The sequence below is a fragment of the Cenococcum geophilum genome, assembly GCF_001692895.1.
Source record: "Cenococcum geophilum 1.58 unplaced genomic scaffold K441scaffold_19, whole genome shotgun sequence".
NCBI classification, from domain to species: domain Eukaryota; kingdom Fungi; phylum Ascomycota; class Dothideomycetes; order Gloniales; family Gloniaceae; genus Cenococcum; species Cenococcum geophilum.
Window position 1 is genome coordinate 696,822 of NW_027137577.1, and position 72,089 is coordinate 768,910.

General features: G+C 37.8%; 8 protein-coding genes across 8 annotated transcripts; 5 read left to right on the plus strand and 3 right to left on the minus strand.

Annotated features, from left to right (window-relative positions):
* Positions 1-13,466: 13,466 nt before the first annotated feature.
* On the plus strand, positions 13,467-13,823 carry K441DRAFT_558991 (uncharacterized protein; the record flags this gene model as incomplete). The annotated part of the gene is made up of 3 exons (XM_067643431.1): positions 13,467-13,544; positions 13,595-13,686; positions 13,739-13,823. The coding sequence occupies 3 exons, from the start codon at positions 13,467-13,469 to the stop codon at positions 13,821-13,823; spliced, it is 255 nt and encodes an 84-aa protein (XP_067504371.1).
* Positions 13,824-14,218: 395 nt separating this feature from the next.
* On the minus strand, positions 14,219-14,747 carry K441DRAFT_559086 (uncharacterized protein; the record flags this gene model as incomplete). Its single annotated transcript, XM_067643434.1, has 2 exons — positions 14,219-14,476; positions 14,535-14,747. The coding sequence occupies 2 exons, from the start codon at positions 14,745-14,747 to the stop codon at positions 14,219-14,221; spliced, it is 471 nt and encodes a 156-aa protein (XP_067504372.1).
* Positions 14,748-14,915: 168 nt separating this feature from the next.
* K441DRAFT_696134 (methyltransferase-like protein) lies at positions 14,916-16,593 on the plus strand (the record flags this gene model as incomplete). Its single annotated transcript, XM_067652859.1, has 2 exons — positions 14,916-15,257; positions 15,411-16,593. Exons 1-2 carry the CDS (start codon positions 15,166-15,168, stop codon positions 16,591-16,593), a joined length of 1,275 nt encoding a protein of 424 aa, XP_067504373.1. The 5' UTR covers positions 14,916-15,165.
* A 119-nt stretch (positions 16,594-16,712) lies between these two features.
* K441DRAFT_610433 (uncharacterized protein) lies at positions 16,713-18,943 on the minus strand. The gene is made up of 4 exons (XM_067645537.1): positions 18,623-18,943; positions 18,387-18,569; positions 17,319-18,005; positions 16,713-17,261 (listed from the first exon to the last, which is right to left on the minus strand). The coding sequence occupies exons 1-4, from the start codon at positions 18,683-18,685 to the stop codon at positions 17,118-17,120; spliced, it is 1,077 nt and encodes a 358-aa protein (XP_067504374.1). The 5' UTR covers positions 18,686-18,943; the 3' UTR covers positions 16,713-17,117.
* Positions 18,944-24,325: 5,382 nt separating this feature from the next.
* K441DRAFT_659313 (uncharacterized protein) lies at positions 24,326-25,912 on the plus strand. The gene has a single exon (XM_067648505.1). The coding sequence runs from the start codon at positions 24,465-24,467 to the stop codon at positions 25,455-25,457; it is 993 nt and encodes a 330-aa protein (XP_067504375.1). The 5' UTR covers positions 24,326-24,464; the 3' UTR covers positions 25,458-25,912.
* Positions 25,913-49,410: 23,498 nt separating this feature from the next.
* On the minus strand, positions 49,411-49,890 carry K441DRAFT_659315 (uncharacterized protein; the record flags this gene model as incomplete). The annotated part of the gene is made up of 1 exon (XM_067648506.1): positions 49,411-49,890. A coding segment is annotated over one exon (162 nt), but the record flags the coding sequence as incomplete, so codon positions are not given.
* A 5,536-nt stretch (positions 49,891-55,426) lies between these two features.
* K441DRAFT_558413 (uncharacterized protein) lies at positions 55,427-55,579 on the plus strand (the record flags this gene model as incomplete). Its single annotated transcript, XM_067643409.1, has 1 exon — positions 55,427-55,579. A coding segment is annotated over one exon (153 nt), but the record flags the coding sequence as incomplete, so codon positions are not given.
* Positions 55,580-56,529: 950 nt separating this feature from the next.
* Positions 56,530-57,431, plus strand: K441DRAFT_718252 (uncharacterized protein; the record flags this gene model as incomplete). Its single annotated transcript, XM_067654006.1, has 1 exon — positions 56,530-57,431. A coding segment is annotated over one exon (882 nt), but the record flags the coding sequence as incomplete, so codon positions are not given.
* Positions 57,432-72,089: the final 14,658 nt, after the last annotated feature.

The window sequence follows — 72,089 nt, forward strand, 5'->3', positions numbered from 1 at the left end:
CATTTGTTGCCTTCCTTAATTCTAATCTAATAGTACGCCTATCTCAGATCTATCTTCGTAAAGATTTGCGCATTGCCTATCCTGTCTTAGATTTCGCTAATTAAGGGTAAAGGATACCTATCCTTCCTAGTAATACTATTTAACTATCTATAGTCGATATACAGCCTTAGTTTGCCATTCTTCTTTAGTATAAATAGTACTGGATATCCTACTGATGACTGCGATGGTCTGATATATTCTTTTTATAGGTTTTCCTAAATAAACTCTTTAAGTGCTCTACCTTCTTCTTTGGTAAGCTTATAGATTAGAAAGAACTTTAAACTTATTTCTAGTTCTAATTCTATCTTATAGTCCCATACTGCGTATTTTAATAGCTTTTCACTTTCTAGTGACTATAGTTTCTTGCCGTACTTATAGTATCTTTTTAGTACGTAACTTAAGCCTTGCTTAGTCTTTTTATATATCGCTCCGACTTAGTACTATACTAACTTAGCTTATTATCGCATCTTGCGGCGTTAAGTATCCCTAATATCGACCTAACCTATATTTTAATTAATCTTTGGATTATATTCCTATAACTAAGGCATTCCTAATACTGCCTCGTCCCGTTCTAATAGTAGGATATTAAAAGACATCTTAATTTGTCTCCCTTTAATAGTTATCTAAATAGGTCCTGTTTTAAGATTAATAATCCCTCCTCTGTAGGCTATTGGATCTCCTAAAATCATAACTAATAGGTAAGGTTGCTCCTTCTATCTATGCGGTAGTCCCATTCTCTTAACTACTGCTAGTAAGATATAGTTCCTTATTACTCCACTATCTATTAGCGCTTTAAACTGCTAATCTTACTATTTAACTTATAAATTTAGGTATTATCCTTAAATTGCTTTAAGGGTTTAAGGCTCTACTACTGGCTTCCTCTAATCCTATAGGCCTCTACTTTTCCCAACTATTAGCTGCTTAATCCTTATGCACTTAGCTCGCTCTTTAGCCAATACCTAGTTCGCTTTTTATCTTTAATATACTATAAACACGTGTTCTCTAGGCATTTCTACTACTATCGTCCATTTAAGCATTCTTCTGTAAGGAATCTTCCTAGTTAAAGTACTAAACTTCCTTCCTCCTAAACTTCTGCTGGATGCTATCTATATATATATTTGGCATTCCTATACTATCGCTCGTCTATTATCTAGTATATCCTTATAGGGTATTTCCAATTCTTTTCTTTTAGATTCTTATGCATCTTATATATATTATCTATGTACGCGATCTATAATAACGTGTAGTATACCAGGTGCTTTAGGTTAACTCTTAACTTATCGTTATCTTTAAGTTTAAACCTTTATTATGCTAATTTAAACGTTACAACTTTATTTACAGGTACTAAGATACGCCTCTCGCTTCTTCAGTCCTCTAATCATTCCTTTAGATCCTTTAACGTCATAATTAAGGCTCCTTTAATATACGTTATAGCCTTTTCTATAATTGGGTGGTCCTAAATAACTCGCTTATCTAACTACATATAGAAATCTTCCTACTTATCGTTATGCCTTTGCCTATACTACTTTTAGTATAGCTACTAGAGTATATACAGCTTATCCGTAAGGAAGTATCTTCTCATTACTATATTATAACAGCCCTTTATATATCGTTTCTTAAACCTAGTAGGGATCCCTAAATCCTCTTCGTCTTCTAGTTTAGTAAGCCACTTAGCTCTTAGTATGCCTACCCTAGGCCTATTAGTAATTCTTTATACTAGCGCTCTATCCCTTATACGTCCTAATATACTAGATCTCTTATCTAGTTTCTGTTCTTGCCATACGATAATTCTTTATCTAAATTCTTCTATAGTTTCTTTTAGTTTGCGTCTCACGCTTAGATCCTTAAAGTCTTTATGCTTCTTAATCTTAATATTAACTTTTTGATCTTTAGTCCGAACACTATATTCTATTAGTAAGTCCTTTAGATCCATATATTCGTCTCCTAGTCTAATTATTGTTTGCGTTATAGATTCTCTAATTTATAAAGAAGCTCCTTACCTCTTACTTATGGGTGTCCTAATTCGCACTCCAAATTCTTGCCCCTTTTAGATTCTTAATCCTAAGCTTGCTTCTATCTTAAGCTTTACTCCAGCCTTAGTTTAACTAGGCTTACTTAGTGTTCTTATCTCGTCTTAAGAGTCTTAAATCTTACTCATCTCGTCTTAAGAGTCTTGTACCTATAGGAAACTTCGTCCTAAGCTCATTTGTATATTACTAAACTGAGCCATTAGTCTGCTCCATCGGTTATCGTCTATTATGGGTCCTTAAGCTTACCTTATCTTATCTTAAGAATCTTAAGCCTTTAGCCTTTTGCCTTTATTAAGTGCTAAAGTAGTTCACTATCCTACTTCTCTTACGTCTTATAAAGTGATAGACATCATGTCTAGTAGGGTCTTAATCCCTACTAATGTTCCCTATTCCGTAGTGGAATCATCCTCTACCTCTGGTATAATATCTTTAAGGTCTGCTCGTTTCTAGTAAACGGCCTTTATTGCCTTATCGTTATAAAATATTTCGTCTGCGTTGAAGTTATTATCCTTAATATCTAATCTATAAACTAGTTTATTGGTTTCTCTATATCCTATAGGTGCTAGCTCCTATAGCTAATAGCTTGCGCCATACTTAGCGTCCTTATAAATTTAGTATGCGTTATTATAACAAAACGCAAAACTTTTAATTAAATGTTCTTTTGTTCCTCGCAGTATATTATTATCCCTCTATACGTATATGTTGTCTACTAGTCTCGTTCCTTTTACTATATAGTAATTCTAACTACTTCTATAGTCTCTAACGTAATAACCTTATTTTCCGCAATTTATGCAAGCTCCTTCTTTAAACCATTTTTCTTGCTATAGAGTGCCTAAACATCTTCTGCTGCTAAGATCCCTAATTTGGCCTCTGCTCCTTAGGTCTTTAATTACTTAATCCTTACCCCCTAGATTTCTATAATTTCTTACTTTATCTCTTATAGGCTTCTTTAGTACCGCTTAGGTCTATTAGCTCTGCGCCATACCATAGTTTTTAACTTAGCTTTTGTTATTGCGTGCCTTGCGCCTTATATAACTATAAAACTCTATCCTAGCCTTTCTTAGCCTATTCCCTTTAGTAGATCTAATTATTAATCTTAATTACCTAATCTATTAGTTCCCTTAGGGTGTCCGTATCTTCTATTAGGATAATTATATCCTAGACTTTAACCTTAAGTCCTTGTTTATACTATGCTATAAGCGCCCTATTATTCTACTCTACTTACGTCGCTAACGTCTAGAACTGCGTTGTATACTTAATTGCTAAGGTTTATTACGTAATATCTTAGAGTTTCCTTTCTACCGTGGTTATTGCCTTTAGGTCTCCGAACATTTATATAAGTTATTCTATAAATCTATTCTAGCTTAAGAATATAAACCGTACTTCTTAATTAGTGATTATTATACCGTTCGCTTATATCTCTATAAGGTAAGGCTTAAACTATTTAAGTGCTCTTTCTGTTAAGAATAGTCCTATATAGGCTATTTAATCCATAGGTATTGCCAGCTTTACTCCTTCCTGTGCTATCTTAAAGTGCATTTATATAAGGAATCCTTTAAGCTTTAATCTCTCTCCTAAGTACCTTTTAATTAATAGTAACTTAACCTTTACTACGCCTATCCCGTTAATCCTATTTTCCAATATTACATTATTTTCTGTTAACTGGTCGACTATCTCTTATAGTTATCCGACCGTTACAGGTTGCTATAAGTTAGTGTCTGCTATACTAGTGTCGTTAACTAACCTTAAAGTGGTTGCCGCCGTCAATGGCGTCGTGGCTGCTTTTGGTGGTATGTTGTTTAACTTCTTATATTTGATACCGTAACTAGGTAGTGATTGTGTAACGGAACCTTATAGCAGGAACTACGGTAGGCTCATTATTGGGCTAGGTGTATAGGAAATGCAAGTATAAAAGTCAACAATATAATAATAATTGGTGGAGTGGTTGCCTAATAGATTAACTCTAATTATATTCTAAGAATTACTATAAGGAAGGAACTATCTAGGTAGGGACTAAGGGTCCTTAAATACACAACCGTACTCCTATAAAATCCTTCTTGTACGTAATATACGTATACTCTATCTACTCTATCGCGGATTACACAGATCCCACAGATTATACAGATCACCCCATATGACCTCGGTTACCATTCCTCGTCACATAGTTCTATCGGCTCCATACTGGACCGTGCCTAAATTAACCAACTAGCTTCTTCCGACTCCTCTCCTAGTAGTTATAACATCGTACTTAAAGCGTCCGTAACACCAATAAGCTACCAAAACACCAATTGTACGACTATAAGATTATACTTAAAGAAGGAAAGCAGCCTAGATTTAGACCCCTATACGGGATATCCTAAAACAAACTCTAAGTGCTATAAAAGTATTTAGATAAGAACCTAAGGATTTATTAGAGCAAGCTTATTACCTATAGCCATACTAGTGAATTTTATTAAGAAACCTGGCGGCGGTTTACGCTTCTATATAAACTACTAAATTCTTAATACTGTTACCGTTAAGAACTAATATCCGATCCTATTAATATAGGAGATACTAAACTAACTAAGTAAGGCTCGCTACTATATAAAGCTTAATATTATCTCTATATTTAACCGCCTCCGTATAGTAAAAGGAGATAAATAGCTTACTGCATTTTATACTTAGTATAGATTATTTAAATACTTAGTAACGTTATTCGGCCTCGCAAATGCTTTAAGCTTATTTTAATATTACGTAAATAATACCTTACGTCCCTACCTAGATATCTTCTATACTGCTTATATTAATAATATCCTAATATATAGTAATAACCTAACCAAATATCGGAAATATATTAACCTTATTTTATAAGCCCTATACGGAGCTAGTTTATAATTAGATGTAAATAAATATAAGTTTTATAAACGGAAGTCCTATACCTTAGACTTCTTATTTTTATAAATAGTATATAAATGGACCTAAAGAAAGTTAAAGTAATTATAAACTGGTAAGAACCTAAGAACGTTAAGGATATAAGAGCCTTTATAGGATTTACCAATTTCTACTAATAGTTTATTAATAACTTCTCTGCCCTAGCTTTACCCCTTATTACTCTAACCTAAAAGGATAAAGCTTTTATCTTTGATAAGGAATATAAGAAGGCCTTTACTTATCTAAAGGTTATATTTACTATTGCACCTATACTCTAATACTCTAACTTAGAATAAATAAGCGTTATAGAAGCCGACTTATCTAATTATATTACTAGAGGTATTCTATCTTAGTATAATAAAGAAGGAATATTGCACCCTATAGTATACTTCTTAAAATAACTAAGCCCTGCTAAATATAATTATAAGATCTACGATAAAGAATTGCTAGCTATTATTAGATGCTTTAAGTAATAGCAACCCAAACTAGAAGGCGCTGGATTTTAATTAAGGTCCTTAGCAACTATAAGAACCTATAGTACTTTACAACTATAAAATAGCTAAGTTATTATTAGGCCTGCTAGTTAGAATATCTGTTACGCTTTCGATTTTTAATTACGTACTGTCTAGGCGTCTAAGGTTAGAAGCCTAATACCTTAACCAAACGCTTATAAGACGCGCCAGCCTTAAAAAAAGCGCGCTCTTACTAAAATTAGACCCTACTTTACCTTAAACTATTTAACCCTCTTACTAAAGACCTTATAGTATACGTCCTTAAAATAACTAATTAACCGATTAAATAGATTATAGTTAATAAATACCTAAATAACAAGTTTATCTAAGAAACGCTTAAGTTAATTTAAGATAGCGTTAGACGCTTTAAAAAGATTTCTTTAAGTAAATATAAAGCTTATAGAAACCGCTTATATTACTAAAACCGTCTAGTTATTCCTAATTATAATAAGCTTAAGCTTAAGCTCCTTAAATATGTATACGATTTACCTATCGCTAGCTACCTAGGCTAAGGAAAGACCCTAGAACTACTCTAATAGGAGTATTATTAGCTAAATATACATAACACGACATAAAGGTATATATTTAGCTACTATACCTACTAATAAGCTAAAGCCTTATATAAGACGTATAATGGTCTTTTAAAGCTACTACCTATTCTAAACCGAAGATAGAAGGATATCTTAATTAACTTTATTATTAACCTCCCTAAAAGTAGAGGCTATATAAACATTATAGTAGTTATAAACCAACTATTTAAGATAAGATACTTAATCGCCTATTCTAATATGTTAACGCTTACCGTTACCTAACTATTTCTAAATTACGTATAGAAACTCTACAGACTCCCTAAAACGATTATCTCTAATAAAGGTAGCTAGTTTATTTTAGTATTCTAGAAAGAACTAACTACTTAACTCTATATTAAAGAACTATTATCTACTATATATTACTTAGAAATGGATAGTTAAATAGAATGCGTAAATGCTATAATAGAATAATATATTCGGATATATATGTTATATTTGCAAGATAACTAGATTAACTAGCTTATATTCGCCAAGTTTACTATAAATAATTCCGTCTCGGAAACTATAAAAGTCTCCCCATTTCTAGCTAATTACGGCTAGCACCTATAAATAGGTTTTAAACCCTTTAGTAATATTTCTTACCCCGCTTATTACGCCTTATAAGTTATAAAAGCAAATAAATTTATAGAAAAGATAGAGGAACTATAACAGTTTCTTACTAATGAGATAATATGGGCTTAATCTATCTATAAATCTGCAGCGAATAAGAAACGAACCCTAGCACCAGCCTACTAAATTAGTGATTTTGTCTGGCTAGATATAAGAAATCTAAATATAAAATAACTGTCTGTACGAGTAGAGGTTACGTAGTTATATCTCTGATTAGTCATCCTTACGGTGACTTATCAGCCCCCTATTTAGGCACCGCGATCCTTATAATCCTCTAAAGAAGAACACGAATGAATTAAAGAACCTGTTACCTTATATTGCAATTGCAGTACCCCCCAGGTGATACCAACACTGATTAGTGATATCACAGATTAGCCAGGTGTTATTACGAAGAGAGACAACACGCGATCGCTCCTATTAAGGCCCGTCGATCGTGTCGCGTTTACTAAGGAGAACCCTTCCTATATAGGCCCTGGGAACTTAAAGAACCGACTCCTACTAAGGCTTTATTCGGTTCGCGTCTATTACGCAAAATAACCACTTAAGAGATAATACGCGATTGCTCCTACTAAGGCCCGTTAATTACGTCGCGTTTACTAAGGAGAACCCTTCTAGTATAGGCTCTGGGAACTTAAAGAACCGACTCCTACCAAGGCTTCGTTTGGTTCGCGTCCACCACGCAAATTAATACCCAGTACGACCTCTTTACTGAGCGCCAGTATACCCAGCAGCGTCAGCAGCACCCCTACCTACACTACAACCTACACCACGACCCTACACCACGACCCTACACCACGACCCTACACCACGACCTACGCCAGTCAATCATGTCCGACACAGGAATCCAACGTCCGAACTGGGCCAACGGGATTACCCTAACCAGCGAGACCACCGCAGAAGATATCACTAACTATATTAACTTTAAAATTAATAAGTATATTAAATGGGACTTTAAAGATAAAAGCTTATGGGAATTATACTAAGAGGACTTTAATAATTTTACGGTGCAGATATTTAAAGACGCCAATAGGTCTAAACTTAAGGGACTTAAATAACTACTCCGACGTAATGGAGTATGGGTCTTTAATATAAAGAGCAAGTCAGTACCACAAGCACTATACGACGTCGCTCACGAGGACGACCGTACGGAATGGTTAGATGCAGAAATCAAGCTATATATCGACAACGAAGGACCCTTTAATTCGTATGCTATCAACCGTCGTCTCAAATTACGCCCACTTGCCACCACCCCTAGGACACCTCAACCACCTATTGCACCTACACCCCAGCAAGCTGCTCCGTCTACACAAGCTCCGCCTGCGCAAGCTCCGTCCGCGCAAGCTCCGTCCACACAAGCTCCGCCCGCGCAAGCTCTGTCCGCGCAAGCTCCGCCCACACAAGCCTCGTCCGCGCAAGCTCTGTCCGCACAAGCTCCACCCACGCAAGCCCCGTCCGCGCAAGCTCCGTCCGCGCAAGCTCCGCCCATAAACGTCACGGCTCCGCCCATAAACGTCACGGCTCCGCCTACAGACGTCACGGCCCCGCCTACAAATGTTACGGCTCCCTCTGCGAACGTTACGGTTCCCTCGATAAACGTCATAGCTCCCTCTACAAGTACCCCTGTGACACCTCAACCACCTATTACATCTATACCCCAGCAAGCTGCACTAACTGCTACCCAACAGCAGCACTACCCTCAAACACCTGTTGCACTTGTACCCCAGCAGCCTGCCCAGCAACAGTACAATTTTCAGGAGCCTACCCAACAGCAGCAGTACGACCCTCGGCAACCTGGTCGACAACAGCATACCCTATTGCAATTTACCCGACAACAACAACCAGATCCAGGAGGAGGAGGAACAACCCTATACAATACTTAGTTGATACTCCTATAACACCTTCCGCAATATTTACGATATCCGCAATATCCGTAGCAATATCCGCAATATCCGCAACGTCTACAATATCCGTAATATTCGCAATACCCGAGACATCCGCAATTACTGCCCTAAGCACCTGTTGACCTATATACTTCTCCTTTATACTTCCTTACCTTCTTTCCTTTTTGTAAATGTCGCCAGTGTCTGTACGAGTAGAGGTTACGTAGTTATGTCTCTAATTAGTCATCCTTACGGTGACTCATCAGCCCCCTATTTAGGCACCGCGATCCTTACGATCCTCTGAAGAAGAACACGAATGAATCAAAGAACCTGTTACCTTATATTGCAATTGCAGTACCCCCCGGGTGATACCAACAATAACCTACTAAGAAACTTAATTGGAAGAATGCTAGCCCTTATAAGGTTAAAAAGGTTATCTTTTCTTATGCCTACCGAATAAAGCTCCCTAATACGGTTAAAATCCACCCTGTATTCTATACATCAGTCCTCCACCCTACTACTCCCGTATTAGACGCCCTGCCTAAATAAATATAGGACTCTCCCCTACTAGTTAAGGTAGACGGTGAGGATAAGTACTTTATTAAAAGAATTAATAATATTAAGTATAATAAACGGAAACGCTAATATATATATCTTATAAAGTGGAGAGGCTATACTAAGCCTTTATAGGAACCCGTTAACTTTATAGGACTTATATAAGCCGTAGAAGACTTTTATAAACTCCACTTAAAACTACTATAGCCCTATTTTACAAAAGCTTAAGTTTAAAGGGGGGGTACTATTACGGGACATCCTCGTAATACCTTATACACATCTACCTATTTCTACTAACTTAGTAACTAGAGACCGACCATAAGATAGTAATTTAATAGCAATTTATAGCAATCTAACGGTAACTTGCTATATTCTACTATATTCCACTAAGTTTTACTAAATTTTACTAAATCCTACTAAGTTCTGCTAGGGCTACTACCTAAATCCTATCCTGCCCTATATATGTATTAACTAAGCAACTAAGTCTATAATATATACCCTTTCTTCCCATTTTCCTACCTTCTTTCCTTACGTAACGTCTTAACTTCTTATACAGTTTATATACATAGCTTAATAATATCTACTTTGCTATATATTACTGCCGCTTATACTTACTCCGTAACAGGAGGGGAGTTAATTATTTTACTATTAGCGAATATATAGGCAAGAACCGTTAGTAGTAGATTAATTTAAAGCTTTATATATCTTTGCCTAAGCACCTAAGTAGCAAGGCAAAAGAGTTACCTTTTAATAAAATTGCTATACTTAGTAATACCTTACGCAACCATTTCCGGCTCTATTAGAAGTGGAATTTACCTCGCCGTTAATAAAATAATTACTTAGTTTACTAGATAAGCCTTTAAAACTGTTAATATTCCGACTAAACCTATATTAAAAGGCTTTAAGATATAAATTATAACTAATTAGAGCTATATTCTAGACTAGCTTTAGTATATAAAAGGTAATAAAAAAGGGCCTATTAATTTAAACAAGTATTAGATAAAGGAAAAGGGCTTTTTAAAGATATAGGTAGTAGTATTAGATCTTCTCCTATAGGAGCTTAACGGTAAATGGTATTTTAACAAGTATAAGCATATTATTTAGCTAGATAACCTCTTTATAAGTATTAAACTACTAAACTAGCTTTGGTAGGAAGGAATTAGGGCTATAGGAATAGTATAAACAACTAAAATAATATATAAGGTAGTAGAGTAATAGGAGAGCGACTCTAATACACCTGCTAAGCAGTCGGAAAAGGGCCTTAAATAGATTAATTGATTGCTTACGGACCTTAAGCTAATATATTTAAGCTAAATTAAATAGGGCAAATTATACGGAAGGCTCTTAAAAGACGGCTCCGTTATAGAGTTTGCTTAAAAGGACGCCAATATAATACTTTTTATAAGTATAGTTAATTCGGGTAAGTTCGCCACTAAAAAATAAGACTTTGTAGAATCTGATGTTATACATCGCTAGGTAGAGTTAAGGTTTAATAAACTTAAAGATATCCTACTATAACCGCATCTAGTGCCTACTAGACCTAGAAAATATTTGGCGACCAAGCGATAAAGAAGCTCTTAATCCCGCAGTTTATTAATATATATAATTACTTTATAGGCGGCGTTAACGAAGCTAACTAATTAAGGTCTTATTATAATACGCAGAGGATACACTTAAAGTCCTAGAAGTCTCTCTACCACTTCCTCCTTAATATAACTATCGTTAATTGCTAAGCTCTCTACCAGATCTATTCCTAGCCACTAGCTAAAGCGCAGCGCCCATAAAGCATTCCGTGAGGACCTCATTAAGGCCTTATTTAACCGCGGTAAACGTCTTACTAACCCCCCTAGTCGCATCACTATAATGGAGGAAAAGGATATATATAAGGCACCTGTAAAGGAGTATGGGCAGGGCCCTGTTCAACTATTTCCTAAGAAGCCTAGCTGCGTAGCTTGTATAACTGCAGGCAGAGACGCTATAAAGGAAGGATTTAAAAGGAAACCCCTTATGGAGCTTTCGGTAAACACTACACAGAAACCTCGCGATAGTAAGGAGTAGGTAAGACAACGTCGTCCCCCAAGAACACGATTCGGGTGTGCTCTATACAATATACCGCTCTGTAAAGAAGGACCTTGCTAGCAGGAACACCTTAGCTTAATCTAATTACGATCGAGACGATCATATAGCAAATTTGAGATTTATTCCTATGATTTATGGCCTCATTGATACGACCTCAATTTGCCAAAGGCTCTATTTGATCTGGAGCTTTTGATTGGTTCGTCTACTTGGACGCCTATCTCGACGGCGCATGGGATAGCACCTAGTTAAAAACTTATTAGCTTTAGTAGTAATGAATTAGGTGCCTACGGGGCAGACGCCCTTCCTGCTAGTAGCTAGCAGAATAATACAGCCCAACCATTTTGCAAGGGCTCACTTATTTTGAAAACATACTAGCAGGGAGGGCGTCTGCCTCGTTCGTGGTAACGTGGGTCACCGGGTTATGACGGTCCACCCAGTTATGACGGAAATCTAACCGCATTTAGTTATGACGGAACACCAAAATACTGCCGAATGCCGATTTGCAGGCAAATCGCTAGTAAAAACCACCGCAAAGCATTATTTTATTATTAAACCCGAATAAAGCCTTAAATATATAGGAGAGAGTCTATATCGACTTTTTCCAGTGTATTAGGCAGCTGATTGCTTAGATAACCGCGAGTTGGCGGATTAAAGTCCTCATCTGAGGCCTCTTCGTCGCTGAGGCGATATTTTCCGGCAGAATACCGAAATAGGAAACCGCTTTTCCTAATTAGACAGGCGGTCAGATTTCCGTCATAACTAGGTGGACCGTCATAACCCGGTGACTTACGTTACCCCCTTGTATCTGTCAGGAACTGGATCTGACACAGATGTGGCCCTGGCTTGTCGTGCTTAGTTTCAGCCCGCCGCTTCATTTCCCTCGTCTTTCATCTCTATCTTCGCTTCATTCCGTATTTATGCATGCAGCTGCTGTGCTTAATGATCTTCTCCGCTCTTTTGTAGTAGACAGGCAAAACTCCTTAGTACGATATGGCTTCTGCAGCCGAACGTATCGTAATACCAATGGTATCGTTGTATTCAGGTTTTGTACGTAAGATACACCAAAAATCAAAATTATAGTATGTATTGTGTATCTACGTGCGCAGGGCCGTAATTGGGCGACTGGCTCTACCAAAAAGAGAGGTCCAAATCCGATAAATTAAAACTGGTTATACCGATTTTGGTGGAGGCACCTAACGATATCGTTAAAAGTTAGATTATCGTTAATTACACCACAAAAGGCTTGATTAGGGCGTGTAGATCGTAATACCAGAGGTATCGTTATATACCCGGTATCGTACTAAGGAGTTTTGCCTGTACTGGCCATTGCCAAGGTGGTTAATGACTCAATATGAAACAACTGACGCATTTCGGACTGGACAGCTTCGCATCATGTGGCCATTGCCAAGGTGGTTAATGACTCAATATGAAACAACTGACGCATTTCGGACTGGACAGCTTCGCATCATGTGGCCATTGCCAAGGTGGTTAATGACTCAATATGAAACAACTGACGCATTTCGGACTGGACAGCTTCGCATCATGATCTCTTTACCCACTGCATGATTCTCTTGGTCGCACATCCACTCCGGCGAGATCCTAGGGTTGCGATCGGATTGCTTGACCCGGATTTGACCTCGATGGCACGATTTCGCTAGGATCGTTTACGTATGGTCGATTCTTTGTTTTTCTCTCACTCGGAAGATGATGCGTCTGCAATCGACTGCCTCGAAGAACACTGTTTCATCACCATGTTCACCTCTTGGCACCTAAAACGAATATGTAAACAACCTCAATCAAAATTTAAATTATCTTATCATCTACTCATCCACAGAAAACCCCAATCCCATTCCATTCCAAAACTCTTACAGAGGTACAGCGGTAAAGTAATCGCATAGCGCTAGCAAGGAGCCCCCCGGCCACCTCTCACTTTACCTAATTAGGTAATATCGAGCCTGGAACCCAAAACACAGCTCAAGACGCGTCGACATCGACTCCCTAACGTTTCTCTACTAGAGTTAATGCTCTATTATCTCTTAAAATGTCTTCCGCTCTAGATACCGTTCCACTTCCTCTTCTAGAGCCTTTTGGGCCTAGGCCACACCCTCCAATTTGACCCCTATGGGAGCTTAATTTCGATCAATACTACCTAATTAGGTAAAGTGAGAGGTGGCCAGGGGGCCCCTTGCTAGCGCTATGCGATTACTTTACCGCTGTACCTCTGTAAATTCCAATCCACTAACTACTCAAACATCAACCAAAATGTCCAACCCAGGCAACACCGTCGGCGGCCACAAGGGTAACCTCAATAACTCTAGTTCGCCGGCTGCTATTTCTTTCGTATGTCTCTTTATTAATATTTCCCAGACACTTCAGAGGCGGCCAAGTAGCACTCCCGCGAAGTTCTCAACCAGGAGTTTAATGGTGGTAGCATTGACCCCGGCGACTCCATGGAGGGCAAGAATCCAGGCAATGTGTTGGTGTTCTTCTGCCGTTAATTACGTCTTTTGCTAAGTGTCCACCAATAGTTCCAGAGGCCTCAAGGCTACGATCAACAAACCGAGAGCCTCCCAGGAGGCCAAGGATAGTGCCAGTGAGCGTTTGAATCAAATGCAGTAGGCTGGGCCTGCTGTGTCTGCAGTTAAGTCTCCTAGTGGCTGCTGAAGCTGGTGGTTTGGCTCCCGGTTTTAACGAGTAAATGTATTCGTAGGCCGCCAGGCAATGAGATATTCTGGTCTCCTAGTAGTTGTCGCGCCTCTTTAACGTTTGGTCATTCGTAGAGGTGTCTAGTTCATGCTAGTAGTGCCCTTCGTTGACTTGTTCCCACTAATCATTTTACATGGTTGTCGTGGTCGCAATTTTGTCAGTGCCCCTCAATGACATCTGTCAAAATTGCCTTAAATCTTGAACTGCCACAGCAGCTTTGACTTAAAACATCTCAACCACTAACACGCCATCACCCTCAGACGGAATTGTCCCACTCATGGTTATCTCAATTCCATTCCACCCGCTCCTCATTCTTTCTCCCCCTTCTCTCCTTTCTCACCACTCTCCAAAGCCCCAATGATCACCTCCACGCACCGCTTAAAACCCTCCATCTCCTCCTCGACCGTCCCGCCCATCCCTGCATTCGCAAAACTCATCGAATTCCCCACATACACCGGTTTCCCCACCCGCCGTGCAAGCACCTTCGCCAGCCGCGTCGCAAAGTCTAGTGTCGAGGAGTGAGTGTACAGCGGCGTGCTGAGAGGGGCTGCCGAGGGTGATGTGCACTGCAAAGGTTAGTTGAGGGTTTATTTTTTGGGGTAGGAGGTAAAAGGAAAAACTTACGTTCGGCATGGCGTAAACAAAGCTACCGAGGGCTGCAGCGGTCATGGCGGCGTCGGCGGAGGAGGTGGTAAGGAAGATGAGGAGAGAGGTGCGGTGGTTGGTCAGGTGGAGGTGGGTGCTGGTTTGAGGGGCGTGGGGGAGGGGAAAGGAGAGTTCGAAGGATTTAGAGGCGGCGAGGGACAGGGAAGATATGTTTGGGAGGGCTGAAGCCATGGTTGGAGGAGGGAGAGAGGGGCTTACTGGGGTTAGTGTCTGTTGCGGATTTGGGATAGAAGTTCGGTGTTGAGCGGAGCTGGGTTTGAGTTTGGCTGGTTTGCATGTGGCGGTGGCGTGTGACCACTTCAAGAGCTCACCCAGCTTCCTCCTTACGTTTCACTCCACAGAAAATGCCGTGAATGTCTTCGGGGGCGTCAACAGCTATACTTCCTGCCGGATTACATAGCCGGAGAACCGTAGAAGCTTCTCTTCCTTTTGCGCTCGCTAAGTTTGCAGGCAAACTGAGCGAGGGGCCGTAACAAAAAAGTTTAGAAATATCCGCGGCTGACAGGGCTTGACATCCTCACCTTGAAATCTCGTTCTATTCATAAGACGCTATATTATTATTTGTAAAGTGCGGTGTTCTTGTATCGACATGGCTGAGGGTGGTGAGTGGCATGGAGACTATGACCCTCTTGCGGATCCTGAAGAACAGAAGCACCTCCTTTCTGTCTTGGATTCCTTCCGGTAGGCCTTGATTTATTTCGCTGTATGAACGTATTTGGTTCGACTAACTTTCTACTCTTTTTACCCACGCTCATAACGGCCCATTATTAAATCTAGGAATGAGCTTGATTTCTATAAAATTTACGTCTTATTTCAAAGCTTACTACTATCAAGGTCATACCGCCGTGCGGCTCACTACAATGCAACCCACACCCGCCGCCAGGCCTTCTACTCTCTCCCATCAGAACACTGGAACTTACTTGCTTCACCTCCCTTCTCCGTCCTCGACTCTCTCTCCCAGCTCGATGACCTCATAGACCAAAACGCCAAGCTCGCCGAAGCTATCTTCAAAGTAGGCTTCCGCTCTTTTATCGCCCCAAAGCTCGACCGCACTATCCTATTCTCTCCCCACGCCGCTAAGATCGGCGACGAACTGCAAATCTACTCCACCATCCTCGACAAACTAGGCATCAAAGCCACCCCGACCGACCTCGACAAAGCTCGTAGCTGCATAAACCAATTCTACCGCGACTGGAGCGCCGAAGGCGCCTCCGAGCGTGCCGTCGTCCTCTCCGTCGTCCTCTCCGCTCTCGCCGCCGAGTTCCCCTCGCAGGACCGCAGCAGCGTTAAAGTTCTTGTCCCCGGCGCGGGGCTCGGCCGCCTCGTCTTCGAGCTCTGCGCCGCTGGCTTCGCGACCGAAGGGAACGAGCTATCCTACCACGCACTGATCGCCAGCTCGCTAGTGCTGAACCACACGCGGGCCGTGGGGGAGTACACGCTCGCGCCCTTCGCGCTGCACGGCTCGAACCACCGCTCCCGCGCGGACCAGTTCGCGACGTGTAAAATCCCGGACGTGCATCCGGGCAAGGCACTGGAGGAGGCGTCGAAGGGTGCGAGTGTGCATGCGTTTGACCGCATGAGCATGACGGCGGCGGACTTTTGTGTACTGTATGGGAGTAAGGAGACGGAGGAAACGTTTCAGGCAGTTGCGACGGTCTTCTTTATAGATACGGCGCCGAATGTGATTAGATATGTTGAGGCGGTTAAGAATTGTCTTGTTAAGGGTGGACTATGGGTTAATATTGGGCCGCTGCTGTGGCACCATGCTGATAGGTCGCGAGGTTCGGGCAGTCATGGTGAAGAAACGAAGAGTGAGGCTCAGACGAAGGATGCGGGCATTGGGGAACCTGGGTCGGTGGAGCTGACAGACCAGGAGGTGGTGAAGTTAGTGGAGCATTTTGGATTTGTGGTGGAGAAACATGAGACAGGGACAACTGAGACAGGATATATTCAGAATCCAAGGAGCATGTTGCTGAGTGTATATAGGCCGTCATTTTGGATAGCTAGAAAAAAATAATTTTATATTTCTATAGTTGAAGCTAGCGGCACGTGATACTGAATCCGCATTAGACTTTGCAAGGCTAAGGCAAACATTTCTTCATCCACTAAAGTTAAAATGCGTGGCTTATCCTAGCTAAAAAGCACAGATGTTGTTAATCCTTAGGGTATGATGCACGTGCTTAGAAATATAATGTTCAGCGAAGGATAGAAGTTGGACTAGAAAGCTTTGGAAACTTATCTGCTTTTCTTTGTGCAAGGCTATTGACCACTCAATAACCCTAGCCGCCGCTATTGAATTCGTCGAACAGCTACATCGCAAGCAAAACCAAAACAGCCGCCGTGATTACTATCGTACCCTCCCCAAATCGATTAAAGCAATAGCATCAATACACTCGTGGAATCAAACAACATTTCACCAGGTTCCAGAACCTGCGCGATGACCTCATCAGCTCGTGTCCTTGCGCTCTACGTCTGCTTTCCTAGCCACAACTACAATAAGCCATAGCTGCCTTCTTGGGTGTATTGTATCTCTAGAAGCTTCTAAACCTTAATAGCAAATTTCTTCATGTACTCGTAATCCGGGATATTCGCATCCACCGTCTCCTTAATGACCTTCGCACCTTGCTCGCCAAATTTCTCCGCCCACTCCGCATAGAGCTGCTCGTCTGTCTTCGGGGTTTTCTTCTGTCCACCCATTAGCACCGCCAAAAACCTAGATCCGAAATAGGTCCAGATGCTTACATGGGCCCTCGGCTTCAACTCTGATGAAACAATCGCATCCTCATGAAACCCCTTCCACTTCCCAAACGCTTCCTTAGCAATCCGATGGTCCTCCTCATTATCCCACTTCAGCATCTGCGGCGAATAGTCGATCCCGACGCTCTTGCAGTACGCCTGGATGATCCCCGTCGGGTTATCCAGCAGGTCGTCCGCGTCAATGACGCAGATCTCGACGCCCCCGTTCTCGGCGCCGCTCGCGGCGCTGCCGTTGACCGCGTCCCCGGTCGTGGCGGACGCGGCGACCTTTGGCCCGACTTGCCCGATCTCGCGCAGGTAGTCGAACACGCGGCGGACTTCGTCGTAGCCGGCTTCGGACGGCATGAAGTTGTAGAAGCCGGTCACGGCGTCGAGCGGCGGGACGGTGCAGCGGAAGTAGGACGGGATGCTGGCGCGCGGGTGGCGGATCAGGAATGTGAAGTGGAACTGGGCGAGCAGTGCTGAGGGCACAACGGTCGGATTGCCCGGTTCTGCAGCAGTGTCGTATGGGTACGGCGGGCCCGGTTTGGTGAGTTGTGGGCCATCGGGGAGAAGAGTTGTGTCTGTGCCGGAGCTGCGTTTGTAGGAGACGATGGAGGGCGCGATTGAAGCCGGTTTGCCGTTTGGTGGGACGAGGTAGTACGTTATGTCTTTGATGAAGAGGCGCTTACCCTGTGGGCGGGTAAATAGGTGTTAGAGTTGGCACGCGGAGGTGGTGGGAGTGATTTGGGAGAAGAAATGAGACTAGGAAAGGAAGGAATGCGGCGTTGAGAGCCGTGGGGGGGAAGTTGTCATTGGCATAAGAGGCTTTGATATGGCTCTGTTGGTAGCGAGTTGAATCGCTGGGTTCTTGTGTGATTGCCGACAGATGCAGTGATACAGCGGGGTAACGACCGAGGTCAAGGAATCGCACGTGACGAACGCAAGCATTAGGACGGGAATAGAAATGAAATGGTAGTAGTATTCGGCATGACTGTACGTATGGATCAAAAGAAGCACTGAAGACAGCAAGCGACTGAAGCAATTGAGAGCAGAAGGGCAAGAGAGTCCAACCTCGGCGTTCTCTCTCTCGATTCTCTCGAAGATGGTCTTGAATGTGCTCTCCGAAAACCCACTCTCTATCCTCCCCTTCTCATCTTTCTCGTATCGTTCGCTTAGTCTCTCCGGACCGAAGTAAAACGCGTCGCCGAACGGCTCGTGGACACATTGGAGCGTGTCCCGCCGCGTCATGAAAACCTGGACAGCAATGAGCTCATCGCCAAGCTAAATTATCGGAGGCGCAGTAGTACCCTTTCAAAGGCCGTTGAACATGCCCGCGGGTGGGTCGCTACGAAGATGGGCTTGGTCGACATGCTGCGCAGCGCGTAGTGGAGTATAGTGAGATCTGTATCCCAAGACCTTTCTATAGTGAACAGAAAAGCCAACAGAACAGTGCTGGATCAATTATATTCCAAATTGAGCCCGCGTAAAAGCGCCGCCGACGTTTTTGTAGCGCACTAAAGAAAAATCAACCCTGTAAGCCGGCAGTTAGACCGAGACGCAAGGAGATCGGCTGCAGCAGGGTATGAGAAGCCCAGGATCAAGAACAGCAGAGAAGCGACTTTTAAATATAGTTTGTTGATTGTTGCAGTCCCTGCACCCCACGAAAAAGGTTCCCAAAGATAAGGTAGCGTGACGATAGGGTCGGTAGGCGAACCGGGAGAGACACTAGGTATCACGCAATTTGAGTTGCCAAGGATGCAGCTGGAGCAAGCCACATGCTGTACGCCAAGGTCGCACGAACGACAGCTGCAGACAGCTGTCAGAGTTCCATCTACCGTATCGTGTTCCTATTTGTCTGCTCCCCATAGCATTTGTTGGATCTATTTCTTTTGATGGGGAATGCAGATCTCAGTCTGGAAGGATACGGCTACTGTAGGAACAAGTCTGTCACATGATCAGCCAACTGCGACTATGGAATCGTTAGAGGTATGCAACTCCCCGCTTCGGGCATTGACAGCACATGCGTCTCAAAAGCTTAATTAGCATCAACGAACGAAGGCTCAGCAATCGCTTGTCCGGGCGAACAGGTGGAGTTTGCACTACCAGCACATGCAAGCTTTTGAATCCTGCGGTGATTTGCCATGTACTGTACACTGACGCGTGGGACATGTCTGCAAGATAAACGGGACGACGATCTTGTATCTTGGGAGAATAACCCACTAGCTTCATTGAATATTGTGATAGGCTGTACAAATCCGCCTGGTCGAATATCTAATGACCGTCGTCTCCATTTACATTTCTTCCCCCAGCTAGTTTCTTATCCCTTCCCCTGGTGATGTCCTACGAGAGTTGGACTGTGTGTGAACACCAGAATCAAAAGTACTAGTATGGTCACAGAGCCTTGATTCTATTGGCCAGCCCTTATCGATAACAGTAGGACGAAATGCACCAGGGGAAGGGATATCGTCCTTTCGCAAGTGGTGTTCAGTTTGTAGCGTGCCTTTTACTCCAACTAGCTATAGTACTGGGACTGCTGTCGGCCCTTTTTCTGCCGAATGGTTACATACTTGTCGATTGGTGCTATGCACCAGTTGCCGGAGGACGACCTCGGCCTACTCTGGTTTTCTGAGTGTTTTAGCTGCCTCACCACCTGGCCCTAATATCTAAAACCTTTAAATTGTATTCGGTTATGGTTTTTCAGTAGTAGGTTATTGTGTATGGACAGACACATTTCTTTCAATACACTTCATTAACGTGAAGATTCTTCACAAGCCGGATAACCACAGACAATCCTCGACTGCCAGCAAACATTCAGTTTTACGAGATGCATGGTTCTAGTATCATCCACCTCTGGTCCCCGCCCGAAGTAATATCTGTCGATCCGATGCAGATCAGAAGAAGACGAGGAAGACTCTGTCTATTCGAACTATGAAGAAAAGAAACTATATATACACGAGGAAGGCGTAGGCAACAGAAACAGTGTAAGTCATATGGTGATAGGCAACTGGAACAGGAACCGCGTAATCGGCAAGGCCGTCTCCACAACATGTCAATACCTCTTAGCAGTTCCTCCGGACAGATCACCTTTATTCTGGCAATTCGTCCAACCACTACCATATGCATTATTTGCATCTGGTGAATGGCCCTTTCTTGAAGGTTATTAATGAGTAAATGATCTAGCATAGTTTGGTAAGAGCATTTTGTCCTTGTCCATGTTTGTGAGAAGCGGCTCGTATGTGCTCTTACCCGAATTTGATTTGTGCGGCTCACCTCATCAGCCACTAAGACTTCATCATTTGTGGATACAGTGGATAAAAGCTGACGGTTGGCAGGCTTACTATCAGCAGGCTTAATTCCAAAGTGTTGCCACAGGGACGAGCCCGTATCCTGACTTGCATGCTTTTCCCTAGCCGCATGTATACAAACGCCTGAAAGTAAATCAATAGCATTTTCTCTAAGCCTCGGAACCAGTGATTGTATTGGACTGGGGTAATGTTAGAGCTCCATGTGGATCTAGGGGTCGCATTGGAGCTGGATCTAGTGATTTTAGATCCGGAGTGGAGTGGATCTGGTTAAACTGGGGCTCCTAGAGCTCCAGTTCTATACCCGAATAGGAAGAGTTCTATACCCAAATTGGAAGGAGGTTAAAGGAGGAAGGACTAAAATATATTAATGCGGATATTAAGGACTAGTAGAGCCAATTATTAGCTCTAGTAGTGAGCGTCTACCCTAAAAAACGCGTGTATTATTAGTATAGAATTAAGGACAGCTTATTATTATCATGTTATTGCTGCTGCTTCTACCATCTAACCTTATTTTCTCTTACTTACCTACTGCCACTATAGAGCGATTTTATCCTTAACTCTGTACCTTTATTATATCTAATAACGTTATCCTTATACTAGAGTGGCTTAATAAAAAGGCTAAGGGCTAGGTAGAGGTTAAAGAGTTTAAGCTATAGGGTAAGCTGTATATTCATTATAAGGCCTTAATAAAGGGACTAAAGAATACTAAGCCGCGATTATCGCTAATTTGGAAGTAGGGGGAGGATATATAGGAGAAGGATAATACTACTAAGACGTAGTACTTCTATTGCTACCTATATAAGAAGGTAAAGCGTTAGTAGGAGCTTATAGTTATATTATCTAAAAGAACTACTACTCTAGATTACCTTAAATTTAACTACTATATAAACCGTATTTCTAGCGAGCTTTAACTAAAAAAACCTTTACTAAATTAGCCAATAATTAAGGAATATTTGTAGGTAAAGTCTCTTAATCTATAATAAAACTTTAAGGCCTTTAAACACCTATTAATTTAATAGATTGTTAGCTGCTATATTACCTTCTTTTAATTTAAAAATAAGTATTTCCAAATGCTCTTATTCTATATTTATTTAGGGCTTATAAAGTTTCTACTAAAGACTAGGAAGACAATACGCGGTTAGGTTATTATAGCTTTTAAATAAAGGAAAATAGAATTAAGGAGGGAACTTCACGCAGCTTATAGTTCTATATTAATATCCTTTAATCTTTAAACCTTGCTAAATAGGTACGCAATTCTGGGTATTGCTACCTATTTTATTAACTAGTATAGTAAGCGTCGGTATATAATACTAGGCCTCTATAAGGTAATTAGTAAATATAGTAGTAAGAATATAGCGGTTATCCTACTTGCTCTATTTAAGAAATATTAAATTAGTGGTAATATTAGGTATTTTATAGCCGATAATGCTAAGTTAAATAATACCTATATTAACGCAATTCTTTAAGTCCTCTATTTAAAGATATCAGCAAAAAAGCGGAAAGAACGATAACTACGCTACTTTAGTTATATTACAAATCTCTACGCATAGGCCTTTATTATTAGAAAGGATATTAAGAAAATCTATAAGGAGCTAGTAACTACCTATTATAAATAGGACTTTAAGAAGGTATATAAGCTCTAGAGGAAGCGCGGAGTAGTTAGTCTGCTTTATAATATTATCCAGTATATTTATATAACTCCCTAGCGTTATAGCTTCTTTAAAAAGATTTAAATTAGTAGTAATTTAGCAGAATTTAATAGCTTAGAGGTACGTAATAGACTTATAGTATTAAGTATTTATGCTATTTGCTAACCGGCAGAACGCTAGAGGCAATAATATTAGCTTCCTAATTAGCTGCGGCTTTGGATTTTTATATCTACCGCTCTATAGTTATAATATTCTGCCCACAGTCGCAATATTCTGCCTATAGTCGCAATATTTAAAAGTTATACTAACGATCTACTAGCTTATTTAAAATAACCAAACGCGTTAAAACTCCCTCTTTATAGCTATTAGTCGCTTTCTAAACTATAAAGAGCGTATTATTAAGTTTTATAACAACTATTCGCCGTTTACTAGCTTAAAGGCGCTTATATATAATAACTTCCTCTAACTACGTTACTGGAAAGAACTTGAACATCTATATAACTACCTTAAAACGTTCTATAAGGCTACTCTTATAGTAGAAGGTAATCGTACGGGTCTTACTAACTACTTTTAAACTCTAGATTGGCTTATAATGGAGCTTAATTAAATAAAGCGGAAGTTTCTTAAGCTAGTAGCTGAAAAACAAAAGTAAGCTAAGGCTTAAAACTATAAGATCTTATCTAGCTGCGCTAATACAGCATAGGAGAAGTGCGAAAAGTACTATAAGTACGCTAATAATACGCCAGCTTACTAGGCCGCAATTATTCTTAATCCGATACTTAAGATATAGTGGTTTAAAGAGAAATAGAATAACTATAAGGTTAAAAAGCACTAGATTCTATAAGTAAGGAAGCTAGTAAAGGATCTTTTTCTTAAATATAAAGGTAGGCGCGGGCTTAATTAAGAATTATTATCTAGGTAGGTACCGTAGCGGAGGTAGTTAAAGGTTTATATATCTACTTAGGCTTATAAACGCTTAAAGACTATTTATTAAGAAGATAATGCGTTACTAATAGAAATAGATAACCTTTAGGAGTACCTTAATACAAACGTTAAGGTTGTTAAAAATAATAAAGACTTTAACATAATTTAATACTGGTAGGATTGCTATACTAGCCAACCTAACCTTGCTCGGTTTGCCCTTAATATCCTTACGGTGCCTCCCATAAGCAATAAATATAAACGCCTATTTAGCAGTTATAAGATCCTCCTTAAAAACCGATAATTTTAACTCTAGATGGATATAATTAAGGTAAATAAGGTCCTTTAGTACTCGTTTAGGCCTCTATAGAAAGATATATTTAATAATAAGGATATTGGCAAGGTAGAAGGCGAACTATAGGCTTTATTAGGAATACCACTAATAGAAGCCGCGAAGGCTTGTGCTACTATAGATATTGCTATAATTACTACTGCGTAGGTGGAACTTCCTAATAATAGTATAGAGGACTTTAAGGAGGCCCTAGCTCTAATTAAGGGCAACGGCGACAATATTACTAAGGTTAATGCAGTAGATAAGCTCGATTGGATGTAATATAGGCTATTTTTACATTAGATTTGGTACATTTACTTACCTACCTATCTTAATATCAACACCAAAATCGTGCTAAGACTTACTATTTATAGTATATATTTGCATTAGATTCCTTTAGAGCTCCAGGAGCCAAATTCTAAAAGAATTGGATGGACTGGATTTAAGCTCAAATCCAGTCCAGTCCAGTCCAATACAATCACTGCTCGGAACGCTACAGTGCGTCTTCTACTCTTTTTTTCTTATGCACCTGAGCAAGTTATCAGCTCTATATACCAAATACATGACTCAATTCAAATACTTGGTGACGCCTTTCACTCGCGCTGGAGGCATGGCCCTCGAATAGTGAGGCTACACTGCATTACGAATATGCACATCTTCACATTTGCTGAAAAATTGTCAATCTCATTCACCTAGCTAGCACAAGTTACCGCACCCAGCTACACGGCCTCGCAACACGTGACCTATGATGTTCAAAACAACGTTGCCATCTTAATCATCTATCTCCCTTCGACGCGCAAAAGTCATCCATCCGCGATGAAGCAGCAAAACAGAAGATAAGTAGGTTGCTGAAGTACCCATGAACTTGCTAGAAGAAGAATACGGCGACCAGGCCAGCGTACTATACTCCCCAACGCTTTGAACTCGAACGCAATACACATCAATGGCACCTTCTCCAAATCAAACCCCGCCGGGACGCAGCTCAGGCAAAATCCCTGTCCAAGGCCTGTTGTCTCGATTCAGCAACAACACCTCATCTTCTGGTGGTCGCACTCATATCTCAGTGCCACTCCCACAATCTCGCGTCAGAGACCCGCGTCGGCCTTCCCAATTGCGCTCTCCTCAGATCCAGTCTCAAGACCAAAATCACCGCCCCTCACCCCAGCAACGAACTTCGCCCCAAGGTTCACAATGGAAAACCTCTGAACACACACCAATGCCGCGCTCTGGACACCAAAAGGATGCGAGCCAAGCTCAGCAGCGAGCATCTAGGTCCACTTACAATGCCAACCCACGCCTGCCCATCACTCCGGTATACTACAATCTAAAGTCATATGACAGCTACTTTTGCGAGATCGAAACCTATACATCGCGAAGCCAGTTGTCCACATTTACGGCTTTACGCGCATCGCTTCAGAAAGCTTGTGACTTCAAAAACCTTGACTACACCACCGTCAAAATCCATGTTCATCAAAGCGCTATACCCGACGGTGCCGGCACTCTCGTATTCGCAGATCGCATCTTCTCAAATGACTCGGGCCTCATTGCATTCCTGGCTCCCGAAGACTCTCAGTTTATCTGGTTTCACTGGGCCAGCGATCGATTAGAGCAAAAGAGCTTAGAGAACTTGCTCTCAGAGTTGATTAAAAACGGGAAGATAGAGCTGAAGGACTCCTGGCAACCGGGCACGCTACCGTACCAGAAGTTTTGGAAGCTGTGTCAGAGAGCTGTGTATGAAGCTCAGCATCAGGACACAGCTATGACTAGGGGGGCTGACGTGCAGACGATCAGATACGGCTCATTGAGCAAGGCTGCGGATGAAGGCAGAGACGTGAATGTCCCGGCGAGTTTGTATCGACCAATGAACTGTGCAGAGAGGAGAAAGACTCCACCGCAGGAGCAATACTATTCTGACATCAAGGATTTTTCTAGGTAACAAGACTCTTCCTCGCGGTTAGCTGACTTTTCTAGATGAACTTAGACTTTGGAAAATATCTCGACAGGGTGGTATGGCGCAAAAGGTTGGGTCTCATAATTCGGTGGTCAAACGCGTTGTATGATGACAACTACTGTAAGAAGTGTCTTGGTTAAAGTAGGACCCACTCATGAAATTGGTATAGGTACTTTCGTATTTGAGCAGTCACCAATTCTCTGTTAGTATCAGCTTGTACGGGACAGTGTCTTTCTCCGTTTCCACTATCTGCAATGCTTCTGATGAACTGAATGATATTGGAATGAATGAATGAAGCTATGGACTCTAACTACGAGGAATATAGGCCCTAATATAGGCCTATATCTACGGATACCGAAGTAGTTGCTGCGGAGACCAAACGAAAGGGGAGTCTGCTTATGTAAGCAGGAAACGCGTGTAGACTTTTACCTCAGCGAGCTCAGACGCGATTTTTTAGCTAGCATCGGAATAACCTACGCCGTCTTCCGAATTGCAAAATCACGTCTGAGAGGGTTTGGCGAGATTTGTTAAAATCCTAAGCAAAATCCGTAAAATAGAGATTACGGATATCTAATTTATTTATTCACATAACGCGTTATTATTAAACCCTATAGTTACTTTTTTTTTAAGACTTAGGGCTTCTAAATGGTATAAATTTTATTATACGGCTACCACTTAGTCCTAACATTAATTTCGTTAAAGTTAAAAAACGCGTTGTTAAAAGCCTAAGTATATATTGTATCTTATTAAATAGTCTACTAATATAGATAAAACTATACAGATATATAGATATCTACTACTCAAAGCTATTGAAACACCTAGTAGGTGCTATAGTTGGGTCCTTTCTTAAAAATATCCTCCCTTGACCCGGAGCTACTACTAGGGGGTAAGCTTTAGGCAGAGCCTTATGTAGAACCTTAGTAGAGCTTCGTATAGAGCTTCGTGCAGAGCTTCGTGTAGAGCTTTATGCAGAGCTTCATGCAGAGCTTCATGCAGAGCTTTAAGCAGAGCTTCAAGCAGAGCTTCAAGCAGAGCTTCAAGCAGAGCTTCAAGTAGAGCTTTTACAGAGCTTCGTGCGGAGCTTCGTGCAGAGCTTAATGCAGATCTTTTTGTACAGAGCTTCGTGCAGAGCTTCGTGCAGAGCTTCGTGCAGAGCTTCGTGCAAGAGCTTCGTGGCAGAGCTTCGTGCAGAGGCTTCGGTGCAGAGCTTCGTGCAGAGCTTCATGCAGAGCCACGTGCAGGCGTGCAGACGTGTAGATGTGCAGACGTGCAGACGTTCGTACGGGCGATCAATTGCAGAGACGTTTGTAGAGACGATTGTATGGGCAAATTGATCGATTGATTGTATGGGCGTTTATACGGGCGTTTATACGGGCGATTGTAGAACCTTCCTGTATATTAGTGCTGCGTGTTAATAGAGCTTTGGAGCTCTATATAGGTAAAGAAAAGAGACTATATATACATGAGGTAGGTGGCGAAACGCTGATAACGATGTTGACGATAGAGCTGACGACTACGACTTGTAATTGCCACTGTCGACAACGCCACTCAGTCAGTATTTGGTAATGGGGAATCGATAATAGGGCTTCGAGTAGAGCTTCGAGCAGAGCTTCGAGCGGAGCTTCGAGCAGGAGCTTCGAGCAGAGCTTCGAGCAGAGCTTCGAGCAGAGCTTCGAGCAGAGCTTCGTGCGGAGATCGAGCAGAGCTTCGTGCGGAGATTCGAGCAGAGCTTCGTGCGGGAGATTCGAGCAGAGCTTCGTGCGGAGATTCGAGCAGAGCTTCGTGCGGAGCTTCGAGCAGAGCTTCGAGCAGAGCTTCGTGCGGAGATTCGAGCAGAGCTTTCGTGCGAGCTTCGAGCAGAGCTTCGTGCGGAGCTTTGAGCGGAGCTTCGTGTGGAGCTTTGAGCGGAGCTTCGTGCGGAGCTTCGTGCAGAGCTTTTGCAGAGCTTCGGTAGAGCTCCGTGCAGAGCTCTGTGCAGGTCTCCCCCTAAGCTTCGTTCCGCAGAGCTCTCGCAAAGCTCCACAGCTCTACGNAGANGGCTGCCGGCGTAGGCGTAAGCGTTCAGCGTTGGTGTTTACTGCGCGGCTCGGCGGTGCAGAGGTAGAATTGGGGCCTCTACGGCGACGACTTCCTCTTACTATCGCGCGGGCATAAGGAGCTGAGGATCTTATAGCTTTATAGAGTAGGCTTTTCTCTATAATTTAGTGTAATTTTTATATTAATAAGTATTGTGGGAGGGTAGATTAATTTCGTTAAAGTTAATAAGGTCTTCTTATATAAATAGTGTTTAGGTTTTCTACAAATCTCGCTAAAGTCCCTTAGACTAAGAAAACGATTACCGTCCTAAATCAGCTTAGCGGACGGTGCGGATATTCCAATATCCGCAATCGATTTCTTGGTCTAAGCTTCTAAGGTAATATAGACTTGTCTTATTCCCAGACCTTCTTGCCAAGGCTTACATTGCCAAGCCGCTAGCCGCTTTTGGCAAGACCTTCGTTAGAAGGTCTAGTACACGGTTTAGATTTTTATTAGTCCCGCGTGGGGCATTTAGGCCTATATATACCTACTTTAAGCCAAATTGTCTTAACTTCTATAGCTCCCTAAGCTATTTCTAATGGCTAGAATTACTAAATTAAACCTAGTGAAGAAGACTATATTGCCCAATTTGCCTAATTCTAATTTATTATCTCGTTATCGCGCCTAATGCCCCTAAGTTGTAGCAGCCGTACCTTTCTTATAACTACCGCCGCCCTCTTTCTACCGTAGCTAGAGTACCCAAACTAACGAGCTAGCTTTAAATAAAAATTAAGGACTATAAGTCTTTTATTTAAAACGCGAAAGAGTTAACTTAATATTAGAATAGCTGCATAAGCACCGCTAGGGTATTATAACTTTTATTAAGTATTATATAACCGCTTCTGGCCCTTCTAATTATAATACGCTAGAGCGACATATAAATAGGCTATAGAAGGTAATATTTAAAGAGCCAGAAGTTAAGGAACGGCTTATAGTATATGGTAATCGCTAGCTAAAAAGGCTTTATTAAAAACCTCTATATAAGCAGATAGAGCAAGAGTTAGAGGATCTTATACGCCTAAAAAAAAGAATAGAGTTATTATTCCTGGTAGGCTTAAATGATTTAACGCTAAAGAACTAGTTAAAAAGCTTAAGCTTAATATAATTACTGCCAATATATAATGCCTTACTCTAACGCTATAGAGCTTCCTTATAGCTTTAGTTTAGTAAAGGCTATATACTAATTCTTATAATATTACGCCTTACTATAATAAGCTCTTTATAGTATGCGCAATCCTAGCAAACGTATAAGCCCCTTAAGCTAGCTACCGGTTCTATACTGCTTTAGAGGTTTATTTACATAATATAGGTGTTAAAAAAAGGTATATTACGCTTCTTTATAAGTTAGGAGTTATAATATTGTATACTAGTTTTACTAAAATATAAAAGAAACTGGAGGAAGTTGGTAGGGTATATACTTTTACACTTAAGGGTTTAGATAAGACGCCTCCATTACTACGAGTAGAGGGCATAATTAAGGTATCTTAGCTATAAATCACGCACTTAAGGCTTTTTGGTCACTGCTAGTATAATAAATAGTAACTTTCTTATAGCGTATAATTAAGGTAACTGCTTTAAAGAACTGGAACCAGCTAACGGTTATATATAATAACTTTAACTAAAATAAAAGGGTTTAATATAAGACTATACTAAATACTAATAAGCACCTCTCCGCTACTACTTTTAAGCTTATACTTAACCCCAAGTTTCCGTATAACGGTCTTTGCACTTTTATACTTAAACCTACGGAATAGCTTACTTATAGCGTAATCTTTAATTATTTTAGTAACTAGGCAGATAGCTATATGGAATAGTGCCAGTTATATTAAATTGCTAAGGCTATTACGTATATAATACTAAAAGTTAAAGAGCTTAATATTGTTGTAAACTTCTAGCCCAGTATACCTATTATAGATTATCTCCTTCTATAAAAGCTACGCTACTTTATATTAGGTCCAATTCTAGAAAATAAGGGTACTTTAGAGGGCATATATAGTGTTCTTAGGAATATATTTAGTGGTAATAATAGTAAATATAGGTTTTAAGAGGGCTAGCTAGGGTATAAGGAAGGATCCTTTAACAATGGTAAATTAGTCTTAATTAATGGCGATTAGAAGACTATAGGCCTCCTTTAATCTATATAGCAAGAGCGCTATCTTAAAGAGCGTCACTATAAATAGCTAAAATGGTTTCTTTCTATGGCTAGATTATTCTATTGGTAAACTAACTATATAAATATAATACACGACATTTACAGCGGACTATTTAACTACTTTAAATCGTTGGATTATAGTAAGGTTTACTTTGGCGCGTATTAAGGTTATAGAACGCCGTTCTATTATAAAGAGGAGGTTATAATTAAGACCTTTAACGCCTAAATTACTGCCTACTTCTTTAGTCTTTTTTTTAAAAAATATTAAGGACTAGGGTAATAAGGGGGTTAATAATTAGATTACCGGACAAGATATTAGAAGAGGTAATAAAACGGTAGTAGTAAGAGTAAGATTCCTTACTACCTTATAGCGTATTTAAGAGGAGTTCTTTTCGCCTAGCTAACGGTCCTATAGTAATAAACTAGTTAATAAGGTGTTCTAAAACTATATTTAATTTATATAAGATATAGAGGTCTACCTTATATTAAAGTTTGCTATTAAGCAAGCTAATATTAGGCTTATTAAACGGGTAATTATTTACTACTATTTTCTCTTTACTAGTAGTGCAAAGAGTTAATATATATAGTTGGCTTTATACCTTACTAGATTACTTATAACTAAAGCCACAGATTAAGTCCTCTAAAGATTATTACTTACTAGTATATTAGTTAATTATAGAGGCTAGTAAGATAGTTGGTTTAAGATAAATTAACTTAATAAATATTACAACCTTATTTTTAAGCTTCTTTTTCAAGGCCGATGGCGAACTAGTTTAGATATAATAGAGTTATTTACTTAAGTATTACTTACCGCTAGTTACTACCTAGAGCTGCGGTATACTATAGAGGATATATTTAGCTAGTTTAATAGTATATATTACACGCTAGCTAACGTAGCTACTAATATATATTATTTTACGCTTAAGCTGTTAACTACTATTATAAGGCGGCCTAGTAGACGAAAGAGTTACCTTAGCTATAAGGATATTGTTAATATTAGAACCTAAAGGCTCTCTAGGGGTTTAAAGGAAGGATAGCCTATAAAGCTACCTTCTAAATCAACCTTATTATAATTAGAACCTTTTAGAGCTAGAAAGTAAAGAATCCTAAAGTAACTAGCTTACTACGACTTGCTTATTAATAGCTTTAATGCAAAGCTATAAGGGCGTATTCCTATAGTAGAAGGCCTTAATAATATTAACGTAGATAAGCCTAAGATAATACTAATTAATACCTTACTTAATAGAGCTGTACTTAATACCTAATCTTATAGACTTCCTATCTAGTTCTAGTGTTTTATACGCGGCTATTATCTAGCTAATAAAGAATACTTTAATAAGATAAAGAATACCCGTAAAAGTGAGCTTAAGCCTAGAGAGCTTATGCCGGTATAGGATGTAAAGAAGGTAAAAGATATATTATAATAGTAAAAGCTGCAGCTAAAATGGTAAGGCCCCCTTTAGATTAAAAGGTTATTAGAAAAAGGGTTCTATAAAATTAAGAACCTTAATAGCACTAAAATAGGAGGCACCCTATATAGGAATTGGTCAAAACGGTTTTGTGTATAAGATCCTAAGGGGATTAAACTAGAAGACCATATAAATAAAAGTAATTATAATATGGAAGAAGTCTTTGCAAAAGAAGAAGTACCTAAAGAGGAGGCTATAGCAGCGTCTCTTCCTTCTAACTGCACTATAATCTTACCGCGTCTTAAGGATTATACAACCCTACTAAAAAGGTAGTCTTTTATAAAGATTCTTCTATAAATAAGCTATTACTTAGGATACCTATTACTATAAGCAGCAACTTATTCGCTTTTTTTCTCTACCTCTATAATAAACACGTAAAGTAACTATAAGGATTAGAGTCTTCTACTACACTTCTACCTTATTTTACTGGCACGAGGAATTAGGAAAAGAGTTTAGCTCTTTAAAGCTAGTTTTAAATCCTCTATTTTAACAACTACTTTTATAAGAAATAACTATATATATAGTCTTCTTCCTTTTACCTTTATTACCAATAACTATCTCTTATAAGTATTTTATATTTTTATATTCTATAATTTTTAAATTAATATTTTCGTTTCCTTTTAAGTTAAGAGAAGAGCTACTTTACTTTAAAAAGTCTTAGTTAAGTATACTAGAGGTTAGAGTTAGGCATTATCTAAGTCTTATTTATTCTTTTAAAAAATAGTTAATATTAAAGTTATTATTATATAAATGTTTTAGCACGGAAAATCTAACTAATTAGACAACTTTAATTGGCGGTTAAAGTTCCTTAACATTTTAAGATTTTATATAACGACTATTTTAATTCACCTTTTTGGTAAATACTATAAGATCTTAATTTTAACTTCCTGTTATCCTATTATCCTATTATCCTATTATCCTATTACCCTATCTTATTTAATTATACGCGCCTATTTACCTTTCTTTATATTAAAAAGCACTATTATTACCCTTCTTTTAAATTGCCTATTATGTACGCGGAATTTTACTATAAAAATGCCTAGAACTATAGAACTCCGCTTAAAAGGAAGGCCGCCGCCTCTGCCTTTTACGCCTCCGCCTCCTACTATCTAGTCAATAGCCCTCGTATACTAAGGAAAGGCGCAGATAATAGAGGTTATCCTTAAAGCTGTTACGGCACTAGCAGAACTTGGTAGAACTACATACCGGCAAGTTGCCACAGATTGCCGCATATTGCGGTCACGTGACGCGAAGATCTTACAAAATATCGAACGGCGCTACTTTTCTTCTCCTTTCCTTTCCCTAGCTTTAGATTTTTGTTTATAGATAATCTAATTGTATAGGCTTGCGCGTCCCTTTTGCTATACCCATACCTTAATTAACTAAGTCGCTAACATTATCTAAAGCTCACTCTACTCTTTCTTCCTAAAAAGGAACTTAAATATATCTATAAGAACACAGAATAGGACCCTAAGGATATTACTAGGACTATAAGGACAGGACCTAAAAGAATAGAATAGAACCCTAAGGAAAGGATTTATAAGATACGCATAGACTAGAACCCCTAAAGAAATTACCCAGAATTACCTAATACCCCTACTACTATGCTATAAACTATAGTAGTAGGTAAAGCAGCTACAGGACCCTTAAATACTTTAGATAAAGAAATAATTAATATTTTAACCCCCTAGGCGGAGCTTGCGGCTACTAATACCGAAATTAAACGACTGCGAGAGCTGCTTAAAGCTAGAGATACCCCTATATCTAATAATGAGTTATTATTAGACAACTAAAGACTTGCTATAGTTCTTTAGGCCCTATTCTAGCGCCTTAATAGATCTACTAAGGCCTATACAGCACTAAAGCGGTCGGTAAAGGTTATAGATCCCCCGCTACTTATAGACGGAACCGACCCTATATTTAATAATTAGAAGCTTTAATTACGGGATAAGCTTAAAGTTAATATAGACTACTTCCCTAACGCCTAAGCCAGAATGGCCTATGTTTTCGGCCGTATTAGTAAAGATACCTAGACGTATTTACGCCCGTAATACACTAAAGACTTAATAAACCCCTTTATTGCTAAAGAAGAAATAATTAAATACTTATCTTCTATTTATAAAGACCCTTTTAAAGTATAAAACGCCCGCCTTAGCTATAAAAGCCTAAATATAAAAATAATANAGACCTTTTTNGCCTTCTAAACCCGCTTTTTATACCTAGTAGGACAGGCCTAGATCTTCTAGGAAGACCTACTACTAGACCCCTTTAATAAGCTTACCCTAGACCTATAGCGGGCCGTATTGCTAGCTTATACTATAGTATAAACGTTAAAGGAACTTATAGACTATTGCCTCGCTATTAACTAAGGCCTCCGTTAAATTAAAGCACACGCTAATTAGCTAAAAACTAGAAACCTCGCAAACTAGGCCGTAAGTACTATAAGTACGGCCTATAGTGCCCTGGCATAATCGGCAACTCCTATAGTTAACCCGGCAGCTAGCTGCGTAGCTACCCCTACTGCGGGCCTGGTATACACCTAGCCTATATATAGCGACCCTATATATAGGCCCTTAGCGATTAAGGAGCTTGCTTCTTATATGGTTAAATAAGCTACCCTATAAGGAACTACCTAATAAAGGTAAGAATAAATAAGATCCTATTAATTTAGGAGGATAGTATAGAGCCGGAAAAAGAGGAACCCTAGAGGAAGACTCCTCTTTAGGGTTAAAAGGGATTAATATATTATATGTTAATCTGGGTCGGCTAGTTAGTAGAAGAAGCTATACTATCCCTTATCCTTTTTTTTGTAATAGATATTAAGTTTTAACCTTTACTTTAGCTAACTTAGGAGTAAATACCTTTACCTTAATTAATATAAAGTGCGCTGTAAAACTAGCTAACTTTTTAAATGTATCTTTTAAAGAACTACCTAAACTAATCCCTATTTGCGGTTATAACGGATAGATAGGGCTACCTATTATAACTATCTTATAGATCTACCTCCGCGTTAATAGACGAAGATAGTATAACGTCCCCTTCCTTATTATAGACCTTAGAAGCTATAAAATAATTTTAGGGAGAAAATAGCTAGCCTATTTAGGCTTATAGCTTAACGTACGGAATAGGTAGCTTATCTGGCCCGAAACTATACCCCCAACGCCTTCCTTTATAAAAGAGATTAGTATTATAATGGAAAACCTTATACGGCTATAGATAAACACCGTTTACTAGGCTAATACGACGCGTAGGGACTAGGCTTTTAAGAAGGATATATAGCTTAATCCGCAATGGATTTGTATACTACGCCGCCCCCAGACTATCTATATTACACTACTCGCACTAAAGACTTAGGAAGTTAGTAGTGGTATAGCTAAGTCCCTAATAGAGAACTTAGGCCCTACGCAGCCATAAAGGAAGGCTAGGGATATTGGACGATATACTAAACTAATAAACTAGAAGGACAACTTATGGAAAATAGAATATAAGCTAAGGAAGACTATAAACCCTATACTGCAAAATATGGCCTAATAAACATCTGTAAAGAAACCTATAGACCTCCCACTAGTTAATATCTACTATATTGGCGCTATAGGATTCTACTAGAACCTAGTTTAGCCTAATATTATTGCCTTTATAACTAGCTTATATAAAATTAATTAAATAATTAAAGAGAAAGAAGCCCTAGCCTAAAAGAAAGGCAAGCTTATAGATAAGGAGCTAGTAGAATAGAAACTGCCCCGTTAATACTAGAAATTTAAAGACACTTTCTCTAAAGCAGCGTTTAATATACTCCCGCTTTACTGACCGTATAACTATAAGATTAAAATTAAGCCGGATAAGGTAGTTACCCTTAGCTATAGCCCCCTCCGACAGCAATCTACTGCTAAATTATAGGCTATAAAGTAGTATCTTATTAATAACCTAGATAAGGGCTTTATTAAGCCTAGTTAAGCCCCTTTTAACTTACCTATTCTCTTTACTAAAAAGCTAAATAGAGGACTTNGTTTCTGTATNNACTACNNTAAGCTTAATAATTTAACCCTTAAAGACCGCTACCTACTGCCTTTACTTAATAAGACTTTAGCCCAAATAAATAGAGCTAAGATCTTTATAAAGCTTAATATTTACTAGGCTTTTTACCAAATTAGAATAAACCCTAAATTAGAAAACCTTACTATATTTTAGACCTATTACGGAACGTATAAATATAAAGTACTGCCTTTTAGACTAACTAACGGACTAGCTATATACTAACGATATATAAATAATGTACTATTTAACTACCTTAATAACTTCTATACAGTATACCTAGATAATATTATAATCTACTTTAAAAATAAACTAGAATATAAAGAGTATGTTTATAAAGTCCTATAACAGCTTTAGGAAGCTAGCCTCTAAGCTAATATTAAGAAGTTAGAATTTAGTATTAAGCGTATAAAGTACTTAGGGTTTATTATTAGTATAAACGGGATTAAGGCAGACCTAGAAAAGACGGCTGTAATTAACTAATGGGTACCCCTAAGGACCGTAAAGGGGGTATAGTTATTTTTAGGGTTCTATAACTTCTACTAACGCTTTATTAAAAACTATAGTAGGATTACCTAGCCACTAAGCCTACTTACCCACAAGGACTAGCTCTTTTACTTTAATACCGTATATAGGCAGGCCTTTAATAAGCTTAAGAAATGACTGGTTTCTGCTCCCTTATTCGCCTACTTTAACCTAAAACGGCCCTTAATGCTAGAAACCGATGCCTTAGATAGTGTTATAGCTAGTATTTACTCCTAAAAGTAGACAGACAGAGAATAGCACCCTATTACTTATTATTTAAAGACTATAGTAGATACTAAGCTAAACTACCCAATTTATAATAAAGAAATGCTAGCTATTATCTCTAGCTTTTAGCACTAGCGAGCCTAACTAGAAGGCACCCCTAAGTCTATCTAGGTAGTTTCTAATTATAAGGCCTTAGAATATTTTATAATAATAAAGGCCCTTATAGCCTAATAGGCGCGCTAGGCGGACACCCTATCTTAGTTTAACTTTCTAATTATATATAGGTTAGGCGCCACTAACCGTGCAGACGCTCTTATAAGGCGTAAATAGGATATAAATAACTAGATAGCTATAAAGATCTTATTATAGACCTAAGCGCTACTATAACTAGAGCACCTTAACTCCTAAATACGGGCAGAACTAAATATAGACTCTTTAGATACCGAGATATACCCTATTAACTCTATAGAACTAAACCTTATTAATAAACTACTGTAGGCAAACTGTACGGTCCCTTCTCTATAGGAGTACCGCAAAAAGGTAAAGAACGTTTCTAGCCTATGGTCCCTTAAAAGTGGACTACTTAAGCACCGTAAACGGCTAGTAGTAGCAAAGGAATAGAACTTATGGACTTGGCTTATTGCCGAAGTATATACCTAGGTCTCTATAGCTTACCCTAGAAAAAATAAGACCTATAGGATTATTGGCGACCGCTACTACTAGCCCAGAATAATTATAGATATTAACCGCTATATACGGAACTATAATAACTGCTATAGGTCTATAATTCCACGAGATAAGATCCTAGGATTATTAAAACCCCTCCTAATACCTAACCGCCCCTAGTAATATGTCTCTATAGACTTTTATAAGCTACCTTTAGACTATAACGGATATAATATGGTTATAATCCTAGTTAACCGCTTTAGTAAGCGCCTGTTCTTAATTCCCTGTTATAAGAATATTAATGCTAAAGAGGCGGCCTAACTATATATCTATTACGTCTACCAAATCTACGGACTACTAGACACTATTATATCCGACTATAGGCCGTAGTTTATATTAGCCTTTTAGAATAAGTTTACTTAAATCCTAGGCATTAAGCTAAAGCTTTCTATAGTATATTACCCCTAAACAGACAGTTAAACAGAGATTATAAATTAATACTTAGACTAAAGACTCCGGCCTTTTATTAACTACTTTTAAAATAACTAGGCTAAACTATTACCCTTAATGGACTACGCCTAAGCTACCCTACCCTATAACTCTACTGGATTTGCCCCTATTTAACTAGAAATAGGTTACCTACCCCGTATAAGCTTTAACTGGGAAAGACTAGAAGAGCCCCAGACCGTACGCGAAAAACTATCTTATAAGGAAGCCTAGCAGTACGCTAAGCGCTTAGAAGAAGCCTAAAAAGTAGCCTATACGAACCTAGAAAGGGCTTAAAAATTAATAAAATAGTAGGCGAATAAGCATAGGCGCGAGCCTAACTTTACTGTAGGTAATATAGTCTAGGTTATAATAAAGAACTAAAAGATAAAACGGCCTAGCTATAAGCTAGACTATAAGATAGTAGGACCTTATAAGATTCTTAATAAAGTAGGCAACTCGTATAAGATTAAGCTCCCAGACTTAATTAAAGTTTACTTTATCTTCTTACTGGATAAGCTACGGAAAGCTATAAATAACTTACTACTTGGATAAAAGAATGAACCTCCCTTGTTAATTTAAGTTAACGATAATAATAAATAGAAAATTAAAGAAATACTAGCCTATAAACTTATAAAGGGAACGTTAAAGTATTGTATTAGTTAGAAAGGATATAACTTAGACTTTACTTAGTACCCTATATAGAACTTTATAGGTAGCCCCTATAAGCTTTAAGAGTTTTATAGCTGTTACCCTAATAAACCTAAACTACTAAAGTACTTAGACGAGTAGATAGATTGCTAGTATAATAAAGATAATAAGCTACTAGAAGAATATAAGGACAAAAATACCCCAGAAATTTCTTGATTACGTAAGGTTGTAAGATATCTAGGAACTTTAACTAGCGGTTAAAGTTATCTAATTAGTCAGATTCTCTTATTAAGACTTTTAGCGACAAAGCCTAAGGGCAGGCTTTTTTAGAGGGGGGGGTAATATTACGGCACTAGTAGAACTTAGTAGAACTACACACCGGCAAGTTTCTACAGATTGCCGTATATTGCGGTCACGTGACGTAAAGATCTTATAAAACATCGAACGGCGCTACTCTTTTTCTCCTTTCCTTTCCCTAGCTTTAGATTTTTATTTATAGACAATCCAATCGTACAGGCTTGCGCGTCCCTTTTGCCGTGCCCATGCCTTAATTAACTAAGTCGCTAACAAAAGCTGCCTAAAGCCACCCAGTTAATTAGCGCGTAAATATTTATTATAGTTTAACATAGGTTATTTTAAACTAGGAGTATAATATAGTTAAGGCTGCAAGAAATGCTATAATTAAGATTAAAAAGGATGGAGAGCTTAAAGGAAACTTAGAAAGTAAAGAGTGGGAAAACACCTTTATAGATATTAGGAAGCTTTCTAAGATTACTTATAAAATTAATAAAATTAAGACGGTGCGGGATATAGTTAAGAAGGAGTAGGGAGAGGAACTTTTGGAAGGTCCCTATAAGCTCTTCTATATATATTACGCACTAAAAAGTATTTATATCCTTATTAATTAAGCTAAAAAGAGTAAGATCGCTAGAGAGAATGTATTAAAGATAATTAATAATATAATACTAAACCGCCTAAAACTCTTAAAGGCCGGGATCTTAAGGACTCTATACCTAATACCCTTAGATTTCCTTAATGCTTATAAATTTAGACTAAAAGTTAATAAGGAGCTAGTTAAGAAATAGAGGCTCGCCTGTTATCTAAGCTAGGGCTATAAGCTTTTAGTGCTAGCCTTAACCGTTAAAGCTAGAGAAGAGGGATATATATTAGAGCCAGTTACTTTAGAACCTCTATTAGTACCTTTTAAAGAGCTTAAAGGCTTAAATATAAAGATACTACGTAGTACGTTTCTATTTAGAGGTAAGGTTCCTAAAGCTAATAGAGAGGACTCTAAATCTAATAAATTTACGTCTTTAGAGGATGTCTTTATTACTAGCTCCTTATAAAAACGTAAGGCTAAAAAAGCTTTTAAGAAATCTTTTAAAAAGAAGCTAAAAATAGGACCTACGGAACCTTTAGCTTCTAGTAAAGCTAACAAATAAAAGGGAAAAGTAGCTATAATTACTAAAGCTAATAGAGAGGTAATTATTAGGAAACCACAACCGAAATAAAAAATAAAAAACTTATACCATTCTAAAATGCTAGTTAAATTAATAAAGGCTCTTAATTTAAAGAAAGAACTAGAAGGCGGTATCTCTTCTATCTTATAATAGTTTATTATAGCCTAGTAAGAAAATAGGACAGAAGTCCATGCGCTATGCCGGATATATCTTTAGAAAATAGTAGGATTGCTAGGACTAGATGCTAGTGCTTCCTCTATAAATTTATATTTGCAAATTTACTTAGTCTCTAAAAACTATAATGCTATTAATATTCTCCGGACAGCTAAAAGCTCTTATTTTTAGTTTAAAAGGGATAGTCGTCCCAAGTATGCAAATAATAGTCTTAGGATTTACGCTTATTCTACTATACGACCTAGTGATTATTAAGTAGATTATATAGGGTTAAGAAAGCTTATATTAGGCTTAAAAGGGGAAATAGAATAGGACTTGCTTAGAATCTACTAGGCCAATTTATTTAAATAGTAAAAAAATACTAGGATTTTAAATATTTTTAAAGAGGAGTTTAATATATATGCGTATTATTTACGTAAGACCGCTAGAAAGGGAAATAGCGGTATCCTTTAGACTATATACTATTCTTTACTATAATAGGCAGTTTAGATAGATCTGGAGCACTACTAGTATATAGTGGCTTTACGCGCTAATAGCGCTACTTATTTTATTATATATTTAAGCTATACGCTCTAGTTCCTTAATAGCTATCTCCCTAAAAAGCAGAACTTAGAAATTGACCTTCTGCGAGTATATAAAGGAGGGCTAAATTCTAAAGAAAGCTGGCTTCGTTCTTATATCTCCTTAATTAATAAGGGGAGTTAGTTTTACATAAAGTTCCTACCTAATATATATTAGTATATACCGGAATAGGTAGGCTTACTTTAAGAATATAGGGAACTTAATAGTAGAGGGTGTATTAAGAATATAGAAACTGCCTAGACTAAAGCTAACGCTAAGAAGTTTAAGCTTAACTAGATACTTATTGCGTTAAGGACTAGTAAAATGCAGTTTACAAAAGCTACTATTATATAAGGAGCCTCTTAAGTAATATTAAGTCGCTTAATTATTATACTAGACTTAATCGCAATCCTACTAAATACTAAGAAATTAGAGATTTCTAGACTTAAAAGCTAGTAGGCCGTTACATAAATAGATCTAGACGCTTTTCTCCCAGTTTTAACTCCTACTAGCGAACCTATTTCTAACGCTCCTTTATATAAGTTTCCGGCCTATATATAGCTGTAGGCAAAGAGCGCTATTTTAAATATTTTAGTTAGGAGACTTTTATAGGACGACCCTTAAGTAAAAAAAGAGCAATAGTTAATTCTAGATCCTTTATTAAATAATAAATATAAAGTATTTTAGGAAAGATATAGGACGTATATTGCTAAGGCTATTTATAAGAGCTTTAGAAAGCTAGAGGAATTTAAGTAAGAGGTATTTAGGGTAAAGTCTTACTTTTTAGTAAAAGAATAAGGGTGTAAGCGTCCTATAGATAACCTAGAATATCCTAAAGACTTAGTTTCTGTTAGTTACATAAGGTAATATTACATAGCTACAGTTTGTAGATAGTATAATAATTGTTATTCTTTCGTTTGGAATAAGGGAGGGCGAGGAGCTTAAGGCTCCTCGCTACGCTAGTGCCGCGGCGGTATATAATGGCAACTTACCGCACATAACGGCAACTTACTATATATAACGGCAATATACCTTATATAGTAACCACTTACCTTTATTCCTAACACTAGCAACTCTTTTTTTATAGTTGCTATCTATATATATATACCGCTTAACTAGCAGAACAAATATTAATCCTCCTTACTTACTATTACTATTATAATATAAGTCTTACTATCCTAAAATTTGCCTCTTAGCATATAGTGCTTTCTTGCTTATAAGTTATGGGTAGGTATCTTATTAGTAGGGCAGCTAAGGCGCTAGCGGTAAGTAAGCTAATAGCGATTTTCTATCCCGGGGATAGAAAATCCTAATTAGCTAGTTTAAGTTAGGGTCTATAGAATGTTATACTCCCCCCTCTAAAAAAGCCTTAGCAAGAGAATCTAACTAATTAGACAACTTTAACTGCCGGTTAAAGTTCCTAGACATCTTAAAACCTTACGTAATTAAGAAATTTCTAGGGACTCTCTTTTAACCTACCCTTTAACTTATATATATAGAGTATTTATATTAATAAACATCTCTAGTGCCTTATTTAGGTTCGCCTTCATTATTATATCTACTAGGTTATCTTAGCTATTAATCTATTAAATCTTAAAGAGTTCTTAACGCTTATAGGATTACTAAAGTACTATAATATTAATTATAAGGCGCTTTTCCTTTATAGTACTAAGCTTAACTAGACACTTATAGAGGGAGTATAAGTTAGTGTATATAATTATAGAGATAACGGGAAGTTTAAGTTAATCTATAATTATCTTTAGGGTAGTTCTAATTACAATTACTATATTAACTCCGCTAACCATTCCATATATCTCTAACGCTAAAACGCTTTAAGTAACGCGCTTACTCTTAGTTAAGCTCTAATAGATAAAATTGCCGTAGATCGTAAAGTTATTCTCTCTAGTAGATTCGTTTGTAATAATAATCTTATATTCTAGCTAGGAGCTAAAATCTTTATTATTTATAAACGATCTATTAATAAATATAAAGAGCTTAGGAAGATTAATAGGCACGTAAAGTAGTCCCTAATTAAAATAGTTCATTTACTAAAAAAGACGTTTATTTAGGGTAAGAACGTTATCCTTAGTTAGTTCCTAGTATTAGGCGGTAACGGAGAGATTAAATAAAGCCTTAGGTTAATAGATAGAAGCAATATAAGCTCTATAAGCGCGTTACTCTATATACCCTTACTTTAGGGAATTAATGTTAATAACGTTAATCTTTTTACCTTAACCCTTCTGGCATAAAGCAATAGAATCCTTATTTAGGGAGAGGATGCATCTATTAAAAAGTAATAGTGTTATTAAATTAAGCTTTTCCTTTAGCTTTACTATAAGATTTGCCTTTACTAGCTTATCCTCTTTAAGGGCTAAGAATTAGTCGTCTCCCAAGATAATTATATTATTAGTTTATATACTAACGATTCTAAATAGGGTTCCCGTAGTTATAATAAGGAAGTAGGGATTAAATATAGAAGTAGTTATTAAAAGCTTCTCTTTATGGTGCTTGCTATAGGTAGCCCACTAATAAGTTCCTGCCTCTATAATTCCATATAATAGCTTAAGCATAACTATAATCGTATCTTTAGGATACTGGTGGCGAATTTGCTCTAAAAGGTATGCCAATATTAAGCGCTAAAGGTGCGTCTCTAATTAGGTATAGGCTTAAGTAATATCTTATAAATAAACCGCCATTTTATTCTTTATTAAGGAGGGAGCTAATATAACAATAACTCGCTAACTAGCTCGTTAAATTATAGGAGATTATATAAGAATTATCTCTTTACTATTATCGTTATAACCTTAAATAATAAGCCTTAATTTCTTAAATAGGGCGTTAATAGCTTTACCCTTAATCTTATTAACCATCCTTAACTTAAATATATAAACTTTATTAAACTTAGTAGGGTTATACTTCTTAAATTTAAAGACCTCTCTTATAATAAGACCATCGATCTCTTACTTATTAGATACTTAGAAAGGAGCTTTTAGAGTTATAATACGACCTTCCTTTTAGAGCTGTTTTGCAAGCTTAAAGTTAGCCTTTTCCTTAGCTGTTATAAAGGCTATTAACAGCTTAACTTTATTCTTAATAGCAGTAATAAATTACTCTTTAAAATTAATAAAATGTTGGCAATTTTATAATCCCTTTAGGCGACCTCTACCGCGTTATAGTTATGGCTTATCTACTATAATTATATTAAAATCTTCTAGAGCACGTTAATCATGGCTCTCCTTTAAGGCATTTTCTATTGCATCCTATAAAGGCTTAAAACTATTATCTTTATAGTAAGGCTTATTAATAGTTAAATGGAATTAAGTGGGTCTATAAGGCATTTAAATAGTATAAGTCTAACTATCTATTATAATGAGTTAATATAGGCCTAAATATTCTCCCTTTTTACGCCATACGCGTACTTTAGACTGGAGTAGTAGATTAAGCGTAGTTAATATATTTAAGCCATTTCTTATTCCTAGTGCGTTATTAACCTAGCGTATAATATAGAGACGTCGCACCTCCTTTATTACCTTATAAATAGCCTTAGCTTATTATATAACGGAGAAAGATAGTAAAGAATTATTAGTTATTTAAGGGTAGGCGCTAAAGACTAGCAATATAGGTACAAGTCTATCTAGGCCAGCGGAATTATTAATAGCTTTAACAGCTATTTATAAGGTAAGTTTTTTACTAAAGTCCTTTAGTTCTAAAGAGATAATCTTATATATACGGCGTAATAGTATATAATATCGTTCTACTTTTCTAATACTATTATATACCTTAACGGGGACTTCCTTAACCTTAATTGCCATTACCTTTATCTATTATCGGAACTCTATAAATAAAAAGTTCTTTTCTATATTATAAATAATTTAATTAATAACAATAATAAATTCAATTTACCGCCCGTCCCGGTCCCCCTAATGGGTCCACGCAGGCTAATACCTTCTATAGGAAAAACTCTATCTTTGAGAAAACCCAGTCGCGGGCCGCGCTGGAGAGATGACAGCGTTCCGATATCGGGGCGCCGGCGGCTCGCCTTCTACTTTGCTTAAAGTCTGTATATTAAGCCAACTGACCGCGCTTCGCGGACAATCTTACACTACCCCTTCTTCCCTTATTCTTTTGCCCTTATCCTTTTACTAGTTCTTTTATTAGTCCTTTTACCAGTCCTCTAGGCTTTAAAAAGGCTAGTATCTACTTATATCCTCTGCATCCATTACCTTTATAGCCCGGAACTAAGTTAGGGTACCTAACTGCACTAGCCATTTTGCAGCCGCATAGGCACTTCTTTTGTTGCTTAAGACGTCTTGTAGACGTTTAGAAGTGCATTGTGCTATAAGATCTGCCCTTTAGTATTATGGACATAGAAATAGTATATAGTATACTATCTGTCTCCTCTAGCTATATTCGCACCGTGGGAGGATTCCTGGTACTCTAATGGATGCAAGCTATATCTTAAGCCCTATTACCTCTATACGGAGGAGAAATAGTATAGTAGTCTCTGCTTTTGTTAGATCTTCGTATAGTGGGATTATAGGTTTCCCCTATGGGGTCTTCCACATGGTTTCTATGCGATTTTTAGCCTTTGCTTGCTACTGTCGGCGCTATTCTAGGTCTGCCCATTTCGCGATAAGGGTGGTTTCTCGCTAGCGGTGCTAGTGGCCTCCTATGCGGTAACGGCGCTCTATTTACGCTCTGCCGGCGTTCCGCTGGCTGCGCCTATAGGGGTTTATTATAGCTTCCCGCTCTATACAGTCCTTCTAGTATTTAAGGAACCCCTATATCTTATTCTTATGGTCCTTTACACGGTCCCTAAGCGCTTCTAGTAGCACTAGTAGCCGTCTTATTTTCCGCCGGCGCTTTACTAATATTTTCTAAATACCCTTAAGTGCCTCTACTAATTCCTTTTCTACCCTATTAGAGGCCGTCTTAGCAGCTCTTTAGAGGGCTGTCGTTTTAATATAGAGTTAGATTAGGGGAATGGCCGCTTCCTTCTCCATTGCAGCTATTGGTGTACGTTAGTATGCCCCTATAATCCTACGGAGGCACTAGTTCTAGACTTTCTGTAGTAGTTTAAGCAGGCTTTTTGCTGGCGCTCCGCCGTCGTCCCGTACTCCCTACACTTGGGCGCCGTATAGCATTGCTAGTTAGACGGTGGCCGTGTATAGGAGGCGCGAGCGGCGCATTAATGGGCCCTATGTGGATATAGTGATCCTTAACATTGCTTTAAAGGCTGCTAAGCCTTTACTTGCCGCCTTTTTAATCTATTCTTTCTACTAAAGCTTAGGGTCCACCTAAACCCCTAGGATTCGTATACTGGTTTTTTAGGGAGCTGTCTCGCAGCTAGCAATACGCACGGTAGACGTAAGGTCTGTAGTAGCGTGGCGCCGTCGCCTTGTAAAGTGCATTAGCTAGTACTTTTTAGGGGCAAACGCTACGCCGTGTTGGTTTGCCTATATAATATAGTAGTTATAGGCGGCTTCTAATTATTAACAGTTCTTTGCTGTAGAGTCCCCCTAGGTAATAAGGTTTGTATTATCTATAAAGCCAAACCCTAGCGTGCCGCTATTAGGGCTTTAGAATTTCTCTAAGAGTTTTAATATAAAAAAGAGAAATAGAATTAGTAATAGGGGAGACCCCTAAGGGATACCTGTCTGTGTCTAGATCTAGTTGCTCTTATATCCTATGAACTTAATGCGGGTCTTATATACTGTTAGGAAGCTTTATACGAAGTCTATAAGCTACTTTAAAAAGGCTTTTCTTTTTAAGATATGGAGGAGCCTATTATAGGAGACATTATTAAATGCCCCTGCTAAGTCTAGGCTTAGCATTAACACCACGCACCTGCGGCGCGTTCGCTACGCTGTCTATATGTAGGAGCTAAACAGTCCTACCGCTAATAGTGTGGATTACTTACGCCTTACTCCTATCTGGTTCCAAGGGAGTAGCCTATACTCTTCCGCTGCCTCTAATATAATATTAGCTATATGCTTCTCTAAGACTTTTGCTAGCGTATTCTTAAGGGTAATTAGTCTATAGCTACCTGGAAGGGAGTAATCTTTCTTTCCTTCTTTACGTAGAACTATAGTTATAGATTCTTTAAGGCTTTCTAGTATTATTCTGTTGGTGAAATAGTTACTAGCTGCTTCTGCTAGGTCTTTTGCGATAACTAGGGCAACTACTTTAAGTATCTTATTTGGTATGCCATCTGGCCCTAGGGCTTTTCTATTTAAAAGGCTCCTAATTAACTTGCTAATTTCTTCTACTGAAATAATAGGGCTAATATTAAGTGCCCTTTAATTTATTATTGCCTCTATCTTAATATTACTAAGGTCCGCCGTTCTAGTTTTAGAAAAGAACTTAGCTGCAAGGATATCCGCTTTTATAGTATTATTGTCTGTTAAGGGGTCCTTAATAGACCTCCTAAGGTCTAGTAGATAGGGGTTAGTCTTTACTATGCTTGCTTTTTTACTCCACTTTAATAAAATCTAAAGTCCTTTATTATAGGGTTTTGATTTATCCTTAGTAAGTTCGTAAATAAAGCGCCTCTAGTTATCCTGACTAACTCTTCTAGTTTCTTTCTAAAGTTAATTTCTTAGTGCTAGGTATCTTTAGTAGTCCTAGGGGTTGTTATAGACTTAATACTAACGTTGTGCTTAGTGGGCGCTAGCATAAAGCTATATAATATATGGCGACTATTCTTGGCGGGCCTGCCGGCTAGGTTATGCTTATGGGCAGTATTTATTAAGTGCTTATTTAATCCCTTCCTAAAGGATTTAAAGGGGGTCTTTAGATATGGCCTAGTTAAGCTCCTAAATGCCTTAGAGGAGGCCCTATACGTCTAGCTTTTTAAGGGCGAGGCGCTAGCGTTCCGCCGGCGGATAGCTGGCGTTATTAATTTGGATATAAATAGGTATGTGGTCTCTTATAAGGGCCTATTCCTTAACTATACTATAGAAGTTGACTTTCCTATATAGATTTGGAGATATAAACGTAAGGTTAATTACACTTTCCTATTGCCCCCTTTTCTATATAGGCTCTCCTTTTAGTATAGCGAGTATAAGACCTCTAGCATCGGTTTCGGCCAGTAGGCGTTCCGCCTGCTCCTCGCTAGCTATATACTTTCTACCCTATATTAGGTGGTGGGTGTTAAAGTCGCCTAAGAGTATAATTTCTCCCTTGGCCTCCTTAATGGCTGCTTTAACCTTAGGCCATGTCCTAATCTAAGGGCCATCTTTGCGTGGGTTATAGACGTTAATAATTATAATCTCTAGCCCCTCTAGGCGCACCTAGAGAGCTGTGGTAAAGGGGCTATACTATCTACGCTTTTAGTGCGTGGTATTAATATTCTAGCTAATTATAAAGCAGACCTTTATTATAGGGAGGGCATTATACGTAAGTGTAAATCCTCTTAGGCAGTACGTTAATTTGGTATATCTATTATATACTAGCTTCTGGACTGTAAGGACCTGGTAGTCCGCTAGCGTAACGCTGTTAAAGAAGGGGCGGCATGCCCCTTAGTTTGCATTTCCGTAGTTATACTAGATAATTATACACCTACTTATCTGGAGTGGGTATGGGTTTATCTATATCTGTGTCCTATTCCTCTTTATTTTCGCTAGTAACTGTTATTACTTTATTAACGCGAAGCTGGAGCCTTAATTATAATCTATCTCTGCTTGCTTTATTAATAAAAGATAGTTTACCTGGTCCCCGTTTAAGTAGTTATTCTTAGGTCCCTAATAATTTCTATCCTCTTTTCTTATTAGTGATGATTATAAAATTTCCTAGTATTAGGGGTTGGTGTGGTATTATTTCTATGGCTTCTTGTATACGGAGCAACTGCGTTAAAAGGGCTATCTTTTTTACTTAGATACCCTTAAGGTAGCTCTAAAAGGTCCTATATTCCTTTCTTTGCCATACTTTATAGGCTTTACTATAGTTAACGCAGGATACCCTTTCCTTAGGGCAGTCTATAGTGCTATATAGTCCTACGTATTATCCGCATTTTATTAGCTTTCCGCATACGCTTTGTATATATCCCTATTAGTTATATTGGTAGCATTACTTTATAATTAGGCTGTTCTTAAATAGCCTAGTCTTAAAAAGCTAGGATTTAATAACTATTCCACTTTATATAATCTTTTACTAGATTACCTAGGTTAGGATACTAATAACTAATATTCCTTTGGTCTTCTTAGGTTCTCTTTAGGCGCTGCTAGGGTTTGCCTAGCGTCTTACCTACGCTTTAGGGTCGTGTAGCCATCGGATCTAGCTAATGGCTACCCCCAGCATAAGGTGCTTTATAGCTTTGTAGATAGATTAGATTAGTTCCTAGTTATCTACGTTCCTTCCGCTATTAATTAGGGTCTTAAGTAGGACCCTAGGTACTTTTAGGAGGTAGTTTTTTCTTAGTATCTTAAGTCCTGGCGTGTCTGGTCCGTTTAGGATTTAATCCTTTATTATTTAGGAGGGGACGTAAATATCTACATCCCTACTATTAAGGGTGCGTACGGCGTATACGCTTAGTATTATTCTCTGGATAGTCTTAAGGAGCTCCCCTAGTTTGTGGCCTTGGGGCTCCTTAAGCCGGACACATACGGTTGCCCTCTGTGGCGCCGCGACTGCGTTTACTGTGCGGGCCGCCTGCGCAGCAACAGCTGCCCAGGTCTAGCCCTGTATTAAGGGGGCTCCTAGTCCTAAGGGTCCTCCTTTACGCATTTCCTTTTGGATTTCCTTAATGCTGGCTTTAATCCGGTTAAGTTGGGTCTTAGTCTCCTTTTCCTGGGTTATTTGCGGGGCTAGACGCGTTAAAAGGGCTTTAACGCGTTATATTGCCTTTTAGACGGCAGCAAGTATCTAATACCGTGGAATTTCTTCCTCCTCTTTTATGAGATTATCTTTAATTTGTCTGAGTGTTTCTTTTAATTTTTACCATTACTGGTTAAGCTAGCAGCTGGCCTTTTTATGTTATTGCCCACCTGGTTCGTGGTTTAGCTCCCTTATGTTACGACTTTCGCGACTCTAGCGGGAAGCTTGCGTCCCGCTATTGTCCCCCATGCCTTGCAGATGGGGGCGACGTGGTTTTGTGGGGTTTCCTAGGGCGGGGAGTAGAATTCCGATGTCGAATTGCTTTATTAAGTGGTTTTTGGGCTGGTTTCGCTGCTGTTGCGGCTTTTTAGATAATTTAATTAGGGGGTCCTAAATAGACATTAATTTAGCATAACTAAAGGGTATCCTATGCGTTTTTGGCTAATATATCTTTTAAGAAACGCGCGGCTTAAAAGAAGGTTAAGAAGTTAATAACTTAGAGTACTAGCCTCTACGTAGCCGAAATAAGTGTCGGTTTGGGGCACGTGCGCACCCACCAAAATCATGCTTCACGATCATCGTTTACAACACCATAATACAGCCAAATCAATTCAATATCGAGTNATCTGCCCGTCAGCCCTAATGCACTCATGCAGGCGCTTCGTATACCAGCTGTACATCTCTGCAATCTTCTCCTGATCCACTTAATTCTTCCAAACATCTATAAAACGCTCCAATGCTATATCCTCCTCTTCTACGCGCTTTAAATGGAACTTCTTCTTAACAGAATGGGCTAAGGACTCCACAATTAATAGATCTAGTAATAGACCAGGCAATGTTAGAAGCTTTAAGTCCCATTCCTTTACCTAGGCTAAAGACTCCCTTAATTTATGCGCTGAATCTACATCCTAACATAAAGTAATTCCCTTAATATTAAACTTTAAAAGAAGCCATGGCAACACCTGCTCGGTGTAGGCTTTTAAGCTTATTTTACCTACCTAGTTATCTACCTTATATAAGAAGAACTTCTTCTAGGTCCTACTAATAACAACAAAGACATTAAACAGTTTAAAATACTTCTTCTCTTAGGCCTTCTCCTTTTCATCCTTTTTAGTAACTCCCTTCTTCCTATAAACATTCTGTGGCAAATAGCGGTAAAGATTACCACTCCTTTTTTTAATTCTATGGGTTTCTTCTGCACCTAAACCAAAGTAATATTTATCGCAAAAAGCAACATTATTCCAGTCCTTAGGATGGGGTCTTTCTTTTAGCTGTAAATAGTACCAATTCTTCCTTTTATCTGCCTGCTCTGGGTTAAGCCACTTCTCTTCCTCTATCTTTGCATTAATATATCCTTCATCCTCTTTCATAGCTCTTTAAATTGGCTTATTTCCAAGAGGTTAGCGACCTATTCTCCAAGTTAAAACCATTAGAAGATCTTTGCAATTTAGGGCCTCTTAAACAATAGTCTGCCATAGGGCTGATTTTAAGTCTTAATTAAGATTAGGGTCGTCCAAATACACGGCAATAGCGTGGGTGTCTTCCTTTATAAGGGCTCGATTTCTCCCTCTTATTTCTAGCCTAGAATTATATATAGTTCTACATTGCTTTGAGGCTATAATACGTTACTAAGAGCGCTTAGTAATTCCAGTAGCCTGCTGTATAATAGCTGGAGGAATAGCCTTACCCAGTAATTGGCCAAAGATTTTGGCGTAGAGAACTCCTATGCGTAGAGGAGTCTTTAAATACTTATTTTCCCCATCGTTGTGGTATAATTCTAGGGGTGGGGTAAAGTATTTAGCCCGCATCTTTCGGGATGCAGGCTCCTTAGTGACTCGGGTTATAATTGGTAATTGCACCGAACGAATTTGGGTGCGAAATGGTGGTGTCGTGAGGTTTGTTATGATTGAGGCATGCTCAGGGGCTTTGTTTGGGTGGGGCGTGCACGTGCCCCAAACCGACACTTATTTCGGCTACGTAGAGCTAGCTTACCGCTAAAATATATAACGTTAATAATAATATAGAAGTTAAAGTTATAGTTATCCTTAAGGGTAAACTTAAATCGGCTAGGGGACTTCTAGTTTATTTAGTAGTAATAATAGTACTTTATAAGATGCTTAATTACCTTAACCTTTACTTTATAGCCTGCTTATTAAAGAACCCTAAATAATTAATAAACGGATAGGTGGCCAAAATAACGGTGCAGTTGGCGTAATTCCAACTTAATTAAGTAACTTTAAGTAATACTCTTTTCTAGTTAATAAAGGAGCAACTAGGGGTAACCCTACTTGCGTATAACAGGCACCTAATTATCTCCCTAAATAAGTATATTCTTAAGATTATTAAGCCTAACGCCTAACTTATTTATATCTTTAATGTAAAATAGAAATAGGGTATTTGTGGGAATAATATAAAAAGTAATATACCCTAAGGGGGTTTAAACCCTAATTATGCTAAAAAAAATTATAGTACCTTTTCTAAAACAAATTATATATTAGCCTACCGTTAATTAGTTAATCTAAACAGAGCTATTAAGCTGCTAAAAAGCTTAAACTTAAGGTTCTCCTACTATAGATACTCCTACGGCTCCTATATCTAGCATAATACCATAAAAGACATTTACTAAGTATCTGTTGTTAAAGGGAAATGCAGAACTCTCCTTTAGCTTATTAAAAATATCTAACTTCGTAATAGAATAGAGCGTAGATTAGTTATTAAGAATAGCGACGGTTTATATACCATCTACCTTACTATACTTAGTAAAGTATTAGTTAAAAGAGTAGTTCTCAATTTCTATATCTATAAGGAGCTATTTAGTCTCATTAACCTTACCCTTAAAATCTTCTACGCCTTTATATTAAACTAGGAAGCTTTAAAAATAGGCTATAGTAACCTTACAATTTCTAATATTTCTTATACTCTAACGAAACTTATTATATACCTCCTTTCACTTATTAAGGGAGTGTCTAGTTAACTAACAATTTGGCTTCTTATAAATGTAGTACTTTTTTTAGCAATTATTTTAAAATAAACCTTTATAAGGACCTCTACGGTTGCCTTATAGTCGACATTAATTATACCCTCTTCTATATTCGCTACCACGGCCACTATATATTTAATTAGTCTAGTTATAATCGTGCTAGTCGGGAATACTTATTTAGGTAGGGTTTTTAGTATAAAACTATTAAGATTCTTATATTTATATCGCAGTACCTATAGCGGAGCGTAGCTTAGCATATACTCCTTTAAACGTATCTATAGGTTTATATAGCGCTAAGTTACACTTAAGAACGCTATAGCATGCTAAGATAACCTAGTCCCTTAGGCTGTTTTTATTTTAGTAAGTTTTAGTAAGGCTATATTAGATTTTCTAGAGTTTATTAAAAAGTAGTTAAAGGTACTCTAAATAAGTCTTTATTAGGTTAGAAGTAATAACTCTTTAAAATATAGTCTCCCGCTATTCGGATATATAAAGTTAGCGATTTTTATTAGTCTTAAAGTAGGCTCTAATAAGCTAAAGCATTATATTAAAGTTATAGTTTTTACCCGTAATATAGTTATAATAAAATATTACTACCTATCCTTTTAATATAATAGAGAAAGCGTAGTAGTACTAGTGGCGTTAAATTTTAACCTTATTACAATAGTTATAAAAGACCTATAGTTTTGCTCTAAGTATATTATATAGTTCTCCTTTAAACTTCTTCTCTTTATCCAAATATACCTTTATTAGATTTATAACTTCTTATAGTAAAGGCTTACCGGTTAACTAGGGTAGAGGAGGTAAAGGCAGAGTAACTCTAAGTAGGAGAGCACCTCTAGGTAGGAGAGTAGCTTTAGGTAGGGGGTTAGCGTTTTAGGGGTTTTAATATAAATTAAAGTTGCCTTCTAAAGAATATGGGTTATTTTTAGGTTTCCATAGTTAATATATAATTTTAGCTTCCGTCTATATTAGTTCTTCTATACTAGTAATAACGGCCTAAATATTACTAGTAATTAGGTTACCGTTTTTAGTAATATATACCCTATTCCTATAAAGGAAGTCTTAAAAATCCTAAACAATATTAACGTTGCTAAGTGCCTAGGTATTAGCAGTCTATCTTATAAAATCCTCCCTAAAATACTCCTATAGTTATAAATCGGCGTAATATTTATTTTGGTAGAATATAATATAGTATAAGAGAAAGCCGTTAACTTGTTTTGCGGTATAAGTTATTATATTAAAGGCGAATTTATCCTAATCTTTATTAATAAGTTTCGCGTACTTAGCTACCCNTAGTANTAAGGAGTCTTTTTAGTTATTTAAAGTAGGCGTAGCCATGTTTTCGGAGGGAGGGAAGTGTTATTAGTATAGGGATTATCATTTGGTACGCGTTCGTGGTTTAGTACGCGTTCGTTATTTAGTACGCATTTATAACGTATATTTGCGATTATAGGGCTTAGGACTAGTTCTAGCCTTAAATCGCAAAGACTTATAAAGCGTGTTATTCTATATAATAGACGCAAGAATCTATAATCTTAAAAAGGCTTAGGACTAGTTCTAGCCTTTAAATCCTTAGATTTATAGAAGAGTTCTATTTAAGGTTTAGGACCAATTCTAACCTTAAAAGATAGCTTCCTCTAGTACGAGTAGCACTGGTATAATAGCTTATCTCTTCTTAGTAGAATACCTAGCTGCTCTATAGTATAACAGTAAAGTTAACTACTAATTAGTATTAGTTATATAAGGTGATATTACGTAGCTACGGTTCGTAAATAGTATAATAATTGTTATTCTTTTGTTTGGAATGAGGGAGGGCGAGAAGCTTAAGGCTCCTCGCTACGCTAGTGCCGCGGCAGCATGTAACGGCAACTTGCCGCACGTAACGGTAACTTACTATATGTGACGGCAATATACCTTATATAGTAACTACTTGCCTTTATTCCTAATAGTTTTAGATCTAAAATATAAATATAACCCGGCTGGTATAACTTCTAGCGCTCCTTTATTAACTGATTATAGTTCTAAAGGCTATTCTAAAGGTAAGGCTAGGGCTATTATACCTTAGGGCGCTAGGACTACTGCGTTAAACCTTAGTCCTAATATATTTAATAATAAGGTAGCGTCTATAGAAATTAACTAGGAGCTAAAGGATATAAGTAAGCTTAAAGAAGATGGCTTCCGAAATACTACTTCTAAACATTTACCGGCATTTATTAATACTTTAGAGAATATTAATAAGCTAGCAGTATTATACCGCCTAATGCCTTTACCAATTTTAAAAAAGGGTACTGCTTTAAAAGAACAGATAATTAATTCCAGTATTTTCTAACCTTCTATATAGAAGACAATATAAGCGGAAATAAATGCTGTCCGTAAAAAGGTGTCTTTAAAACTCTAGGTTAGTGTTGTTAATATATAGGATAATATAAATATAAAGCTTAAGGCGGAAGGCGTAGATAATATAGAATAAAGGCAATAAATAGAGAAGGGGTGCAGGCAGCTTTGGAGGAGTTGAAGGTGTACTAGGTATTAGGTTATTTTTTTTCTATCCTTAAGCGTTTCTTACCTACTAAATAGGGTCTATAAAGAAACGTTAGGGGATAACGTTTTAGGTGGGGGTAGTAATATAGTAGTATAGAATGCTCCTTAGTTATTTTAGTTTATTTCTTATTACGTGCGGGGGGCTTAGGGTTATATATATTATAGAAGCAACCTAGGCTTTAACCTTATTCTAAAAAAAATCTAACTTACCCTCTAGTTATTCTTCTACCTTTTTAGCGTGACTTATTTAGTCCCATTCCCCTTATAATGCTTAATTAAGTATTATCTTTTAGTATTAGGCTTTGCTCTTCCACACTAGCTCTTTATTATTTACTACTATAATTAGATCAGTGTCTATATATTACCTTCCCTTTTAAAAAGTAGCTAGATTTAATTAACCTATAGCTTTACCTATAGGCTTATTAAAATATTAGATACTTAGTTTAACTTTAATAATATTCTTAACAAGATTCTTAAATCTACTCCTTTTCCTTAGCTTCTACTACAGCTTCTACTACTTCCTCCACTACCTCTATAGAGGAAGCCTTATATCTAACTTAAATGGCTACCTTTTAGAAATAGGCCTTAATAGATATTATTTATACGCTAACGGCTAAATCGGGAAAGTAGTATCTAGTAATAGCTAGAGAGTACCTTTTAGGCTAGCTAGAGGCAAGAGCTCTAATAAATGTAATATCTAAAGCAGTAGCGAAATTTATATAGGAAGAGGTTATCTAAGATAGGGAGTGTTTAGATAACTTTTTATTAACAAAGGACTAGAGAATAAGGATATAGTTACTATTCTCGCAGAAATATATAGGATTTATTAAGTAGTTATATTAGCCTACTATCTATAAAGATAAGGCCTACTCGGCCCCTACTGGGTCTCCGACTTTTGCTGCGCAAAAGGCCTCGCGTAGCGAGGCCCTACTAGCTCAACGATAATCACACTCAACGATAACATCTGTCAAAAATCATCAATTTACTCGTCCCTAGTGTTTTCTATGGCCAAAAAAAAGCGCGAATTATCTGATTATAATGCTACTGTCCTCCGCATTGAAGCCGCGCTTAAAGAGCTCCGTGCAGTGCCAAATCCAAATATCCTCCAATACGCTAGGTCTTACAACCTACCCTACTAGAGGCTTAACCGAGCTTATAAGGGCGGAAAAGATTGTAAAACCCGCTCGAAAATAAATGCCCTGCTCACCGAGGAGCAGGACTACTCTCTCCTTCGCTATATTGACTTTATAGACGATATAGGCTTCGGTGTACGCCATGATTTAGTACGCTAGCAATGCGACGCGATCCTAGCTGCCTTATATACTGGGGCTGGCTCACCCCCTCACTATGGGGTTTATTAGGCTCAGAGATGGCTATAAGAGCACCTATAGTTTAGGAGAGTTAAAGCAAAGCCTGTAGAGGTATAGAGGAAGCTTACGCAACAGCCAGAGGCTATTCAGAAGTGGTTTAATAAGCTAGGGGTAAAGATTAAAGAGCTAGCTATAACCCGAGAGGATCTATATAATATGGACGAATGTAGAGTTTAAATTGGGGTTGCTAAGAACCAGTACGTATACACAAAGCACGGCAAGCAGGTAATTATCCTAGGATTCTACTAGCAATTAATCCCTAACGCTATACGGCAGATATTTATACCTTATTTAAATAACCGTGAGTAAGTCTCCCTAGTAGAGGCTATCTCAGCTAGCGGCGTCGCAATTGCTCCTATGGTTATAGTCAAAGCAGCGACTATCTTAGAGGGCTAGATTATAGACCTTCCGGACGATTACCTTATGCATAAAAGCGAAACTGGGTATAACAATGACGAGACGAGTTTAGATTGGATAAAGCATTTTAATAAGATAACCTAGGGGCAGGCTAAGGGCAAATAGAGACTACTGCTAATAGACGGATATGGATCCCACTTTACTAAAGAGTTCATCGAGTACGCCATAAGTAATAGGATACAGCTTTGGGCGCTCCCTCCGCATACTACCCACTTCCTCCAGCCTCTAGATGTAGGGTACTTCCAGCCATTAAAGTGGTACTAAGGCAAGGTGCTTAACTGGGCCTCTCGCAGTGGCGCTACTGAAATATCTAAGACTGATTTCTTTGCTACTATAGAGGAGGTTCGTCAGCAGGCCTTTAGGAGTAGTACAGTCCTTAGCGGATGGAGGTAAACTGGACTATATCCGTTTAAACCTAAGCTAGTTATTAATTACCTTAAGACTCTAGAAGGCACCAATTCTCTACAGGAGGCAGCTGTCCCTCGGCCCTCTACTCCTACTCAAGTTACTCCCGAGCCCGGCCGCCCTGGCTGGAGTACCCCTCTTACCATACGAACGCTTTATACCCAGAACGCTTAAGTAAGGGGATCGTCGAGCAGTGGCTGCCGTCGCCAATAGCGATCGATATAGCTCGTACGCTAAGAGGAGGAGAAGCGCAGGCTACCAACTCGGCTAGTTTTCAAAAGGACCTACTTAATACTAAGGCAGCAGAGAATGCCCGTGAGGAGCGCCGTAAGCGCAAAAGGAGAGTAGTAACAGCTGGCGGAGGACCTGTCTACGCAGGCGAGGCGCGAGAGATGTCAAAGAAGCGTAAAGTTGATGAGATACAGGCTCTTGATCGACAGTCAGCAAGGCTTAAGGCGCGAGAGCGCCAGAAGGTCTTCACGCGGTGGGCCAAGCTTCGCCCTACTGTACGCAACCATGGCAAGATATACGGGCGGAGGCAGCTTAAGGACGAGCCAAGGCGTAGGGACGTCTCCAAATGGCTAAAGGATGACTATATTGAGCTACAGGACCGCTGCTGGGAGTCTATTAAGCGCGCAGGCCCGTACGGGCCGCGCATTAAGGCATGGCCTACTACTAAGGACACTACACCCGCTGCTGACGTCGCTGCGCAGCACCAAGCCTCTGACGACCCCTACGAGCTTCTACTACGTCAGAAATGGACTGCAGAGGCGTTAGCTAGTGCTCCTATTGTTATAAAGGACGACTCTGACTCTGGGGAGAACGCTAGCGGTGAATTAAACACCTCTAGCGCCTCCTTTGGCAGCGATAAGCTTAGAGATTACAAGCGATTTGGATCGGATGAACTTCTAGGTGATGAGAGGATTTTATAGCCTTATAAAATGGGTGTAGCCTTAATACAATCGTCACAATTGAGTTTTTTATCGTTGAGTGTGTGATTATCGTTGAGCTAGTAGGGCCTCGCTACGCGAGGCCTTTTGCGCAGCAAAAGTCGGAGACCCAGTAGGGGCCGAGTAGTTAAGAGAGGATATTAGCCTTTAGTAGTAGTGTTAATAAAGTATAGAGGCGATTAGGTGCAGAATCTAATAAAAGCGCTTTCGGCTAATTAAATAACGGTTAAGGCAATAACGGGAATAATACTAGTTTAAATGTTTTGTGGATAAGAATATATACCCCCAATTAAGCTCTGCCTTCCTATATAGTAAACACTTCTATAAAATAAGGTAAAGATAATAAAAGAGTTAATTATTCTAAAAATAAAATAGTTTAAGTAATAAGAGATAAATAACAAAGAAGCTTAGGAGAAGATACGCCGCTATTGTCTAGCTAATAGAGAATACCTATAAGGGTAAGCTTAAGTCTGGGGGGGCTTATATTAATATAGGATATAAAGAAGGTAAAAGATATATTACGGTGGTAAAAGCTACAGCCAAAATAGTAGGGTCCCTTTTGGATTAAAATGGTATTAGAAAAAGGGTTTTATAAACTTAATAGTACTAAAATAAGAGGTAATTTATATAGGAATAGGTTGAAACGGTTCCTTATATAAGATCTTAAGGAAGTTAGACTAGAAGGCCGTATAAATAAAAGTAATATAATATAAAAGAGGTCCCCGCAGAAGAGGAGGCACCTAAGAAGGAGGCCGTAGCGTAGGTAGAGAAAAGGTAATCTCTAAAAAGAATTAGCTAAGTTCTCGTCTATAAAAGTCCTCCTGCCCTCTTGTTTAAGCAACTTAATTGCTATTACTTATTAAAAGAGTTCCTTTAAGCTTCCTAAAAAACAAATAGCTAGTTTCCTGCTATACTGGTATAGCGCCGTACTGCTTTATTAGCATAAGGATTATACAAGCTAAGCTTAATTAAACCCTTCTAAGGAAAGAAAGTAGAAGGAAAAAAGTAAGAGAGAAAGCCTTTATAAACGGTAATTAACCAAGATTACGTTATAGTTATAGTTAATTCTACCTATCCTTTATATGCGTTCCTCTCTTCTAATTACATTATAATCTTATTACGTCTTAAGGATTATAGCTTTACTAAGAGACGGTCTTCTATAAAGATCCTTCTATAGGTAAGCCATTACTTAGGATACCTGTTACTATAAGTAGTAACTCTTTCTCTTTCTTTTCTTTATCTCTATAATGAACGCGTAAAGTAACTATAAGTAAGGCTTATCTAAGAAACACTCGGCACTATAATGGCTAGCACTCTTAGAGACTAAAAATCTTCTACTATACTCCTACCTTACTGCTATAAGCAATTAGGAAAAGAGTTTACTTCTTTAAAGCTGGTTCTAAATCCTTAGTCTTAATAACTACTCTTATAGAGAATAACTTTATACGTAGTTTTTTCCTTTTATCCTTATTACTAATAACTATCTCTTATAAGTATTTTACATTTTTACGCTTTATAATTTTTAATTTAGCATTTTTATTTCCTTTTAAGTTAAGAGAAGAGCTACTTACTTTAAGAAACCTTAGTTAAGCATATTAGAGATTAAAGTTAATTTTTAGTACTAACTAATATTATTATTATAGAAAAGTCTTGGTAAGGAAAATCTAACTAATTAGATAACTTTAATTGCCGGTTAAAGTTCCTTAATATGTTAACAATTTACGTAATAGTCCTTTTTAATTCACCTTTTTCTAGAAAATACTACAAGGCCTTTATTTTAATTTCTTATTATCTTGTCTTATTTAGTTATACGCGCCTATTTACTTTTCTCTTACGTTAAGAAAACACTGTTATGATTTTTGTCTTAAAATACCACCTATACGCCCGTTGTGTATACGAAATATTACTATAAAAATGTCTGGAACTATAGAACTCCGCTTAAAAGGAAAGCCGCCGCCTTTACCTCCTATACCTCTGCCTTCTGCGCCTCTGCCTCCTACTATTTAGTTAATAGCCCTTATATACTAAGGAAAGGCGTAGATAATAAAGGTTATCCTTAGGGCCGCCTAAAGCCACCTAGTTAATTAGCGCGTAAATATCTATTATGGTTTAATATAGGCTATTATAAACTAGGAGCATAATATAGTTAAGGCTATAAAAAATGCGATGGTTGAGATTAAGAAGGATAATAAGCTTAAGGGAAATTTAGGAAATAAAGATTAGGAAAACGCCTTTGCGGATATTAAAAAGCTCTTTAAGATTATCTATAAGATTAATAAGATTAAGGTGGTGCGAAATATAATTAAAAAGGAGTAGGGAGAGGAACTTTTAGAAGGTCCCTGTAAGCTTTTCTACACGTATTACGCACTAAAAAGCATCTATATCTTTATTAATTAGGTAAAAAGAAGTTAGATCTCTAGGAAAGATACGTTAAAAATAATTAATAATGTAATACTAAGCCGCCTAAAACTTTTAAAGGTTAGGATTTTAAGGACTCTATACCTAACACTCTTAAACTTTCTTACCGCCTATAAATTCGGATTAGTAGTTAATAAGGAGTTAATTAAGAAATAGAAGCTTGTTTATTATCTAAGCTAAGGCTATAAGCTTTTAGTACTAGCCTTAACTGTTAAAACTAAAGAGGAATCTGTACCAGAGCTAGTTACTCTAGTACCTCTACTATTATCTTTTAAGGGGGTTAAAGGCTTAAACGCAAGAATGCTGTATAGCTTATTTCTGTTTAGAGGTAAGGCCTAAAATATAAGGAGAAGACTCTAAATCTAATAAATTTACGTCTTTAGAGGATAACCTTATTGCTAGCTCCTTATAGAAACGTAGGGCTAGAAAAGCTTTTAAGAAATCCCTAAAAAAGAAGCTAAAGATAGGACCTATGGAGCCTCTAGCTTCTGGTAGAGCTAATAGGCGGAAGGAAAAAGCAATAATAATTATTAAAGGAGAGGTAATTATTATAAAAGCACGGCTGAAGCGGAAAATAAAATACTTCTGTTATTCTAAAACGCTAGCTAAATTAATTAAGGCCCTTAATTCTAAGAAAGAGCTAAAAGACGGTATCTTTTCTATCTTATACTAATTTATTACAGCCTAGTAAGGAAATGGAATAAAAGTCTACGCGTTATACTAGATGCATCTTTAGAAAATAGTAGGGTTATTAGGATTAGATGCCAGCGTTTCTTCTACTAATTTATATTTACAAATCTACTTAGTCTCTAAGAACTATAATACTGTTAACATTCTCCAGATAGCTAAAAGCTTCTATTTTTAGTTTAAAAAGAATAGTTGCCTAGAGTATATAAATAATAACCTTAGAATTTACGCTTATTCTACTATATAGCCTAGCAATTATCTAGTAGACCGTATGGGATTAAGAAAGCTTATATTAGGCTTAAAAGGGGAACTTAAATAGGACCTGTTTGGAATCCACTACGCCAATTTATTTAAATAGTAGGAAGATATTAGAATTCTAGGCATTTTTAAGGAAGAGTTTAATATATACATACACCATTTACAAAAGACTACTAGGGAAGAAAAAGATAGTATCCTCTGGACTATATGTTATTCCTTGCTATAATAGGTAGTTTATATAAATCTAGAGCACTATAGATATACTATAGCTTTACGCACTAATAATGCTACTCGTTTTATTGCATATTTAAGCTATACGCTCTAGTTTATTAATAGCTATCTTCCTAAAAAACGGAACTTGGAAATTAATCTTCTCTAGGTACGCGAAGGAGGGCCAAATTCTAAAGATAGCTAGCTTTATTCTTGTATTTCCTTAGTTAAAAAGGGGAGTTAGTTTTATATAGAACTCCTACCTAAAATGCATTAGTATATACTAGAATAGGTAGATTTGCTTTAAGAGCGCGGAAAACTTAATAGTAGGGGGCGTATTAAGAATATAGAGATAGCCTAGACTAGGGCTAATACTAAGAGGTTTAAGCTTAACTAGATACCTATTGTATTAAAAGCTAGAGAAGTACGGTTTATAAAAGCTACTGTTATATAAGGAGCATCTTAAGCAATATTAAGCCGCTTAATTATTACTTTAGACTTAATCGCAATCCTACCAAATACTAAGAAATTAGAAATCCCTAGGCTTAAGAGCTAGTAGAAGGTTATATAGATAAATCTAACTGGTCTTCCCCTAGTTTTAACTTCTACTGGCGAACCTATTACTAGTATTCCTCTATATAAATTCCCGGCCTATATATAACTACAGGCAAAGAGTGCCCTTTTAAATGCTTTGGTTGGAAGACTTTTATAGGATAATTCTTAAGTAAGGGTAGAATAGCGGGTAATCCTAGATCCTACTTTAAATAATAAATATAAAGCATTTTAGGAAAGATATAGGGCGCGTATTACTAAGGCTGTTTATAATAGTTTTAAAAAGCTTAAGGAATTTAAATAAGAGGTATTTAGGGCGAGATTTTACTTTTTAGTAAAAGAATAAGACTATAGGCGTCCCGTAGATAATTTAGAATACCTTAAAGACCTAAGTTTAGATCCAGAAAATAAGGGTATAACTTTTAGCACTTCTTTATTAACCGAGCATGGTTCTAAAGGCTATACTAAAGGCAAAAATAGGGCTATTACGCCTTAAGGCGCTAGGACTACTGCTCTAAACCTTAGTCCTAATATCTTTAATAACAAAGTAGTGCCTATAGAGATTAACTGTAAACTAAAGGATCTAAGTAAGCCTAAGGGAGATGGCCTCTAAGATGCTGCCCTTAAATAATTATTAACAGTTATTAGTACCTTAGAAGACACCAATAAACTAGCAGTATTATACTACCTAACGCCTTTACTAATTTCGGAAAGGGGTGCTGCTTTAGGAGAGTAGGTAATTAACTCTAGTATTTTATAATCTCCTTTATAGAAGAAAATATAAGCAGAAATACATACTATTAAAGAAAAAATATTTTTAAACCTTTAAGCTAGAGATATTAATACGTAGAATAATAGGAGTGTAGAATTTAAAGTAGAAGGTATAGTAGATAAGGATAATACGGAAGAAGCGGAGGTAATAATTAAGGAGGGAGTATAGGCAGCTTTTAATAAGTTAGAGGAGTATTAGGCGTTAGGGTGTCTTCTTTTTTAGGGCATTTATTACCTACTTTAGGAGATATAAGGAAATGTTAGGGGATAACATTTTAGGTAGGGGAGGTAATATAGTAGTATTAAATACCCCTTAGTTATTTTAGTTTGTTTTTTTATTATATATATAAGACTTAGAGTTATATATATTTTAGAAGGAGCTTAGGTTTTAACCTTACCTTACCTTAATATAACTTCTCCTCTACTCTCTATTAATTAATAACTTCTTTAGTATAACTTAAGTCATTCTATTCTTTTATTTATAATACTTAATTAAGTATTATCTTTTAGTATTAGGCTTTGCCCTTCTATACTGCCTATAACGGCGGTAATATTAATCCGGTTATAAAGCCAAAGCTCCCTATATACTACTATATATATATTAAACAGCTTATTAGTAATAGGGCCTAGCGGAATATATAGGGTGCAAAAATATTATTAGAATAGTAACAACTTACCTTCCCTTTATAACCGCGATAATAACTAAAACCTCTTTCTCTTTCTTATATCTAGTGTGTTCTAGATATATTATATATTTAGGTTTTATAAGCTTAATAGGCTATATCTTACAGATAATAGTACCTAAGTATTATATAGAGGAGACTAGCGCGGGGGTAGGCTTAAAGAGAGTCGCGGTTATATAGCGGATATGGTAGCAACTAATATAGCTTAACTGGTGGTAGCGGTAGATATAGCAGCATTAAACAGGGAGTTAATTAATAAAGTTTAACTCTGGCTTAGCGTTAGATTAACACTAAAAATCCTAAAAATTATATTTATACCCTATAAAGAAGGGTATAGTATATAATTATATTTAAGACCGGCTGCACGCAGCTCTTACTATAGACTTTTAGATAGTAGATCTACGTGCTCCCATTTGTTTGTATAGTTATTAAGGTATTCGCGTATAGTAATTAGGTAGAATTAATATGCTATTTAATATAGTATAGTATATAGAACGGCAATAGTATAATATATTGGAAATAGAGTAGATCTACTAATGGCTATAGGTACTGCTAATGTCTGAGCCTATATCTAAAGTCTCTTAAGGATATAATTTTTTTTTAATATTTAGATTTGCCCCCTTCTTATTATATATTTTACATTTAGGCGTTCTTAACTAAAGGGAGTTATTGTAGTAACTATAGCAGGAGCCTTTATCGGTATTAGCAGTAATTAAAGCGTTAGGCTTGGCGAAATACTTATATAGTGTTTTCTTAATATACTTATAATCGTTATATAGCTAGAAAAACTTATCTTTTATCTCTATACGCTTCTACTTATCTTTTTTTTTACCTCCCTACTTTAACTGGATAGTGTTACTAGCTAATAAGTTATTTAAGTTTATAGAATTAATTAACGGTAATTAGGATCCGCGTAATAGTAATAGCTAAGAGGTAGAAGAGGGGTAGAATAATAGTGCGTAAGACTGTTGCTATTAGTAAGAATTTAAACGGTATACTGCCTTTAGCTTTAGCTGTAGAAGTAGGTCTTATTCGCTAAAGCACTAGTATTTAAATAAAAAGATTACTTTAGCCCTTTTACTATTACGACTAGCTTAACTACTACGCTATAGAAGAAAAGAGAAATTGTCGGTACCAATTTAATGGTATAAGTGAGTCGTGTCTAGGGGCACGAAATACGTATAGTATCGTATGCTTATTTAGACGGTGGTAACTGTCGATTCTATTGAGGTGGGCTACGTGGTCTATATACTAACGCACCTCCCCCCTAAGCTAGTGTTTTAGGAGTGTACTAGACGCGTAAGCAAACCAAACGCGTAAACGCGTACTTAGTGTATCGAACCGCGTAAGCACGCGGTTAGTACAGCAGGTGCTGTAATTATACACTGGCGGTACTTGGAAAATGGAACTACTTGCGTATAGCCTCCGTAATTACCTTAATAGAACCATAAAAGACGTAAGAAAATACATAGGAAATCCCTCCCGAGGTGCCTTTTGGGTTGCCTTCCGAACGGTGCTCCAAGCTGGCCGTAAGTCCTGCTTACGGTCCGTAAAATAAACTATACGCCCTTTAACAGGCCGTAAATGCACTATACGGCCTTCTAAACGGGCCGTAACTAAACCATAAATGCTCCGTTAGTCTCGCTCTACCCATTCTATAGCCTTTAGGTTAAGCTTATTTATATTAATTAGGGTTTTAAGAGCTTAACACAGCTTTGCCTTTATCATAGCGTCTACTAGGTTGTCTCCGCTGCTAATCCATTTAACCTCCGTAATCTTACGTCGTTCGTAGGCCTAATATAGGCACATTAGGTCGACTATAAGCCTCTTCTCTTATATCGTACCTAGTTTGACTAGGCAGTTGTAAAGGGACTTTAAATTAGTGTATAAAACCAGGGGTAGCTACTCCAGTTATAGGATCTTCTAGATCGTTAATTTAATTATAGCTGCTATATTAAAGCCATAGGCTAGTGCATATAGTTTAAAAGCTAGTACACTGCGGGTTACTCACTTGCATTTAATTAAAGACCAATATAGTATATTTGCGTCTTAATTACGGTCCATAAGTACAATTATAAAGCCAATTTGCGATAATAGGTCCCTATTATTAGCGAAGGAGGTGTCCGTAAATACCATTACGCTAATAAAATTTAGGTCTAGCGGTATAAAAGTAAGTCCTCTTATCGCGTTATCAATCTGCCATTAAATGTACTTATTAAGCTGCTTAATATTTTCTTCTTATAGATCTACTGCCTAGGCCGCAAAGGATAAGTTATAGGTAAATTTGGGTTAACAGACTGTGGCAATATAGGCACCTCTTACACGCTATACAGCGTATTAGTCCTTCATATTTACAGTTTTATAGGTCTCTCTGCGGGAACTAGTAAGGTTTATAAACTTTGCCGTAACGGGCTTTAGGTTTTAAGCTTAGCGTTCCTAAGTCAGCTAGATTAAGTTGCCCTTTTATATAATTAAGCCTCCGTTAAACTTAATTAGAGTCTGCTTAGTTAACTACTCCCATAGCTTTACTAGGAACTTAGCCTCTTATAGTTTGGTCTCTTCTACATCCACAAAAGTTTAGTCCGCTAAAAAGAGGGTATTATCTATTTAGAGTCCAACAATACCAAGGCCGTTCGATAGGGTATATAGGAGGTAAGGGTCATAGGTCGACTGCTCCATCTTAAGTTTACTAACGTAGTGCTGGTAGTACATCTTAAACCAGTGGTTTCCAGCTTCTGGTACTCCATAAAGTGGTTTTATAACCCATAAAATTATTCCTAGTTGTAGATTAAGCTCGAGCGGTGGCCGTATAAAGATGTCCCTACTTAGGTAGATATTAGACTACACATAGGCTTACAAGATATCCCGTAAGTAGAGGGCTACGGGTTTAGTTTACTATAGTCCTGGCGTAAGCGTAAGTATAATCCGTTAACTAACCCGTTAAATTATAGGCGATTGCGTAAGAACGAGGTCCTTTCCCTAGTCATTATAAGCTTATATAACGAGCCTTAACTTTTTAAAGGCTTTGTCAGTACTAGAGTACTTAATTTTATTAATAAAGCGCGAGTTAAATATACGGACGCCTTACAGAACGTCTCTCTCCGTTATAACCGCAAAGACGCCCTTCTTAAGTAGTCCATTAATCTCTTTACGTCGTAAGTCCATAAAAGGGGTTTCCTATACTAGAACTGATATATCCGCAGGCAGAGATTACTTTATAGATATGCCTACAGAGGTTAGGTAATTCTCCGTTACGGGGTTCTTACGGGGGCGTCCTCGGCCACGCTTTATAGCAGGTTCCACAGGTTCATTAGGTTTCTAGGGGACCTCTAGGGTAGGTAAAGGTGCTTCTAGTTTATCCAATTCGGCGGGTACTTCTGGTTCGTCTAGCTTAACGTTATAGATGTTTTTAAACCGAAAATAGGGTTTTACGGACGTGCTTCTAAAGCTTATCGGTCCGCTAGGGAGCTATACACAGCAGGTCTCGTCTTCTACGGCCAGTAGACGGTAAGGTCCAGTCCAATTACCGCTTTTACGCCATATAAGGACTTTAGAGTTAAGCGGGAGGTTATATACTAGGGTTATATTAGGTCCGTTGCGGTAGTACAGAGCGTTATTAACAGTTTGTTTAGCCCGTAATTTAACTATTTCGGCCATTACCTTCTATATTACAGCTGCTCAATCCATAATAGACGGGGTAGGAGGATCCAGTTTACTCATCCTTAAGTAGGCTCCGTAGACTAAGAGGGTAAGTACTAGTCCGTCAGGGCCAGCGGTATCATTAACGGCTTTTACGGCCATCTATAAAGCCAGTTCCTTTTAGATATTCTTATACTCGTCCGTAATAATCTAGTAAGCTCTCCGTAAAGCTAGGTAAGCTTACTTAATAAGTCTAACAGACCAGTATGCCTTAACTAGAACGGCTTTTATTAAAATAGCCATAGCCATAGTATACTGTTGGAATTCCTTACTAATAAAGTTCCTACTAGCGTTGTAGGTAATATACTTAGGGGGTCCAAGGTATATATTAATCCAGCAGGTCCGTAAAATATCCTAAGTATATTTTGCGGATATATTTTGTAACTAACGGGCGGCTTAATAGCGGGTTGCCTCGTCAACTATATATAATACTGGACTGCCGTTAATATATATAATATCCACGTACACTAAGTGGTTGAAGTTAAGGTCCTTATAAAGGGTGAACTTAAATCTACCTAGGAAACGTCCGTATTTCTAGCAAAAAGAGCAGTATTTAGTCAGGTGGTTAATTACCTTCCTATTAACGTCGTTATGTCCAAAGCGTTCAAGAACTCTATATAGCTTTTCGGCTAATAGGTGGCCAAAACAGTAGTACAAACGGTGGATTTTAGTACTAGTAAGGTAGCACAGGTTATAGTCAAAAGATTCCTAAATATAGGTCCATAAAGTCTCTCCCCATATAAGAAACGGGTGTCCAAATTGTCATATAATTGGTAGGGTGATATACTTACTTCCTAGGGCAGTTACGGGGCTAGTTAAGGTATCCGTAATATTGTTGTAGTAGACCTATAACCTATCCATATCTACAAAACAGAGTAGAAAAGGGGTGTCCGCTTTTACTATATGGAAGTCAACTAGGCTAATTAGGGTCTTAACTACAACTAATCCAATTAATGCGGTTAAACCAATGCCAAATTAGACGTTTACGGCCCTAGCTTACATAGTGTTAATATCCGTATTATTATTTACGGTAGTCTTATATACAAGGTATTGTCCATAACCTACAGTAGACTTCTTAGAGGTACTTATATCAATTATAACGCTATAGAATTCTTTAGGGGTATAGCGTTCTATAGTAATATATGCAAATAGGTCCTATTCGCGGTCTATAACGTCCGTAACAGGTCCAACGGGTGTACTTATAGGCTAGTTTTTAGGTGTAATTAAGTATATAAAGGAGCGGTCGGCTAATACGGTCATAGTATTAAAGGCTTAACTATCCGTAAAAGGTCCAAAAGTAGTTAGGAATGTCTCTAAGGTCTCCTGTTCCTAAGCGTCTAAATTAAAGTCAATTATAAGGGCTTCTATTAACTCATCAGGGGGCTCCTCTACTTTCTCTCCTTTATATTCCAAAATAAACTGGTTAATCCGGTTATCAAGTCTCTTCCTAGACTTATTATATTCTTCCTAGGTATACCTTATAAACCAACATCCTTCCTTACCGCACACAAAGCACTTCTGACTAGTTCGTCTACGGGGGTATACTTTTATACAGAAGTTACTATGGAGGTTGCGGGTAGAACCTAGTTAATACGGATACTGCTAGCGGTATCGGCGGTCCGTAAAGTAGGCATCTAAATTAGGTTACGGATTTTACAGGTCCGTAATAAAAGCTTAAGTACTACCTGGCGGGTTTAAGGCTTCGTACATTGCAATAGAGGACCGTAAATTGTTAATAAGGCCAGCTATGGTGTCTGTGGGCTTGTAATAGGCATATTTGCAGGGTTCCATTTCCTAGCAGGCCGTAATCAGTTTATTGTGCAAGAAGTCGTCCGTTTAAAGCTTAATATTAAGACCGTGCTATAGGTAGCGGAGGTCTTTAATAAGGATTTATAGGCACTCTATAGTTAATTTTTTAGTATTCTTATCCATTACGGTCCATAACTTAGTCGCATTCCATTAGGTAAGAATATTACGCCTATATTCTGGTCCTTTAAAGTAGTTGCGTATGGCTTTACATAGCTTATCAAAGGAAACACCAAGGGGGTTGCTCTTAAGGTTAGTATAGTAGTAGTTAAGTACTAGGCCACGCAGCATAGTAGAGTAGGCTTGGCTAAACTCCTATTTAGGAATATCAGCCTTCTAACAGAGGTCCGTAAAGATGGTCAGTTTAAAGTTAAAGTTATCGTTTTCACCGCTATACTTAGATTTGTCGGTGTAGAGCTTAGCTAGGTTAGCTAGCTCCTTACCATAAGTCTTTACTTAAGTAGTTTGCGGGTCTATAGCTTACGGATTTATAGGTTGCGGATATATAGGTTACAGATCTATAGTTTAAATAATAGGAGGGGTTTAGTCCGTATTTTAGTTCGCGGGGGTATTATAGTCCGTAATTTGGGTTACGGGGGTATTATAGTCCGTAACATAAGTACTAGGTATACTTTGGCCAGTAAGATTAATTCCAAAACTGCTTAGGTTTATAAGACGAATTTGATTAAGAGGGTTAGGTATAAGGCTAGTAATTACATTAAGTTTAGAAGAAGCAAAGAGTTCCTTAATAGTGTTATACTCGTCTAGGATTTCTTCCTTAGTCTATTCTATTCGGTCCTCCTTATATATTATATTATATAAGGACCGTACAACAGTAACCCATTTATTCCTTTTAACCTATACGCCTTAGTTATATAAAAGGGTCCATAGGTTATGGGTAGTAGTGGGGTTATATTCCTTAAAGATAGCTTCCGTAAAGTCCGCAAAGTCTTCCTAGTATTGCTCCCATAGGTCAACGTTTATAAGCTTAAAGTATTCATACTTAAGGATTTTAAATTTAATATAGTTGTTAACGTCATCTATAGATGTAACGTCGACTCCTTATCTCCACTTCTTTTAACCTTTATTAACCTGCTTACTAATATCTACCATACTATATAGTGTAGTATAGTGCATAGCGGGTGGAAGAGGTCTTATAAGGGTCCGTAAAATCGGTTAACGGGCCCGTAACGGTTCGTAAAAGGGTAAGGAGGTCTCCATAGGGTCTTAATAGGTCCGTAGTGGTTTATAGGAGGGTAAGAGGTCTCTGTAACGGTCCGTAAAAGTAATTAACGGGTCCGTAACGGTTCGTAAAAGGGTAAGGAGTCTCCGTAAGGGGTCAGAGAAAAAGCCGGGGTATTTTAGTAGGGTATGGTGGTCGCGTTCTTAGTGTAATTATGTTCTTAATATAGTCGCGTTAACTACTGGTACAGTGGTCAATATCTCTAATTAAGGTGGAGCGTAAACGTCTTCCAAAACCAGGGTAGATTTAAGGTAATTCTAGGTAAGGTAGAGCGTTAGACGTCTTCCAAATCTAGAGTACTTTAATTCTCTTTAACTAAAATAGGGGCTTATAAGGTGGAGCGTTGGACGTCTTCTAAGCAAGTGCGTATCTCCTAATCTGTGCGCGCTCACTAATCAGTATCGGTACCAATTTAATGGTATAAGTAAGTCGTGTCTAGGGGCACGAAATACGTATAGTATCGTATGCTTATTTAGACGGTGGTGACTGTTAATTCTATTAAGGTGGGCTACATGGTCTATATACTAACGCACCTCCCCCCTAAGCTAGTGTTTTAGGAGTGCACTAGACGCGTAAGCGAACCGAACGCGTAAACGCGTACTTAGTGTATCGAACCGCGTAAGCACGCGGTTAGTACAGCAGGTGCTGTAATTATACAGAAATGTTATTTAGGCGCCGGTATTATATATATATAACCACTCTATAGACGTCTAAAAGATTAACACTAATCCTAATAGCCTCTATGGCAAAAATAATTTAAATCTTAAAAATTTTTACTAGTTTCCTAAACTTATCTAGTATTAACTTCTTACTAAATAATAAGGTTGTTTAATGGAATACAGCTATAATTAAGCGGGTAATATTCTTAGTATATTAAGCTAAATATAGCTACTATAGGTACTTAGATATGCTTCTATACGCCTCTATAGCTTAGACTCTAGTATTAAAGAATATAATAGTCTTTAGAATCTTATATAGAGTAGCTAAGCAGCTCCCTCCCTAAAAGACAGCAGGATTAATATATGTTTTAATAGTTAGAGAATTAATAGCCTTATTAAGAAGGAAGCGGAGTAAAGTATATTTAGTAATTATATTCTTTAGTATCTAGCTAAGATAAAAGATAAGCTCTCTACGGGAAATAGAAGTCTACTTAAGGTATATATTAGTATTATTAAAGCCTAAGAACTTCTTTACCATTTCTAACGTTTTTAGATTAAAAGCTGTAAAATAGGCAAACTACGGAACCGAGCTTTTAATTAGATTGCGTATATAGCGTAGCTGTGTATACTTAGGGCAAAACTTCTTACCCTATTATATAATAAGATAAGCTTTATTAATAGCAACTAAGGCTAATTATTTCTTAAACTTAGGGTCTTTAAGCAGATCTTAGAAAGATGGTATACTAGTAAGCTTAGAACTAATGAAGATATAAGTATATAGGCCGGCTTTTGCATTCTTAAGCGCTTTATCTATATCCTTAACGTCGGCGTTAAGAAGTAGCGCATTACTACTAATCTAATTAACCTTTTAAACTTACTCTTTTACAATCTCGTTTAGAGGAAGAAATATTAGCAATATAGTATTTTTATAAAGGATTAAAATTATTTATATAATAAGGCTTTTACTAAAGCCGGTTTGTATAATAAGGATAACATTAATATAATTACAGATTAGCCTCCAAATACAGGTTACCTACTTATTTTTTATATAGAATTCGTCGCCGTATAGCAGTAATATAGTACCCTAAATTACGTTATCTTGTGCTTAAGTTATTATATTAGGCTTTTTCTTATTTTAGATTTTTCTCTAAGCTCTAACTACTCGCATTTTTAGTATATCCTAATAGGCCAAGCTAGTAAAGAGTTAAGGTATATCCTAGCTAGCTAAGCTAGTAGAGAGTTAAGATATTTATAGATTTATCCGTAGTAACTAAGGAGCTTTACTATCTACTACTAGTAACTAAGACGCCTTATTATTAGTGCGTTGCTTTTTAAAGACGTTTACTGCACTAATAGTATTATTTACTACCTCGCTAGCAGTATAAGGATAGTTACGTACTATACTGGGCGTATATTTAACTTTTAGCTTCCTTATTAAGGCCTTTAAGCGTTTCTTTATACTAAATAGCGGTATATAGCTTATTGGTAAATATAGAGTTAGTAGGGGGTTTATAGGTTAATGTTTAGGTAGTATAAGTAGTGGAGAAGCAATAAAGCAGGTAATAAGGTACAGAATTAATCTAAATACAATATATTAGCTATTTAGGTGTTTATTTACTATAAATATTAATATAGGAAGTTAAACGTTAAGGATTGGTAATGGTTAATGGCTCT

Excerpts from the sequence above, each read along its gene's own strand:
- K441DRAFT_610433 (XM_067645537.1), bottom strand. The coding sequence starts at position 18,685 with ATGTCGACCAAGCCCATCTTCGTAGCGACCCACCCGCGGGCATGTTCA. Across the intron at positions 18,570-18,622 it reads GTTCAACGGCCTTTGAAAGG|GTTTTCATGACGCGGCGGGA; the intron begins GTACTACTGCGC and ends ATTGCTGTCCAG. Across the intron at positions 17,262-17,318 it reads AGTTGAAGCCGAGGGCCCAT|AAGAAAACCCCGAAGACAGA; the intron begins GTAAGCATCTGG and ends ATGGGTGGACAG.
- K441DRAFT_659313 (XM_067648505.1), top strand. The coding sequence starts at position 24,465 with ATGGCACCTTCTCCAAATCAAACCCCGCCGGGACGCAGCTCAGGCAAA.